The following is a 57,516-nucleotide window of genomic DNA, read 5'->3' on the forward strand; positions in this document are numbered from 1 at the left end:
CTGTAAGGTCTACGTCATGGGTAAAACAATAGAAAAAATTCCACTATGATGAAAAGAGCAAGAAATAATCACTTAGAACTCTGAAACCCTAAACTCAGTGTGTTTTCTGAATATCTCATAACTCAACTGTAAATGGCAGAATATTACAATATTTATATTGGTCCATACCACCACAGATCTCACTTTTTTTCTCAATCAGGTAGCAGCGCGAAGCTTTCGGGTTGAGTCACAATTCGGGTCCATGAAAACATATTCAAAATTCAAGCCACAAAAAGTAATAGTAATTAATATAAAAATTTCTTTATCATTAAAAATTAATTAAAACCTATAAAAAATTACATTGAATGAATTAATCATCCATAATCATGTAAAATATGTAAAATTCAATCAATTCCATATAAAAGCATTATATCGAAATATTCTAACTATTCAATGTCAATTTCATAAAACTTGTCTGAAATAGTATAATATTTTTCAAAACATAGAAAGTTTCAACCTTCTAAAAATGAAAAATATTAACACTAAACTTAAATAAAGTCTCTAGTGATTCAACTATTGTTTCCAAGTTGATGACCTGAATGCGATATAATGTTATTTGGAGATGGACAATCATACTCAGAACTAAGATTGTCATTGACCTGTACATAACAAAATAATGTAATAGTTTAAATTTAGGGGGAAAAAATGATCAACTCTTGATACATAGCTAAATGAATTGATGAATTGACCTATTTTCAACTCTAGATAAAAAACATAGATGCATGACATCATGCTAATGCAAATAATTTGGCTAAACATATATTTAATTCACAATATGGAACATATCTCATAGATTTTCATGGCTTGATATTTGAAAATGATCTCATATTAACAACAACAAATCTTTAAGCATGTAGAAGGCACCATAAGATCAATCATTCTAATCTACTTAGGCTCATCATACACAGAACTAGATGGCTTATGAAGAGAAATATCTAAATATGAAAAAATTATGGAAAAGCCACAAAAGTAACATGATGAATGAAGAAATTAATAATGGCCATTCCAAGAATCTAAATTGACAAGTCAAATACGCCTACAACAACCTGCCAGTAGTAGACATGTGATGATATTGATAACTTTTAAATATTTGATAATACAACAACCCAATACTCAAAATCTCAACAATAAGTGAACCCAAACTATTTAATTAGCAATAAATATAAATTATAGGGCAAAAGGAAGCACCACTCACTAAAAAGAAAGCCTCAAATTTAACATTTCTCAACCAAAATTCTATGTGATGTAGGCGAAAACAACCAAAATTCTAAATTTAATCCCTAATAAACCAAGGCATGACATAACAATATCCAAATTTCAAGGCAACAATTCATGGAATAGAACAACATGACTACAAATGTGTCATTGAAGTAGACCAATTAAAAACCAAATGGATTTCTTATAAAAATATTGTGTTATAACATTTAAGTCCCATTCAAGATTGCATCAGCTACTAGTTGTGACAAATATATATTTTGCAACAAGGGACATCAATTGCAAGTTTGATGAAGCATAGAAAGCAACTTAAAATTCTAATTCTCTAATGCTTTCACACTATTATATAGAAAAAACAAAATTATCAATGACTAACTGAACTTAAGCAATTAAATAGATAAATTACCTAATGATTAGGAAATTGTGTTCGAAATTGTCCAGGATACTTTTAGGCTATGAATCCATATAACATTTGGAAATTGTTCGAAATTGTGTTCAAAATTGTGTTCGAAAGTCTTTAATTTGAATAGTTGGATTTGAGTAGTGTGTCTATGTACAATAACTTAGATGAGTCATTTATTTTTGAGTTTAAATTAGATAATAAGTAAATACATAAAAAGAATGGACTTTGGTAGAGTTGCTTGAGTAGTGTGTTTATACATCATGACTTTGATGAGTCATTTATTTTTTAGTTTAAATTGGACAATCAATCAATAAATGAAAAGACATGAGTAGTGTGCCTATATATGATGACTTTGACAAGTCATTTATTTTTCAATTTAAATTAGACAAACAGTAAATAAAAGGATTTAACTTGGATAATTGGATTTGATAGTAGTCTCTCTATAGAAGATGACTTTGATGAGCAAAGAAATTTACACAAAGACTAGGCAAATTATAAAGAAGGACTTAGCTTGTTGATATATACATAGTTTTGTGCCAGTATGAATTTTGTAATCATCCAAGTTGTCTACATTTTCAAGCCCTTTGTATAAAAAAATTGAAATATGTTTTACAGAAATATTAAAGAAGAAATGCAAATTATCGATCCTAAAAATTTCATTTCATTTGATTAAGAGGAAGATCTCCATTTGATTTTGTCATGAAATGACCCACTATATACTCTTCTATCAACTCTTTATTTTCTTTAACTTAATATAGTTATTTTGACTTTAATTTTTTTTTTTTAATACGGAGCTCTATATAAATACAAATATGGCTAGCAATGTTGGCTCAAGAAAGTCTACATCAGCAATCATCTTCTCTATCCTTTCAATCTTTTCCATGGAAATGACACTAGCAACCATCTTCTCCATTTTCTCAAGTTAAAGAAAACACATGCCTTATAATAATAAAATTGGCACCAACCCAACGTGCAAAGCAAAGTAAAACAAAATAGCCAAAGTTAACATGAGTTGAAATGGCACTAGAATTGATTATGAAAGGGCTTTGAAATTGTTAGCTACAAAGGTTCTAGTTTTAATACCTCAAAATTAGGATCGCTATAGGCGCTAAGGAACGGGATGGCTTAAGACTGCCGAAACCCGTTATAAACCTTAAACTTATATTTGTGACATCATACGAGGCCCACATAAACTATAAAGTACTTTGAAAAACATAATCGAAGGAAGACACCTCCCATATAGCAACACACAATTTTGCCTGAAACCATGCCCATCACATAACACATTAAATTTATAAAGCATGCACCTAAAAAAAAAAAAAAAAAAAAAAAAAAAAAAAAAAAAACACATGTATATAGGCAACACCTCACACTGGCCTGAGGCCCACAACACTCATCACACTATGCCTATTCAGGGCTTAACAGAATACCTAATATAGGTCTGGTTCTCTAAATCCAACTCAGGTACCTAACTTTACTATAGTCCAATTAATTATTTACTAAGCTCCGAAAATTCTAAACATATTCTTGGAGGTCCATTATTTTGTCCTTAAGTCCTTACAATTTATTTTAATTATTTTCAACATGCCAATAATATTTTATTAATTAACTGATAACCCTAATTCTAAATCAAAAAGACATAAGCTGAGTTAGGATTTACTTTTGTCAGTTCTGCTATTTAGAATGCATCCATAGCATTCAAAAATGCTAGGAAGGCCCATAAGCATGACCATCTTTTGAGACGATCTAGTAAGAACTATGATCTAGCCGAAAACCTGATCTAGGGTGCTAATGTGATTTTGTTGATCCAAAGATGTATTTCAAATTCCCAAGAGCCACTAATGATGGAATCAAAGTTGGTTCATCAAAACTCTGCTATCATCATAAATCAACTGATGGTTAGTGTCAAAAACTTGAGTTGTATGGAATCCAATGTTGGTCTTTGATCGTTTGGGTGTTGGCTTAAAAATTTTTTAAAAAGCCATGGTTTCTCTCTCCTAACTACCTTTGGATGTAGCCATAAAATTGAGCACCTTCTATGTCATTTGAAAGCTAGCACTTAAAGATCTCAATAAGCATTAGATTTAATTTGGCCACCAGAGGATGCCAGAATCACCATTTGAAGTTCTTGCCTCTCTAACGCCTCCCTCGTGAAGCCTTTCCTAAAACACTACCTCCACCGCTAAAGTTGCGCCAAAGTCACCTAAGGCTTATAATTTATTAGTCACTCATTGATAGGGGCCTGGTCGTTGCCAGAGCTAAGAGAGGGGAAAGAGAAGCTTTGGTAAGGGGGGATTTAGTTGCTCCAAAACGTAATTCTCTCTATGTTTTGTTTGATTGGTTGCTTATTTTTTCTAAGTAAAAACTTCATTTTAATCTCTCAACTTTTAAGAATTATTCAAGTCAATCTAAAATCTTTCATTTAAGTCTTGAAGTACTTTAATAAATTGTTCTTAATCTCCAAATTAATACAATAATACTAAAACTTAAAATAATCATTTAAATTAAATTTAAAATACTAAAGCAATGACAATAAAATATATTAAAATAATAAAACACATGTTATTTTTAAAATTTTCAAGGTGTTATAAGAGTTATTAAGTTTTCTTCTCCTTGTTCTCTTAATCTTCAAAACAATAAAGTCAAAACCAAATATTAAAATATTTAATTTTGAAAACAAATTTAAGTTATTGAATGTGCATTTCCATAGTTTTGTTTAATGATACATGAATAGTTTTGTTCAATGATACATGAATCCAATTAAAATCTTTGTTTATCGTTTACATAAGTAAAACATTTAAATTTTATGAAAGTAATGGTAGTAATGAGAGAAGAGTGGAGGAAGAGGATAGGAGAAAGAGTGTGAGGACATGGAGGGAGAAAAGAGAATAAGCCATATGGAAAGGAGAGAGGAGGTTGTGGAAATAATTTTAGAGGAAAGAATTTTTCAAAATTTCTATGAAGAGTCAAAAGAATCAAAGATGAAAGAGAAAAAAAAAATACAAAGTGGAGATGTAGATGGTTGAGATTTCATATGAATGGAATGTGCATTAAAAACATTTGAAAAAAACAATATTATATTTAATTATTATGAAATTTAGCTCTTCTAAACGCGTGATAAATTATTTAAATAATTTAAAATTATAATAAATTATATTTATTAATAAAACAACGGCGCGTTATTCAGAGGCGGCAAACAGCAGAGCGTGCTTGGTTGGATTTGAACTAAAAGTCATCATAATCTAAGTAATCTTCCAGAAGATTCTTAATTAAATAATATAAATATAAGCGCGTAAACCAATATATAAAATATATGTTCCTTTATTTGTTAAATATTTCTTCATTTCTCTTTTTTTTTATTAAAAAAATCAAACAACAAGATCTTACCATGGACTGCATCAAGTCTCCCGAAGTTGAATATATGTCATTGGTCGGTAATTAATATATTATATGATATTTTAATAAATTTTATTTAAAAATATAATAAGATTTATTTGAAATTATAATATTGATTTTTTTATTAATTAAGCGTATAAATTAAATTATACACTTACTTATAAACAAAAATTTTTATGTTTATGTTTATATATATATATATATATATATATATATATATATATGTAATTTAGTAATATTGGATTTCAGCTGAAATATCAATTCAAAATATTAATATAATATTGACTCAAAATTTTAATTTGATTGGTTATTTCTTTTTACATCAAATATCACTGAATCAATCAATTACATTAATATATAAATTAATATAATAATTACAATTTTTTTAAAATATATAAAAAAATAAATAATTTAATCGAATAAAATTTATTTGAGTTACATAAAAAAAAAATTAAATTATAACTGCACAGCACATGAGTAAATGACTAATTAATCTATATTTTGGTGTTTATTTTCTAGTTTGTTTCTAAAAAATGTTTAAGCAAATAACTTAATGAAGGTGGAAATTCATAAAAATAAGAGAGAATTAATTGAGGTAGTATTCCATGCAAAACGTGGACGCACGTGCATCTTTTTTAAAGAAAACTTAAAAAAACATATATTTTAATATAATTTTTCTTTATAATATTTTTAACATTTTACTTATTTCTTTTTTATCATTTTTTTTTGAAAAATATTATAAAATGACTGGTTATTTATTGATGTTTTTGTCTTATAATTATCAAAAGGATTGATTTTAAATTTTTAAAAATATATGATGAAATTCTATAATAATAATAATAATAATAATACTTGCTTATGATTTTTTAAATTTTGAATGGATGACTTTAATTGCTTGGTAGATGTATAGTTTTGAAATAAATTTATAAAAAAAAAATCAAACAGTCAAAATTATAATGCTAAAAATTAAAATTTTTTAAAAATTTTAATTATTTATTCATTATATGTATTTATATAATTTGAAAATTATAGAAACTTGTAAATGATAAAGAAAAAGAAAGAATTAAAAAAATAAAAGGAAAGAGAAATACGAAGACACTAATAATAAAGAAGGCAATTTTTTATTTAAATTAATTTATTATAAATTTAAAATATAATATTTATAATAGAGTTTATATGTAAAATAGATTTAATAGCTTTAATTCAAATATTTTTGTTTTAGATTTATAATAAATTAAGTATAATTAAGTTTTTCTTAAAAAAAATCTGTTTGACTTTATTATTATGAGAGATAAATAATTTCTAAAATATAATAATAAGAGAATATAAAAAATAATCTAAAATTAAATTTAATAAATTTTATTTTTATGAATAATAAACTTTATTAACCATTTAAAAAATAGACCGTAACTTATTTAATACATTATTTACTTATCCTTATTCTCAATATATTTTTTATTCTCATTATATTTTAAATGATCAATATTATATATTTAAAAATATTACACTACAGTATAATTAAGTTATTCTTTTTTTATGATTGCTGATACTTTAAAAAAATTTTAAATATATAATAAAAAATAAATAATTTTAATATTTTATATTATTTATATCTTAATAAAATAATATAATTATTTTTTTAAATCAATAATTAAAATAAAGTAATTTTAATTAAAACAAAGTATATATATATAATTTAAAAGGATTAAAGGCCAAAAATAATTTATAAAATATTATCATTTAATTTTTAAAAATTAAAAAGATATTTTAATTAAAATTTAAAAAAATATTATTATTATTATTTTATTTTAAATAATTATATAAACAGTAAATTATTAACGATTTAAAAAACAGACAGAAGCTTATTTAATAATATTTTTGAAGAGACGCGGCGTCAAAGTTGTAAAGGGTTGGTTGTTAATATGGAAAACAGCTGGCAACGGGATGGAACAATCTCAGCCACTGAAAATAAAAGTAGTTAAAAATTCATATCACCGACGCCTCTAATAACGACTTTGAACATAACGCCACACTATACGACAAAATTACTTCATTTTCATTCATTCATTCATTCATTCATTTGGAAGTCTCATCTCATATCCTTACTTATGGACAAAATCATATACATAATACATTATCTTTTCTTTTTCATTTCCTATTTAATTAATTAATGATAGAGAAATGAATTGAGAGAATGCTCTATAATGGTTTTTTTTTTTTTTAGTATAGCTATTTCTAAAAATTTATAATTTAAAAAAAAAGGTGATAATTTTATAAATAGTGGTTTAAATTTTACAGTTAAATTTTGAATAAATGAAAAGTCCAAAAATATAAGAGTAGAGTCATCTTGTATTTTATTCATTCCATTTTGATGGCTGGCTATGGTAGTTGAGGTTCAGTAACGGCTGAGATTTCTTGAGCTCGTGCTATAAAAATTGCAGTTTGCCTGTGATGCTTCCAATCTTTTCTCTCAGCTGCTTAATTCGGTTCTGGGATGTCCATCGATGCTGCTATGTGCTAATAGGGTAGCAAAGTGTTTGGTAATTTTGCTGGGTATGGATGGTTTTCCTGGAACTAAGCTCTATGGGATTCGATTGTTTATAAGCTGACTGATTGTTTGAGTTTGGCCATTTTGTATTCTTATTTAGTGTCTGCTTGATATTAGGTTTGAAGAATTAAAATTATTTGTTTAATAAAAATATTATTTTAAATGTTATAAAAGAATATATTAAAAAAATTATTTTAATATTTTTATATCTAAAATTTATTAAATTTAATTTTAAATTATTTTTAATATATTTTTAATTAATATATTTAAAAAAATAATTTTTTAATAATAATTTCTACGATAATATCAAACATGCACTTGAGATATTCTTACTTAACGAGCCTTGTTTAATATATTAAAAAAAATTATTATCATTTGTCACAATGATCAATGATCACTACAGTGTCATTAATCCATGATTGCCAAGTGTCACTAAAAGGCATTATTCTATATCAATAATTGAAAGAAAATTGATAGAAAATTATAAGATATACGGATATGAATTCAATTATCTCATGAAGAATGAGATGTGAATCCATCTTATTATAAAAAAAAAGGAATATACACTTCTCAAATGCCTAATAAAATCTCAAAATTGATTAAAATCTCTCACCCCTCAAAATAATTTATAATTTATTAATTAATTTAATTTTTTTTTTACATAACGATTTTTTGATTTAAAATTCAAAATAATCCAATCTAATAAACTGAAAAAATAGAATTAAAATAATCCAATCTACTTATTATTTGACTATTGAAAATGTTTTTTTTTTCTTTAAAGTCTACTGAATTAGATTTAATTATGCTAATGTCGGAAAGATTTATTGTGAGGGTGAAAGGCTCTCATTAATTTTGCTCATGTTAGGGAAGCCCGTTATGAGGGTAAAGTATTTTTATTTCTTTATTTATAAAAATTGATTACTTAATCTTACTTAAGATATTCAAATCACTCGGTACCAATCACGTTGATAATTATTAAAAAGATTGATAGGCTATATAAAATAAAATTTTAGAGATATAATATATATAAAATTATATAATATATTATATAAATTTATAAAGTGAATATTAAATTGTAAATTTTCTTTTATTACCTATTTACTAACTTTTTATTTAGATTATGAATTTATATAAAAAAATTAATTAATTCAATTTTTTTTTATAACTTTACAACTTTCACAAAAAGCTTGATTTCCTCTAACTCTAACGCTTTATATAACAATATCACATATTAACTGAAAATCGAAGGAAAATAGTGTTTTAAATCAATTATTTTTTAAAAAAATTTTATTAACAGAATTATAATATGATTTTGTTGATAACTTAATTTTAGAAAAAAAAAATAAAGATTTTTAACTGAAATTTTTTTATTTATCCTAAAAATAAGAAATTTAGTTTCTTAATTTTCTCATTTTTAAATTAAATTAAATTAAATATCCCAATAAATACATATGAAATTAAGCATTAAGTCATGATGAATATTTCTTGATTTATTGATTTAGCTTAAAATTAAGAAATTTAATTTTTTTATTTTTTAAGTTAAATTAAATTTAAATTAAAAATTTAAAACTAATTTAAATAAAAATTAAAAATAAATTAAATTAAACATCCTAATAATACATATGAAATCAAGAATTAAGCCCCGATGAAATATTTCTTGATTTGTTGATTTAGCTTAAAAATATAAAATTTTTAATTTTTAGACTAAATTTTAAATTAATTTAAATAAAAAATTAAAAATAAATTAAATTAAACACTCTAATAAATACATTCAACGGTATTTTTAACTGACTAAAAAAAAATCTTACCTTAGCTCACCTTTTTTTACCACAGAAATAGAAACTAGTTGAATGATACTTAATGTGGAAGAGGGCTGGCTGCCAATGAGACGCGTCTTTGGAGGATACTGCTCGGTGCTGCCTCATGATGTTTTTGACCCAACATATGAAAGTCACTGGTAAATGGGGTGGTCGTGCATGTTCATGTGCTCTTCTTTCTTCTTCTTCTTTCCTATAAATGCAATGGGATGTTTGCCCACGTTATCTAAAGACGAAAACAAGCGTCTCTCTTGTCCTTTTGTCTGAAGGTAAGAGAAAAAAGGAACCTTTGGAGCGGATCTACAGCTTTATTTTGCGACCTCACAGACCCTTTCTATTTACAGCTTCTTCTTCACAGTCCACACACCTCCTACTATATATTATACGCATTTGCATACGCTCTCCTCTTATTTCTTTTAATCTTATTTTCTTTTCTAACTAGTACAGAAATGGGTGATTCAAGATTTAGTCATCAGTGGTGTTATCTTTTATTTCTAGTCTGTTTATTATTGCTGATCAGAGCAGAAGGAGGTGGCATTCCTATTACTATTGTTGAAACTGCAAAAGCTAAAGGAGCTGGTGAGTTATTTTTCCAATTTGTATTTCTTCTTTTGCTTTATATATTGTTATTATTTTCTATAATGAAATTAATTTCTCTGTAGTATGTTTGGATGGAAGTCCACCAGCTTATCACTTGCAAAGGGGATCTGGTTCTGGAATTAATAACTGGTTGGTTCACATGGAGGTATTAATCAACTTGTAATTATAAACCTTCAAGTAAAGTTATTTGTTTTCAATTTCTTGATTTATTTTTCAGCCATTTTCTTCTTTTATAATGGTGATATATAGGGAGGAGGATGGTGTGATGATATCACAAGCTGCCTGGAAAGAAAGAACACATACAAGGGTTCATCATCGAAAATGGAGAAGACAATGGGTTTCTCTGGCATACTAGGGAGCAAGCAAGCAGCTAATCCTGGTAAAACCCATTTGTTTAATTTTTTTTTTAGATCTATTTATAATCCAATTTTCCTTTTATTTTCATTATATAAAGCTTAATTTGAGTTTTCTTTTTTCCTTACTGCGTTCTGTTTCAATATGTAGATTTTTACAACTGGAATAGAATCAAGATTAAGTACTGTGATGGGTCATCGTTTACTGGTGATGTGGAAGCAGTTGATCCCGTAAGATGATTGAAATATCTATGGATTTTCAGAGCTTTCTTGTGGCTGCATTGGAAAGCTTGAAACACTTGTATGCTTATTATGTGTGTCAATGTTTCTGGATCAGAAAACTCAACTGTACTTCAGAGGAGAAAGAGTTTGGCAGGCTGTTATCGATGATTTATTGGCCAAAGGCATGAAAAATGCTCAGAATGTATGACCCTTTCTTAGGAACATTTCTTGTTTTTTACTTCAATTTTATATCTCGCTTACCTTTCTTCTCTGTTTCTTTGGACTTGTAATTACAGGCTATTCTTTCAGGCTGCTCGGCTGGTGGATTGGCTGCTATTCTGCATTGTGATAAATTCAAATCTCTCCTACCTGCAACTGCTAGAGTAAAATGTGTTTCAGATGCTGGTTATTTTATTCATGGGTAAGTTCATACTGATTAGGACCTTAACTAGGCATGGGTCTATTGTCCGATCCCTCCTCTACCACCATATATATCCAATTTGGTTTTTTTTCTTACTGTAGACTTTTCGGATCAGATTATAATTTGAGCTTAATACATAAAAAGACACATCATAACAATTTTTATCACTATGGTGCTCATTTGCAGAAAGGATGTTGCTGGTGGGTTCGAAATCGAAAACTTCTTTGGTGGAATAGTTGGTTTACATGTACCTTCTACTGTCCCTCTCTCTCTCTCTCTCTCTTTCTCTGATGATTGATTAGTCTTATATTAAGTCTATTAAACTTTTATTTCTTGTCATTACTCTGGCCAATTTGGTGATTTCTTTTGTTCTCTTTTGACAGGGGTCAGTAAAGAGTCTTCCTCCCTCTTGCACTTCAAAAAATAAACCAGAATTGGTATGTGTCGATGGCCATGTCAATATGGATATTAGCACTCTCCATTGAAGTTTTCTCTGTTCTCATAAACACTTTCCTGGTAATATTGCAGTGTTTCTTCCCACAATACGTAACTCAGACTATGCAAACTCCACTATTTGTGATAAATTCAGGCTATGATTTCTGGCAGGTTAGCAAATTTGAGCTTAATTCTCAGTGAAAAGGAACTTTCTGTTACTATTACTTGCGTTTTACACGCAACTCTCTTTCCCATACTATAATCGATGAATTTGAAGATCGTCTTAATGATGTCTTAACTTAATATATTCAAAATTGATGTTGGTCTGTTTGGCATGTCTCTCCTTTGCTTGTTTTCTGATCCTGCAACTTAATATGTTCATTCAGTTAAAGAATATTATGGCACCTAGCGCTGCTGATCCAAAAGGAGCCTGGAAGAGCTGCAAACTTGACCTAACTAAGTGCTCAGCTGATCAACTCAAAACTGTGCAAGGTGAGTTATATCCACATGTGGACCAAACCAATGATCTTGCATGATTTTGAATTTTATTCCCAACTTCTGTTTAATCTAATATACCGTTTCGAATCGGCAGCTTTTACAATTTGATTCAAAATGCAGTAACGCCGTTGATTCGGTTTATTAGTCTATGCTAAAGCCTGTTATGTTCCTGAAACAGAACCTAAATCTTTGATATTTTCAGACATAATCTGAGTTTTGGGAGGTTTTATTTGCAGATTACAGGTTGCAATTCTTAAGTGCATTGAACACTGGAGCTGGCAGCAATCCTTCAAATGGATATTTCATAGATTCTTGCTATGCACACTGCCAATCTGGATCAGCTACTGTCTGGTTAGCAGATAAGTCTCCAGTAGTGGCCAATACAGTAAGTAAAAGACTGCTATATCTCCATCTTCATTCTTGCTTCCCAGATTCATTACTATTACATTTGCACCGATTCTTTCTTCTTACGTACTTATTTTCAGTTTTTAAGTCCTCTTTTATCTGAAAAATATTCTGCAGAAAATCGGTAAGGCAGTTGGAGACTGGTTTTACGATCGAGCCAACTTCCGGAAGATCGATTGCCCTTACCCTTGCAACCCAACTTGTGTCAAACTTGATTCTGATTCATAAGAGCAATCAACAAGTCTAAATTCACATCAACAAAGTGTACAACTTCATGATTCATCATTAAAATGGGCTAAAGTAAGAGGGTGTTTATGATCTATATAGTCTTCATAGCAAATAAAAAGCATTACAAGACTTAGTTCTAATGTTGGGTATCTCTCTTATTATTTATGTTCATTTCTCTCTATCAAGGAAATTGATAGTGTTGGAATCTAAAATTTAATAAAATCATCCTTTCTAGTGAAAATTCATGAGTTCCTGCTATTAGAATATCAAGCCCAAATTACAAAGAATAAAAGGACAACAACTAGAGGCCCGCAACTAGAAGGGCCCAAGCCCACATATCTGCCCCTAAGCTAGCAGTGGGAGAAACTTCTCATTAAGCTTTTGGCTTTTGATCTCCAATACTATCTCTATACACGTGTTAAGATTGGTTAGCACGTGACAGTTAAATTATGATTTATGATTTATTTTAAGTAATTTTTTTAATTTATAAGTCAAATTAAATATTAATTTATTTATAACTTTTATACTTATAAGTAATTTTTAATAATTTATAAATTAAACTAAATGGCCTTTAAATCAAATAATTTTGTTTTGGAATTCCCTCTTCTTGTTATGGGTGTCAAAATAGAATTAAAACTCAATTGAATAATTAAAATATTATGGACAAAATTAATTATGAATAAAATTAAAAAATTATTTTTTTATAGGCATAATATATAATTTTTTTATTTTTTATAATTAAATTTTAATTTTTTTAAAAATTTAATCATTTATTTTAAATTTAAAAGGTAAGATTATACTAGCGCGCATGATAAGTCGCTTTTAAATGAATACAAGAGGATTTAAATTTCAATAAATCATTATTATACAATGTATATAAAAATAAAATTTTTATAACCACTTGCTTATATATGCTGCTAACAACAAAATTACATACTGATTGAGTGTGTCTTAGCATGTAAGGCAGAGCATTCGATTCAAATTGAATTGAATTGAATCAAACTGAATTGAATTGAATCAAATCGAATCGAACAATAAAAATTAAATTAATTAAATTATTATATTTTAAAAATTGAATCAAATCGAAATGCATGAAAAATCGAAATGAATCAAACTGCTTCAATTTGGTTCAGTTTGAAGCAATTAATTTTTGAACTTTGATGATTTTTTTATTTATACTTGATTTTCAAGTTATTTGATCTGATTTTGACCTTAATTTGTGTTAGTAATATGCTCTAGAGCATATCATTTAGTATATATTTTATATATATTTTATTAATAAAATATAATTTCACTTTTCCATTTACATAATGCATTTATGTGTAATAGAAAAAGTCCATTGATATTTTGTTATAAATTCTATTATTAAGTTATTAAGAATATGAGTGACAGTATTTTTAGCACAAAGTATTATAAATTGGTTTACAATCAATGATAATTCACATAGGACATGATTTATCCAGAAAATTTATAATAATATTTGTTCCCAACGTATTTATATGAGATATAAATAAGATAAAATAGTGAGTCTCATGCCATAAAACAAACATGATAAGCACTTATACATGATAAGTAGGCCAAACTAGTGATGTATATGACAAGCACATAGAGTTTACTCTTGTCAATGTATTATCATATATCATATCAATGCATATAATCTTTAGATTTGAGATAACACAGTTATCTTGTATATGGGTGGTTTGAGTTTGATACTGCTTTCATACTTGTATTGTGTATGGATATATGGACATGTGTTGGCTCCTACTAGTTATATATGGAGATAGGTGTTAATCAAGATAGAATCTGTTACCCTAAGTAAATAGGAATAAAAATCCTATATTTATTTAATTATTCTTGATGTTTCAAGTTCCTGGTCATGACAGATAAATTTAGTCAGAAAAGAGTTTCTGACAAGAAAATCTAATTAATTAAGAGCTGAAATTAAAAGAGAACATAATATTCATAGCAAATGGGGTTTGACATAAACCATGACTCCAGTTTGAATTGTGATTTTGTAACAGAGAGATTATAGTGCATGGTAATATATGATTAAAGGTTCATTTAAAGTATTCCTTGTTACTGATTGGGTGGCCATGGCACGCTATGCTAAGTGTCAACCATAGTCTATGAGATGCCTAAAATGATTTAGGGAAATCATTTATGGTAAGAAAGAGTTCTGATGATATTAAAAGTTAATATCATATCTTATTGCCAATTAGTGATGAACCTAGTGAGTCACACACATACACAAAATAATCACCAAGTAAAATATGATTTAATTGATTAATTAAAGAGTTTAATTGATTAATTAAATAGGTTTGGTTTACAATAAGATTGCAAAATCCCTAGCATGACTTGAAACCAAATATGGGTTATTAGATGTATAGTATAAGTTAAATTTATATTTAAAGTATTTAAATATAAATTTAATTATGAGAAATTAATTAATAGAGATTAATTAATTAATTTATATTTGATATAAATTGATTTGAAGAGGAGAAATAATGATTTTGGATTGAGAACTCAAAATTACAACATAAGGGTAATTTAGTCATTTCACATGGTGACATATGACACCATGAGATGGTGACACATGGCATCATATAAGCTTGTCATTTGTCTTTCTATCATGTAAGATAATCAAAGTCAATATTAAGTCTAACTTTAATACTTGGCCTAATGTGATTGAGTCAATTAAAAATAAGATGCAATGAAATGGTGACATGTGGCATAGGGTTTAAGTGACTTAATGACCTAATTATATAAAAGGGAAAAGAAAAGAAGAAACATAACACTCTTATTTTCTCTCAAGTGTGGCGGCACACCTCTCCCTCTCCTCTTCATTTTGTCTCATCAATTCAAAGAGAATTACCCAAAATCCTTTGAATTAAAATTGCTAGAAATTGTTTCTAGTGTCCTATACATACATACTACCTCTCTAAAGGCAAAAACCCAATTTATAATTTGTTGGCAAAGGCTTGACAAGCAAATTAGGGGCTGCCCATTGGTGATCTTGATGTAGACAAGCTAGAAGGACAACACTTGGGGTCCTAGTTGCTTCCTAAAGGTGCCAATTACATCTATAGTGCATCAAAGAGGTTAGTGCTCTAACTTCTCTTTTAAACTAGGTTTAAATGAATTAATTTGTTAATGCATAATCTTGAATGACAAACATAGATCCTAATATATATTAAAAGTGTTTTAATATGCAATTGAGTATTGAAATTAATTAGGCACATAAGAGATATAGCATGATGCATGTAACCCTAGAAGAAAATTTTTGAAATTTAATGCTCTAATGAACTAATCACCATACTTTCGCTCCTTCAATTTGAACCTAGTAGCCATTAATCAATAAAATTAAAAAATTTATATATGTAAAAATATATATAATACATAAATTCTCTATAAAAATAAAGTAATTTAAAAATCAATAAAACAATTCGATTTTGTTTGGTTTAATAATTTTTTTTTCTCTAAAAAACTAAACTCAACAAACCAAAATTTTTAAAATTTAAAACCAAACTGAACAGCATTATCGAATTAGGGAGGCTCGATTTAATTCATTTTATTCGGTTCAAACTGAATAGTGTTCACCCTTATTAGTACATACTTATTTGATACGGCTAGTATCATGTCATTTTAATGTATTAATTATATGAATTTTTCTTATATATATCCAGTTTAACAAAAAACCTCAGACTTATAATGTATTATGATACTCAATTATTAAATACATATTTGTATCTTTGATTAATGGTGAGCATTCCATGGTGAATCAAATATATATAAGAATTTCTCCTGCCTTGTATATATGTATTTTTTTTTTATTTGAAGGTAAAATTTATGAAATTGAGTAGCGAATTCATTTAAATTAAAAATAAAATGTATAGAGGCTCTTTCTATCACTCTTGGGTTGATATCATATTGGATTTGCATTGTAATTAATGAATCTATGAATTAGAGCTAAAATATCACACATTGAAATAATATAAAAGAAATTAAAGGTTAATAATATATTAGGTCTCCTCATTTCAACACCTTAATTTGAAAGTTGGGTTTGTGCTTCTAATATAAATATTAAATTCAACTTCACACTCATTATTTACCATATTCTTATGGTGTCTTTGTGTTTGCCTCATAGGCCTTGACTTTTCATTAATTTGATAACATATTTGTTGCATCACATTTTTGTTGGTGGGCCTAACTCGTGTGTGATAATTTATGTGTGAATATGAATTATACTCAACTCAACTCAACTCAACTAAGCCTTTATTTCAAAAATTTAGGGTCGGCTATATGGATTCGTTTTTTCTACTCTGAACGATTTTGGGTTAAATCTTTAGAAATGTGTAATACTTCTAAATCACGTTGTACTGAATATGAATTATGAATTATATCAAAATAAAAATTTTATTAAAATTATTATAATTTAAATGTAATTTATTCTTATCATTAATTCGTTTATGTATTCTCTATCTTAAAATAAATAAATAAATAAACAAATAAATTGCTAGTGTGTTTGTCGTATGAAGTCTTCGTGATGTCCACTTAATCTTTGACATTCCATTCAATTCACGTTCTTCCCATTGTTTCCGCTAGTAGAGTAATTCATGTGCACTAATTTAATCGTCATTGCCCTCGTGTCCGCCATCTAAGCCTTGACGTTTTATTTAATTAATAGCTTGTTCTTCGCATCACGCTTTTGTTAGTAAGATTTATAACTCGTGTGTGCTAAGTTAATTGTGCCACGTGCGAGTCGAGCCCTTCATATCACCTTTTTTTAAATAAACATTATTTAATTTGAATAAAATAAATTAGACTTTATAATTTAATATTTTTTTATTATCAAATTATATTTTATTTAATGTATTATTATAAGTAAATAATAAATTTTTTATAATTAATATTAGTTACTCTTAAAACAAAAATTATATATACACATAACTAATATGTAATATAGTGAATGATTAAAATTTTATTTCAATTGAATTTATTAATACTTCATTTAGTAGGCTATAATAAAATGTAAAGCATTGAAAATATTTTACAATTTTATTTCAATTAAATTTATTAATACTATGTTTACTAGGCTATAATAAAATATAATGCAATGAAAATCTTTTATTAAATTTTAATTAAAAATTTAATTACATTATCTCGCATTATGCTCATTAAATATAGCATAAATGATTTTAATAATTATTTATAGATAATAGTTTTATTTATAAGACATAAGTATAACATCTTATACCATTATAAAATATAATTAAATGTATTTCTAATATAAATATAAAAAATAATACTCACAGTATCACATGGACTTTTAGAGTTTATATTATATATATATTTACCCAGATATAGGAAATACAAGAATGAATCACTGTTAAAATCATAATAATTTTAACAGAGTCTATTTTTCTATATAAATCATTCATACATTCAATTCACAATTAATATAAGATCTCAAAAAATTAGTCTATGAGGTGCGCCTTAATCACTGACGGATCTTAATTTACAAACCACATCAAATTTAAGACTGTTATACTGTACTAAAAGAGGTGCACCTTTTACTGTTCTTAAAAAACAGTAAAAAGTCACCCCTACCCTTCCCTTTTTTCAATTTATTAATTTATTACTTTATTTCAATTGCATTGAGTAAATGATTTGAATAATTATTATAATAGTTTTATTTATAAGATTTAAGTATAATATTTCATATTATTATAAAATATAATTAAATATTTTTATATATTTATTTATTAATTAATTATATTAATATAAAAAATATAAAAAAATACTCGAAACAGAACGTGAGATATTTATTTAATTTTTTCTTTGATTTAAGTAAAAGACTATATTATTCTAATAATTTTTAAAAAATTATTGTTATTCTCATTTTGACAACCACAATACTTAATGATATATGTTTTTTAGTAATTTTGATAAATTAAGTTTCTTTTAAATACATTTAACAAAACGCTTAAACCATTTAAAAGTTAATTTTAAATAATTTTACCAAACATATTAATTATTTATTTTTAAATTAACTTATAAATTAAAAAATATATTTAAGTTAAAGTTAAAAGTAAGTAATCAAATTAAACACCCTCTTAATGGCCAATAATTTTAATGCATTAAAGGTATTAAACTATATATATTTGCTTAGACTACATTATGAGCTGTATTTTGGGTATATAAAATTTTATTTTTTTCATATAAATGCCACAAATTTCACACAAATTCACATTTTCCCTTCAAGGGCATTTAAAGGGGAAAATAACATGCGTCCCAAAAAAAATTTCCAAAAGGTACGGATTGAAATTCCACCTATAAAATAATAAATCAAACATATGAATAGACATATTGTGTGTATTTGTTAAATCACGTTATCCACTATATAAATGTTAACCTAATATTTGGAATATTTCTCAAAAAATATGTGATGTTTCATAAGTTTTTAATGATACTAATTAACCATGTTCATGATCAACTCCACATTTATTTTTAATTGAATCTATTAAGACAGTTGCTTTTTTAAAAAGATTGTGAAAATGATCATGACTTGAATGAATCTATAAAAATAATGAAAGACAAAAGATGGCTTAGCTATTTGAAAGATATTCATGTAATTTACCTAATTTTTTTTTAGAGGGTTAAAATAGATGGTATATATGATTTATTAGTTGAATATTATCGGCGTATGTTGATGAGATAAAACTCACACGTGAGGACTAAGGTACGCAAAATATTTTAGATATTTATGAGTCTCATCGTTCAACAAGCTCTGTTTGGCATTGCTGTTGAAATTGTTGTTGAGAAAATTACCTTTTTAAATATACTAGTTAAAGAATATTAAAAAATAATTAAAAATTAAATTTGATTAGTTTTAGTCATAAGAATACTAAAATAACAAAACAGCTTTTTTTCAAATTACTTTTCTCAATAGCATCTAAAATTGTGTTTTTATTCAGAAAAACAGTTTCAGATTCTGAAACTCAATGCCAAACAGGGCTTTAGCGCCTGTATAGTATTGAGGTTGAAGGACAAAAACTGTTTTTCAGAGAAAGAGGAAAAAAAATATATCATTTTAGATGTTAAAAAAAGTGGTTTGTAAAAAAAATTATTTTATTATTATGGGGTTTTTATAATTAAAATTTATTAAATTTAATTTTAAATTATTTTTAATATTCTAATATATTTAAAAAAGTACTTTTTCTCGGTGATAGCTTTAATACCAATTACCAAACAAGTCATTAGCCAAGCAAAAAGAGGGTCACAAATGATTATGCAATGGCAGAGAAAGTGGGTGAATACTAGATAGAACACTAAACTAGTATGAAATCCAGATCATTACAAGCACAGACTTGTATAGAAGATTGGATAAAAGCAGAAAATCGACAATAAGAAAATAAAATCGAATAAAGAATAAAGATAATTGGGCCTTTTTAGAATTAAGAGAGCGTAGGTAACTTAATTATCACATAATGTAATTTAACAATTTACAATATTTAAGAATTAATGAAATTTACTGTTGAATTGTTGTTGCAATTTTTTTTTTTGTCTCCAATTTTAAAGAGAATTTTCCCTCCTTTTCTAAAAAAATTATGATTGGTTCAACCTAAAACCAAATCGCACTACTCGAAATTCAAAACTAGAATTGCTATTGAATCAGACTAAAACTGATGCTGAACTGTTTGAAACCATAACCAGTTAGAACCGCTACCAGTCCGTCCGATTTTAGTTCATTCTCTTTTTGGCCTAAACCATTGATTTCGACCCAAAACCAGCCCAGACCCAATCAGTGTCCAGGTTTAAAAAGCTCAATACAAAAACAAGCTAATGGGCAGACTACCGTGTTTGGTTTCCTAGAAGCAAAGACAAGAGCTATATGACTGGAAACTGAAACCACCATCCATTGATGCGTGAATTGTTAGATATTTCATTAAGTGAGAAAGCTTGCTTATACCAACTCACTTAAGATCCATTTGAGATAGATGTCAATTATACATACTTTCACCAGCTATCACTAACAGCTTAACCAAAACAAGTAGGCAATAGTATACAAGAGAACAAAAAAAGATGGAAAAATTATGGCTGATTTAGACAAAAAATAAAAAAATTCAAGTTATTTACAGATGATTTGTAAGGCAAAGCTATGTATTCAGTACTTTAATCTGTGGTATCAACTTTTGAATTCTCCTATGACAGTTTAATTCATGCATACCTGCACCCTCAAGAAAAGGAGGGGATATGTTCTATGCATGTGATTCTATAAAGATGCTGGCCAACGAGCTCAGGAGCTATATTGCATCCTTCTCATCCTCTAACAATTTACTTTCTGATTTCAGTACTTGAATTTGAATTTCATGCCCATTCAACAACATTTGCATTGCTATCAACCAAAAACAAACCATCTCACCAAACTCAAACTTTCTGTTGCTGAAATCCCATTTCGTGGTCCCTACTGCAAAACCAACAGAACCAACCTCCCAAAACACTTTAAACAAAGCTTATCAGATACAAATGAAATCTATTAGCTATGTAAGTGAAGAAGCACATATGCCTGTGTGCAATCACCTTTTTTTTTTCTTTGGGGTCACACACATAAACAAAATAGATAGAGTTAGTATTATAATGGTCAAGACTTCCCTCGACTCTCCTCTTTTTCCTTTTAATCTGAGAAAGTGAGCTTCGTTTATCTACCAGAGCATCTTTTAATGAAATTTTCTTTACGAGTTTTGTTATTATAGTTCTTTCAAATTAGTCATTTTCAAAAATCAGTAATGAAATAGAACCTGGTAAGCTTCTACAGGCATTATCTTTAGCCAATGTTCACAAGTTTGCATAGAGAACAAGTTTCTTAAGCAAAGGTGCCAAACCACCCAAGCAAAGAAATGAATTGAAGGTGGCTTCAGCAACAGAGGTAGATGATGGAAATAGGAAAGAATTGATTTTATTTATGAATAATAATCGAATACAATAATGATGGCAGATGCCCAGCACACAAGTTTGGTGCAATAGTGGCATCTGCTTATTTAGAAGCCTTAATCAATTTCCCTTATCTTTTGCTTCCCACCATCCCACACACCACACACACCCCCCCCCCCCCCCAACAAACTCCCACAATGCTCTTTTGAATAATAAAAATGAAATGAGATGAATTTTGAGGCACTAAAATCTATACTTCTAGGTTATTTGGCTGATTGAAAAGGTTGTCGATGGGGCAGGTTGGATTGCAAGGGTAAGGACAATCAATCTTTTGGAAAGGATTCCTGTCATAAAACCAATTTCCAACTGCCTTGGCAATTTTCTGCATGATATATTTTTGGAAATGAAAAAAAATAATTGTAAGCTTAATAATAATAATAATAATAATAATAATAATAATAATAATAATAATGAGAATAAAACATATAAAAAAGTACCAAGGAGAACACAAATTCTGGAGAATTGATTACAGGGAGAAAAAAAAAAGCTAATTCTTACCGTTTTGCTAAGCTCTGGAGAGTCAGCCATGAACCATGTCTCCTGCATTTCAGTTTGGCAATGGGTATAGCAAGAGTCTATATACAATCCTTGGGAAGAAGAGTTGGCTGATCTATACAATGCACTCAAGAATTGCAACCTAAAATCTGAAATAAACCAGAGATAAATTACCAAGAAAAGTTTGCAACTGTTACATTTTGTAAATGATTTGAATAGCTTTTCTGTCAACTCCAAGAAAAGTTTTGCAGAAATTGCATGAGGGCCCTCCCAGTTATGAATAACATTAGGCAAACGTTTGTGTTTAAAACTGCATGATTAGAATATAAAGGGCAGAGCCAATTCACAGTTGTATTTACAACTTGCTGGATGTTTGTCATGATAATTAGACAATTATCTGTCTTTTTTTTCATTTAATTTTGTGAGATTACTAACAACTCTTCTTCACAATTTCCAGCAAGTTCTTTACCACAACATACTCAAACCAAACAGAAATTTTGACTTTGCAAGATTGGTTAAGTGTATAAATTAGGTTGCCCATAGTTACCTTGCACTGTTCTAAGTTGAATAGGGGAGCATTTTTCTATGTCATGCTTGCAGCCCTTCCAGGTGCCACTAGGATCAGCAACACTTGGTGCCAAAATATTCTTAATCTGAATCAGTTGAATAATATGAAGGATTAAAAACACAAAACAAAACTTAAAATTTGCAAATAGAACCACCTGCTACAAGAAAAATTAGAATGCCTCTGCGCTGTTAATAGAAATTAATTACATAAATATTTAGAGAAAACAATGCTATGGATTTAAGGAAGAAGAAGAAGGACATGAAGCAAAAGTTTGCAATTGACATCCTGAAATTTTACTTTGTACATAGTACAAGAGTTGTTTTCCACTTCAAAGAAAAGAAGCATCCATTTTTTCCTTTCAATTTTAACACTAAGACAATGGGGGAGTCTTATGTGAGAAAAATGTTCAATATATATTTAAGAACAAGAAGCATTAGACCAATGATTCTGACAACTAGTGTATCCCTCTATGGGTATAGACATCTTACAGCAATAATTAATGAGATGAAAAAAAAAGCCATTTTATGTATTAAAAAATCAACGTGTACATAAAGCACTAGTAAAGTGCTTACCTGCCATGAATCATATGCTGCATTTAGAACAAAAAGGGGTGTTCGTATTTGCTGCACCACATATTGTGGGAAGAAACACTGTAAATCAATAAGAAGTATCAGTGAGACCATAGAGGAAATGGCGAAGACAGAGAGAAACATCAATGCACTTACCAATGCAGGGTTTAATCTTGAAGTACAGGAAAGAGGTAAATTTTTTGCTGATCCCTAAAGAAAAGATTAAAAAGTATGAATTAGGAGTCTACTCTTCATTCTAATAGAATGTACCATGGCATTGAACTCTTTTTCTGTAGCTGACATATTATTTTGAACCAGACTATGAGTGGCACAATCTGCAGAGATGAATAAAAATGCAATCCAAAGTAGAAAGAGCGAAAGAAATAGGATATACATGCAATGAAACCACTTGACTGAAGAAGGTTTGTATGTGTGGTGCTCCAGAAACATCCTTCCTGTTATAAAATTTTAAGTGATTAAATTGCAGAAATATGTAAAGTGGCATGCAAAGTTTTGCATATAGGTTCAGGGCATTTGGGCCCATCAATGAGCTTACACATTGATAAAATAACCAGCATCTGAAAGGCATTTTACTTTAGTTCCCATAGGTAGGAGAGCTCGGAAGCTATCACAATGCAAAATGGAAGCCAGTCCACCAGCTGAACAACCAGAGAGAAGAGCCTGCAATGACATATTGCAAGATTAATACACAAGAGTATTAAAATGAGAAAAAAAGAAGTGGGACAAATATTCCAATGGCTCTTACATTTTCAGCATTTTTCATTCCTTTAGCTAATAGATCCTCAATGACAGCAAGAAAAATCCTTGCTCCTCTGAAGTGAAGGTTAGTAGCCTGATCAAATTACTATCTGATTAAAGAAAAAAAATCTGAAATTTTTATTCTGGTTTCTTGCCAATTTTAATTAACTTACAGGATTGACTTCTTGCACATCACCAGTAAAAGAAGCCCCATCACAGTATCTGATCTTAACTCTATTCCAATTGTAGAAATCTACAAAAGTTCGGACAAAATAAAGCTTAAGGAATAGGTGTGAAAGTCAAAATTCAAATCAGAAGCTCTAAACAACTACATAATTAGTAATACCTGGATTAAATTTCCGCCTGTTGTGCATAATCCCAGAGAAAGGAAGTTGTGTGACCATTTGCTTAGATGAACCTAAACGAGTCTTTTTGCGGGCAAGGCAAGTTGTTACATTGTTGCACCATCCTCCTCCCTTAAACCAATGAGAGAAAAGGCATATTGCAATAAGATAAAATGCAAAATCATTCAAGAAGTAAATAACTAATCTTCATCCATCTTTCTAATTGCGTTATTTAGTTCATACTATCAATTATGGTCTTAGCTTAGCTCCTCTAAGCATTGTGGGACAAAAAGAAAAATTAAAATTGATTCTCTGCATCATATATCAATCACAACATTAAGTTTTGTTTGATGAAAGCAATTATTAAATGGTCATCACTATAGAAAACAAACCTCAAAGTGAACCAACCAACTATTAATGCCTGTACCAAACCCCTTATCTAAATGGTATGCTGGAGGGCTTCCATCCAAACAAACTGCAGGATATTTTAGATTCAAAAGATTCAATATTTTTAATTCAAAGAAAAAAAAAGAGTAATAAAATTTAGTTTAATCAGATTATTGCACACTTACCAGCTCCTTTTTCGACTGCATTGTTCAAATAAGTAATTCCCACATAAAAGCCTTCTATCTTCATCAACAACAAAACAAAAACTAGAAGATTCAACCATAGGCCCATTCTTGAATCTACCATCCTGCAAGCAAGCAAATGCGAATACTTTACACAGAAAGTAACATTAAAAAAAAAGAGAGCCAAAATTAAATAAACATAAGTGAACCAGAGAATGGCAATAATAATAATAATAATAATAATAATAAATGAAACAAACATTACTATATAGAAGAAATAAATTTAATTACCAACCACAGATCTATCTATTACTATTGGTAGCTAGATATTTGATAGAAATTCAAATCGTAAAATGAGATTATCTATCAAATAAAGAACGAAAAAACATTGAACCCAAATGACAAAAACGACAACACAATCTACAAGTTTCACCAAAACAGAGGAAAAAGCAAATAAATCATGTATAGAAAACTTCAGCAAAAACTGCAATGCTGGCTAAGCATTTTATTATAGAACAGCTTCCTTCCAATTTCCATAAAGGCATTTGCAAGAAACTTGCATCATTACAATAATAATAATAAAAGAAACACACAAGAAAAGCACAAGTTCTTATTGTATAAAATCAATGAACAGGTGTGTGTACATAAAAGAATTCTCAATAACGAAGTGTTTGCAGATAGAATATGATGCAAACCCAGTTCCATGCATTGGGTGTTGAGGCAAAAACAAGAAACTGTAGTCGATTCTAAGAATGGTAGAGGGTGGTCGAGAGGACGATGGCGATAATTACAGGTTACTGCTGCACTTTCACTTGGAGAAAGCGCTTTTCCGGAAAAGTGTTTTTTTTTTTTTAAGAGGAGCAGCGAACCCAATGGCCGACACTCGTTCACCGAAAAAGCCCACAGCGTACATCAAACAAATGTTTAGCTCCATTTTATATGGGTTTTGATTCGGTTATGGGCTAACAACCCGACCCGACTATGTAGCAGCTACAAAATGGAGCAGTGAATCTTATCCGTTTACGCGCTCTCAAAGTGAGAAAAATAAGCAAGGCAGAGAGTGGCATTCTAAAATTACCATTTAAAATTAGTATTTTAAAAGAATTAATTATATATATTTTTTATTTTAAAAATTATATTATTTAATTTTTTCAATTTTTAGTTTAATTCTTTTCATTATTTTAAAATAATTTTTTATTAATTAAATTAATAAAAAAATAAAATAATTATATTATTCAAATCATAAAAATTAAACAATTGATGGTTTTAAAATTATGAGATTAAATAATTATATTATTTAAAATAAAAAATTATTTTAAAATAATGAAAAAAAATAAACGATTTACGAATTAAAAATAAAAAGTATTTAAGTGATTAATTTTATTAAAATATAATAATTAAATAACAATATTTTTTAAAAATTAGTAATTATTAATTTTATATATTTTTTTTATTTCTGTTTTAAATTTTTTGCTAAATTAATTTAGGCAAATTAACGTGACGTAGAATAGCAGAATTGACGCAACCTCAAAGGTAATATTAAGTGGACATTCCTTATTGTGCCAAATTAACGTAACGTAACATAATTATTATGGATTTTATACCATATTTCGTGTAACCAATGATTGGAAATATTTTGCCTACCTACATAGAAAGATATCGAAATCAACTCTATAGGCAATAATTATGGAGAAATCATTTATTATCTTTGCTATTTTACGTACTATTAATAATTAAATAAATAATTATAAAAAAAAATACTGAATGGTTATTTTATTTATCAAGAAATCTCAAAATTGCCTTGGAACTAAATCAAAATCGAGGAGAACTTGCTCTATCGATTCGATTTAGATTCTCCTGTAAAATCAAAGAATGATTAATTAATTAAGTTGTGGTGACGACGAGGGCTGTGGCCCAGTTGTTTTGACATTTGACGCCGCACAAGAAATTGCAACGGTCACGTCACCCACATCATTACAACAGTCCCCCAGCGCTAATATACTTGTTACTTTTCCATTGGCTGTGATTTTTTCCATCATAATAGTTCGCTATTTACCAGCCACGTGATTGGCGGTGATTACTTTTTATGTGGGACCCAATTATTTTAAAGTTGTGGTCACTGTTGAGCCTGCATTCGCTATTCCTCGTTGGCAATACCAAACTTTTTTTTCCTTTTTTTGGTTATATATATATATATATATATATATATATATATATATATATAAGAGAACTTTAGAAGGGTTAGGGTACTATGGCTCTCTTTCTCTCTTCATTGCCTTATTATAAAGAAATTAATTCAGATTTATCTTTCATACTTTATGAAAAATTTAAATATATATGAATGTAACAAGAATTAAAATTGTTTATATCGATCAAATGTATTTAATAAAATTTCTTTAGTATCATAAAGAAAAAAATTTGTCTTATAAATATTTAACTTTCAATTTTATACATTTATTTTCAAATAAAGTAAAAATTTTAAGAAATAAAAATGTAATTTTTTTAACCTAATATTTTTTCATTTTAATATCAAAAAGAAGAAAATTGTTTTATAAATAGTAAAATTTCTATTTTATACTTTTATTTTCAAATAAAGTAAAAACTTTAAGAGGTAAGAATTTAATTTTATTCACTTTACTCTTAATCTCTTTAAATTTAAGAGAAAATATCAAGTATACCTAATAAGTTCTTTTTAATTTCAAAATAAAAAAAATATTTTATAAATAGAAAATTTTCTAATTTTTATTTTTATTTTCAAATAATTAAAGTAAAAATTTTAAAAGGTAAAAATTCAATTTTGTTAACTTTCCTCTTACTTTCTCTTTAAATTTGAGAGAAAATAAATTATTGGATGTAACTGATTATCTCTTTTCAATATCAAAAGGAAGAAATTTTGTTTTATAAATAGAAAATTTTCTTTTTTATACTTTCATTTTCAAATAAAGTAAAAATTTTAAGAGATAAAAATGTAATTTTATTAATTTTTCTCTTACTTTCTCCTCGAAATTGAGAGAAAATAAATTATTATGTACACCTGATTATCTATTTTTAATATCAAAAGGAATAAAATTTGTTCTAGAAATAGTAAAATATAAATAGGTAAAAATATAATTTTATTAATTTTCCCATTACTTTCCCTTCAAATTTGAGAGAAACTAAATTATCAAGTGTATCCAATAATCTCTTTTCGATATCAAAATGAAGAAATTTTTTTATAAATAGTAAAATTTCTATTTTACACTTTTATTTTCAAATAAAGTAAAATTTTAAAGAGGTAAAGATGCAATTTTATTAACTTTCCTTTTACGTTCTCTTTAAATTTGAAAGAAAATAAATTATTTAGTGTACCTAATAATCTCTTTTTAATTTCAAAAGGAAGAAATTTTTTTTTATAAATAGTAAAATTTCTATTATATGCTTTCATTTTTAAATAAAGTAAAAAATTTGAAGATATAAAAATGTAATTTTATTAATTTTCCTTTTAATTTCTCTTCAAATTTGAGAGAAATAAATTATGGATCCCACTTGTTATTTTTACCCAAATTTTCTTTCCTTCTCATTTTTTTTTTCTCTTTCAAATAAGATAAAGAAAGATAAATTCTCAATTTCTAAAATAAATGATCATATTTTCTTATTAATAAATCACAATTATTATCTTAGATAATTGAAAAAAAAATCTTAAAAAAAAGATAAATTCTAAATTTCTAAAATAAAAATAAATATTTTTCATGAAAAGTAGATAGTCCATTTATCATAAATTCTTCTTTAAACCAAATTTAAAAGCTAAATCTTATTATACTATATAGACATTGCAATTTATTATAAGTTTTCAATTGCTAATTGGCTCAATTGGAGTTGGCCATCTATGAAATTTGCAATCTTAAGAGAGAAACAACATTCAAAAGAAAGGCCCACTTTGAAATTTGAAATTGAAAGCCCTTTAAATGTCAAATTTTTTATAATTTTCCTTGGCTTGATTTTGAAGAATGATGACCAAATGATGGAGACTTAGATTTGTTTGGATGTAGGTTACAATTCACCAAGAGTTTGGCCAACTAACAATAGCATGAAAATGACTTAGGACTACATTGCAAATCCATCATGCTAATGATAGCATATAAATGGTGGAAAGTCTCTTGCACAAAAGTTAATGAACTTGTTTTTAATTAATTTCTTCACTATCACATATATGCCTAATTTATTGAAATTTCCTGATAAAGGGTCCCACACACAAACTAGTATTGCTTATTGGAGGACTATCAAACATTGTTTATATGGCTCTTTTGAAGCCCTCACTATCATATTTGTCATTCTCACATTAATTGTCAAGCAATTGGCATTTGGGATTGGCCTAACAAGTAGTCACTAAAAATTTGTTATGCCCATCACATTATCAACAAAGAATTCATGTAATCAACATCACTTTAATAAGAGTTTTTATTTTTTTATTTCAATTTCTATTAATTAAGCTTCAATTTATTAACCAATAAAAAATAATTTGATTAATTTTCTCACACTTTAAAAAGTATATATATATAAACTTAAGTTTGAGTTTCTCCATCTATTTCTTTTAAGATTATTCACTATTATGATGAGAAAAGTTAAAGGTTGTCTCTCACGTTGTAATCCATTAATTGTATTTAGTTTATTATATCTTTATAGAATATAAAAAATACAATTTTATTAAAAAAATATTTTAAAATTATGACATAAGGAAATTTGTCTTTAAAATTATTTGAACATGAAAATTGATATAAATAAATAAAAGAAAATGAAGAATTGATGTACCATATATGTGCGTGTGAAAAGGATAATTCTATTCATCTCTATCTAGTTGTAATCTTATCCTATTTATTATAAATAAAAGATAAGAGCAAGACGTGGGAAATAATTATAATCTTATCCTATTTATTATAAATAAAAGATAAGAGCAAGACGTGGGAAATAATTATTTTTCTATCAATGACAAGTACCTTAAATACTTTACTTTTAATTATTTAATAATTATTACATATTTTGATTGTATTACATTTAACTTATTTATCTCTTTTGTTTAGTGTAATAATTTAATGTAAGCAATAATTTATCATTTTATTATATGTAAAAAAAAATTATTTTTTAATAAATTCCTTCATGTAGAGAAATGGATGGCTATACTAGTCATTTTTTTTTCTTAAGATATTGGGATAAATAAGTGTTTTTTTAAAAATTATTATTATTTTTTACTAGAAAAAATAAGAGAGTAAAAATTCGAACCTGAATACAATAAGTGAATTTTATACTTTTAATTATTGGACCAAATCAAATTAATTTAGGCTTTTTTTAATTATTATTTTTTATAAATGAAAGGGAAATTTTATTAGAAATAAAAAGGAAATAAATATTCAAAACCGCAGAACAGTTCTCTGTTATTGATTAATAATAATAATAATAATAATAAGTTTTCTGTTATAGACTCGCTAGCCACGTAATTTTTTTTTTCAATTTTCTTTTTCTTTTTTCCTACGAATGATGCTTTTCTCTAAAAAGATTTCTTTGCCCCTTTATTCTGTTCTAAGTAGTAACTAATTTAGTTACATTGTAGTTTTCTTGCTTTTGGTTTGACAAAAGCAGAAAGTATTTTCAAAAAATATTAATAAATAAATCAACACTAATTTCTTTTGATTCACCTAACTATTACCTAAAATCACTCTACCATATCACTTTGCTAATTTCTGTATAACCATTAAAGCTTTTATGAGTTCAGAGATCAATTTCTTGTTTCCCATGGTGATTTGATGGACAAGAGAAAGAGATCAATAATTTACACTAGCATGAGGGGAAGAATCAACTAGTCAATTTAATGTTGTTGTAATTCAACTATTAACTTTTGCCTTTTCATTATGTATATTTTCAATGGGAAACATTTAGCTTAATTTATTTTCAAATGAAGTGCAATCATACAGTGTCACTTGACAATTGACAAGCTATGTGGGCCTTTGCTAGAATCTATTGGGGAAATAAGGAACTTGGAGCAACTAAATGTGGCACATAACAGTCGTCTGGTCAAGCTCCTGAGAATATATATATATTCCTTGACTAACTTGAACAACTTCACTTACGCGTTTAATTACTTCTCCAGTGAGTCACCTGTGTGCATTAGATTGCCAACGAAAGATGACAGCAGAAATTATATTCCAGGTAGGCCTTTGCAGAGGTACTTCTACGCACATCAAGTTACTTGTGGTGCCAGTAAATGCTCACGGAGCTAGAACTCTACCGGCACCGCCACTATGCCATTAGTGGATCGCCATTGATGAGTTTGTTGACTAATTAATGATCACATCAGAGATGATAATAAAAGAAAAAATATGTATCTTTTTATTTCTTTTATTCAGTTTGTTTGTATAAGTGTTGTAATAGCATATCATACCAGGAAGCCGCCTTATATACGTAAGTTGGTAGGATTATAATTTTATGCATGTGAAGTTAAATTCCAGGCAATATCCAATTAGAAAATGAGAAACCTGGTTAGGTACTTGACTTCGTAAGTTTACTCTTTACATTATTAACTAGCCATTTACTTGCGTGTTGCGTGGTAATAATTTAAATTTTTATTTAATTTAAAATAAATAAATTTTAACTGATTAAATTATTTATTTTTTATATATTAACAAAAATTTAGTTATTATATTAATTTGTATACCAATGTATATTGATTTAGTAATATTTGGTCTGAAATGAAAATAATTATGGTTGATTATTTCAGTTTAAACCAAATATATATTATTAAGATAACATTATTAAATTATGCATTATCTAATATCAATAATTAAATTTATAATTAAAAAATAATAAATTAAAATAAAATTTCAAATTCAATCTAATCTTATCTAATAAAATTAATTTTATTCTTAAAATAAAATTTCAAATATTTTATATTTTTTAAATTCCATATATTTTATATTTAACACTTCATATAATATATTTTAAAAATCTTAAAAAATATAAAATATGATGATTTTTTAAATTATATGCTTGTGATTAATGATGTAAAGAAAAAAAATAATAAACAAATAATTAAAATGTCAAACATGCAAAAAAAATCTCACAAGTTGCAATACCCTTAAAGCAATGAAATTTTAAATATTTGTAAAATTTAAATATTTTATTTTTTAAATAAAATTATTATTTTTAATTATGCTATATATTATTTTATTGTATATATATATAATTAGATTTGTATTTAACCCGATACTAGCCTAATTATATAACCTTATGGATGGTCGAAGCTCGCAATCTAATTGAAACTCTGATACCATGTTAACTATGGAAATAATGTTGGGCTTGTTTTATATTAATTTATTTTTAATATGGATTTATATAAATAATGGAGTTGCTATACTTATCAAAATAATTAATTAATTTAATGTTACAATTCAACTATTAATATTTTACCTTTTTCATTGTGAGACATTAATTTGGCCTAATTCATTTCCAACATTAGTGTTCATATTTTGAAAATACCAGCAATAACATAAGAAATTGGAAATCATAATTTCTAGCTTCCTTCTTATTATTTTTTATGATAAGTGGTTAACAACTAAACACAACAGATTAACAAACACAATAGATTTGGCTTCTATTTTTTTTTTAATTAAATTACTATTTTTTGCATTGTTTTGTTACTATTAATAATTTATTTTTATTTTAAAAATAAATTAGAACTTTTTTAAAATTTAGTTTTATTTACAAAATATCCATCTATATCCATTTAGTTGCTAGTCATATTTCTACAAGGTGATCTAATGAAAGAGAATATCTAATAATTTGTACATTATTCTCAACCCTCATAACATTAAAAGCATAAAATATTAGGCCAAAGACTCAAATAAAAATTTTAATTTTTCTCAAATAATTAATTAAGCTATTAAAAAAAACTAGCTAAATTCTTGTGCTATACACGATAATATATATATATATATATATATTAATTAAAAATATTTTAATATTACTATTTAAAATATTAAAATTTTAAAATGTTAGCAATAAATTTTAATCAAATAAGTTAACAATTGCTCTCAAATCAATGAACTTTATAGCCATACATTTTTTTTAATGGTCATAAATTATTCTTCATATATAATAATAATAAAATCATTTTAAAATAATAAAAATAAAATAAAATTAAAGTGAATTAAAATTTATTAAATACATAAAAGGAAGAGAAAAAAGTTTTAAATATTAATTTTTCTTCAAAGTAAATATGAGTTTTGATTTTACTGTAATTGACTTTTGAAATTAAAAATTATAAACATAATAATATGTGATAATTATATTTAGTAATTATATTACATCTGTTTAAAAAATACAGAAAGTACTTAATATTGATTTTCTCTTTTAAAAAATTAAAAATTAATGAATAGACATTACGTTTAATAATTCGACATTTTTAAAAAAAATTAATCATTAATTTCTCTCAAACTTTTAAATATGCTTGATTCTAATTTAGAGCAAATATTTTAAAAAAAATAAAACTTTTAGTTGTAGTAATAATTGTATAATCATTATAATATTAGTTGAATTTTAAAATTAAATGTCTTGAGTTGTCGAATTATTAACAATTAAATGCTAAATTTAATTGCAGTAAATGTATTCAGAAATATTTTACTTTTCTTTAAAGTAACTGCCATTGACTTTTTAAATTAAAAAGTACGAAACTTGTAATGAATGACGATTATATTTAGTAATTAATAATTTTTTTATTATTTAAATTTGAAATATTAAAATAATTAAGAATCATATTTAAAAATAAAATTATATAATAATTATATATTACAACTGTTTAAGAAATATAGAAAAATTGTTATCAATAAAGTTAATTAAAAATTACTACTTGCTATAAATGTGACAAATTTAAAATCATATCTCTTCTTGAATTTGTTTTATAAAATCTGAACAACCTATTCATCAGAAAGCGAATATGGAATATACATAAATTAGCATATGTGTATTCATTAAGTATAATTAATAAATTAATATGATTAACTCTTAGTTTTTCCTATCTCTAATTAAATTAAAATTTTCTAGACATTTGTAATAATAAAAATAATAATAATAATAACTTCTTATTATAATATTAAAATGTAATAATTATATAATTTGTAACTTACATATGCATAATTAGGGAATTAATAACTTAATCATAATTTATAGAAATTGTATCATTAATAAATTTTTGTAAATAATAATAAAATAATATAACATAACATGATTAATATTAACTAAATTAATAATATTAATTATTTATTAATATACTATAAAAAATATAAAAAAAAAATATTAATATAAAATTATTGTTTACCATAACTATGAAAATAAATTTTTATTTCATTTCATTTTTTCATAATTCATTTTATATAGCATTCAATATATAATTAAAAATATGTCTTTATTAAATGAATACTAAAATAAGATAAATAAAAATAAAATAATATTAAAGTAAATTAAAAATTATTAAATATATAAAAGAGATAGAGAAAGAAAGTAAAGTATTTAACTATATGTGACTACTTTCATAGCATAATTTTAAATTATTTTATTAATTATAAGATATATATAATTCTTAAATTTTTATAATTAAATGAAATAATAAAAAATTTAATAATCATTAAATGAGAAATTTATAAAATTATTAAAATATCTCTAATATTTTTAATTAATTAACCATAAAAATTGTGATAATAATGATAATAGTAAAAATAATTAATGGTAACTGTAATAGTAATAATTAATTACATTAATTAATATAATCATTAAATATAACCTATATATATATATATATATATATATATATATATATATATATATATATATATATAAAATAAATAGTTTTTCTTATATCTAATTAAATTGAGGTTTCTACATAATAATAATAATAATAATAATAATAATAATAGCTACTTATTACAATATTAAAGTAATAACTAAGTAAATAGTTTGTAATTTATATACACATAATTAGGGAATTAATAAATTAATCATAATTTAAAAAACTTGTATCACTAATTAATTTTTCTAAATGACAATAAAACAATATAACATAATTAATATTATCCAAAGTAATAATATTAATTATTTATTAATATACTATAAAAAATATAAAAAAAATAAAAATTGAATATTGGTATAAATTTTCTATTTGTCATAACTATGAAAATAAATTTTTTTGCCATTTCATTTTTTCATAATTCATTATATATATATATATATATCTTAATCACCAGGAATCTTGGTCATAATTTAGAGTAGATATTTTAAAGGAAATTAAATTTAATTAAAATTATTTAGAAAATATAAATAAAATTTAATGTTGACCTTTTATTTTTTTTTTAAAATTAAAGATATTTGAATTTAGAAGTTATACAATAATTATATATTTTAACTCTTTAGAAAAATACTGAAAAGATTAGATCTCCAAGGCAGAATCTTTTTTGTAGTTAATATTTTTTTTCTTCTTCTCCTTCATTTTATTAGCGTTTGGCTTTAAAATGATGATCCCCCTTGTGATTTTTTTTTTTATTCTCATTTCTTCTGCCATTTTTTATGGTAATTTTGCTAGGTTTTTTTTTTCATTTGACTTTGTTACACTTAATTCTGTGCTCTGTTTCTTGTTGGGATTACTAATTTTCTACTTAATTTCTCTAAAAAGAAAAATATTTCAACTTTATTTTCAAAGAATATGAGAAACCTTCATTACTAAGAATATTATTTTTTTGGGCTTGTTTTTTTGCAAGAACATGATCATTCTATTCTGTTAGTTAAACAAAAATTGCATTTATTTATTTTTAATACTATGAGAGGCGTGTTTTATTTGTTAAGGTAAATCTTATGATTAATTTTCCTAGTGTTTGATTTGTAAATTTGAGATTTTAGTACTAATCTAATAATATGTTTGTAGTACAATCTTCAAATGAAGATACATGGTCTACAGTGAATTCTTTGCCTCAAGTCTGAAAAATCATTACAATTCGCAAATGATAGAATTTGGATCACAGAGAATAGAATATTATTCCCTTAATCTCTTGTACTCAAGAAATTGAACTTTGATATTGATAAAAAAGAAAATATGTATTTTTAGGCATATTGAAGATCATTTTTATGTGTATTTAGGTAGTAAAAAGTTAAATTTGGATTATAACTTAAAAATTAAATAAGAAAAAAAAATTGCTGTAAATAAAATTAACAAATAAGGTAAGGGAAAAAGTTACTAGCAATAAATTCAATTTAATAGAATTGGCATATATGGGAAGAAGAAAATATTGCTAGCAATAAATTTAATTTAATATTGTCATTTAGTATTGCTACTTAGCACAAGAGAAAATTTGACTACTTTAAATAGTGTAACGTGACATAAATATAATTATTTTAGAATCCTATGTAGCAGCACCGGGGAAAAACATGTCTACTTTATATATATACTAGCGGAATACCCGTGCTATGCACGGTAATATATATATATATATATATATATATATATATATATATATTATTTTTCAATTAAAAAGATTTTAATATTACTATTTAAAATATTAAAATTCTAAAATATTAGCAATAAATTTTAATAAAATAAGTTAACAATTGCTCTCAAATCAATGAACTTAATAGCTATAAGTTTTTTTTAATGGCCATAAATTATTCTTCATATATATAATAATAATAATAAAATCATTTTAAAATAATAAAAATAAAATAAAATTAAGGTAAACTAAAATTTATTAAATGCATAAAAGGAAGAGAAAAAACTTTTAAATATTAATTTTTCTTCAAAGTAAATATGAGTCTTGATTTTACTGCAGTTGACTTTTTAAATTAAAAATTAGGAATATAATAACATGTGATAATTATATTTAGTAATTATATTACATCTGTTTAAAAAATACAGAAAATACTTAATGTTTACTTGTCTCTTTTAAAAAATTAAAAATTAATGGATAGAAATTATCTTTAATAATTCGATATGTTTAAAAAAAATTTAATCACTAATTTCTCACAAAAATTCAAATATACTTGATTGTAATTTAGAACAGATATTTTAAAGGAAATTAAAGTTTTAGTTGTAGTAATAATTGGACAATTATTATAATATTAGTTGAATTTTAAAATTAAATGTCTTAAGTTATCAAATTATTAGTAATTAAATACTAAATTTAATTACAGTAAATGTACTCAAAAATATTTCACTTTCCTTTAAAGTAACTGTCATTGACTTTTTAAATTAAAAAATAGAAAACTTGTAATGAATGACAATTATATTTAATAATTAATATTTTTTTTATTATTTAAATTTAGAATATCAAAATAATTAAAAATCATATTTAAAAATAAAATTGTATAATAATTATATATTACAACTGTTTAAAAAATATAGAAAATTATTATCAATAAATTTAATTAAAAATTGATACTTCCTGTAAATGTGACAAATTTAAAATTCTATCTTTTCTTGAATTTGTTTTATAAAATATGAACAACCTCTCTATTAGAAAGCGGACATAAAATATATATATATATATATATATATATATATATATATATTAGCATATGTATATTCATTGTGTATAATTAATAAATTAATATGATTAACTCTTCATTTTTTCTATCTCTAATTAAATTAAGCTTTTCTAGACATTTGTAATAATAATAATAATAATAATAATAATAATAATAATAATAATAATAGCTACTTATTATAATATTAAAATGTAATAATTATATAATCTATAACTTACATATACATAATTATGGAATTAATAACTTAATCATAATTTATAGAAATTATATCATTAATTAATTTTTCTAAATAATAATAAAATAATATAACATGACATGATTAATATTAACTAAATTATTAATATTAGTTATTTATTAATATACTATAAAAAATATCAAAAAAATAAAGAAAATTGAATATTAATATAAAATTATTGTTTACCATAACTATGAAAATAAATTTTTATTTCATTTTATTTTTCTACAATTCATTTTATATAGCATTCAATATATAATTAAAAATATGTCTTTATTAAATGAATATTAAAATAAGATAAATAAAAATAAAATAACATTAAAGTAAATTAAAAATTATTAAATATATAAAAGAGAGAGAGAAAGAAAGTAAAATATTTAATTTCATGTGACTACTTTCATAACATAATTTTAAATTATTTTATTGATTTTAAGATATATATAATTCTTAAATTTTTATAATTAAATAAAATAATAAAAATTTTAAGAATAATTAAATGAGAAATTTATAAATTATTAAAATATGTCTAATATTTTTAATTAGTTAATCATAAAAATTATAATAATAATGGTAATAGTAAAAATAATTAATAGTAATAGTAATGGTAATAATTAATTACATTAATTAGTATAATTATTAAATATAACCTCTCTCTATATATATATAAAATAAAGAGTTTTTCCTATATCTAATTAAATTGAGGTTTCTACATAATAATAATAATAATAATAATAATAATAATAATAATAATAATAATAACTTATTACAATATTAAAGTAATAACTAAGTAATAGTTTGTAACTTATATACACATAATTAGGGAATTAATAACTTAATCATAATTTTAAAAAATTGTATAACTTAATCATAATTTAAAAAAATTGTATCATTAATTAATTTTTTTAAATGATAATAAAACAATATAACATAATTAATATTAACCAAAGTAATAAAATTAATTATTTATTAATATATTATAAAAATATAAAAATAATGAAAATTGAATATTGATATAAATTTCCTATTTGTCATAACTATGAAAATAAATTTTTATTTCATTTCATTTTTCCATAATTCATATATATATATATATATATATATATATATATATATATATATATATATATCTTAATCATCAAGAATCTTGTCCTAATTTAGAGTAGATATTTTAAAGGAAATTAAATTTAATTAAAACTATTTAGGAAATATAAATAAAATTTAATTTTGACCTTCATTTTCTTTTTTAAATTAAAGATTAATTACCTTTAAAATTTCAATCATTAATTTTTCACAAGAATTCAAATATCTCGTGATTCCTAATTTTAATTTAAAGTATATATTTTAAAGGAAATTAAACTTAATAAAAAATTTTATCATTAATTTTTAAAAAAATTTTAAATATCTCCTCATTCTTTGTTCTAATTTTAAACAGATATTTTAAAGGAAATTAAATCTAATTATAGTAATTAATAATTTTTCATTATTTAAATTTGAAAGATTATATTCATTAAGAATTATATTTAGAAAATAAGATTATATAATAATTATATATTACAAATATTTAGGAAATATAGATAAAATTTAATTTAAATCTTTTTTTTAAGTAACCTTTAATAATTAGACATCTTTTAAAAAAAATTCAATTATTAATTTCTCACAAATATTTAAATATCCTTAATTCTTGATTCTAATTTAGAACAGATATTTTAAAGAAAATTAAATTTAATTAAAACTATTTAGGAAATATAAATAAAATTTAATATTTACATTTCATGTTAAAAAAAAATTAAAGATATTTAAATTTAGAAGTTATATAATAATTATATATTTCAACTCTTTAGAAAAATACTGAAAAAATTAAGTTTCCAAGGCAGAATCTTTTTTGTAGTTACCATTCTTTTCTTCTTCTCCTTCATTTTATTAGTGTTTTGCTTTAAAATGACAATCTCCCTTGTGATTTTTTCTGGATTCTCACTTCTTCTGTCACTCTTTATGGTATTTTTGCTATATTTTTTTTTTCATTTGATTCGGTTATACTCGATTTTGTGCTCTGTTTCTTGTTGGGATTGTTGATTTTCTACTTAATTTCTCTAAAAAGAAAAATATTTCAACTTTATTTTCAAAGAATATGGGAAACCTTCCTTACTAAAATGATTTTTTTTTTTGCTTGTTCTTTTACAAGAATATGATCATTTTATTCTAATATCAGTTAAACAAAAACTGCCTTTATTTATTTATTTATTTATTTTTTAAATACTATGGGAAGCATGTTTAACTTAAGATATTTAATTTTAAAATTCAACGAATATTATCATGACTATCTAATTATTATCACAACTAAAAGTTTAATTTCTTTTAAAATATCTGCTCCAAATTAAAACTAAGCATATTTAAATTTTTATAAAAAATTAATCATTGAATTTTCTTTTAAACATGTCTAATTATTAAAGATAATACTTATCCATTAATTTTTAATTTTTTTTAAAGAGAGAAAAGTTAATATTAAGTTTTTTTTCTGTATTTTTTAAACAGTTATAGTATATAATTACTGAATATATTTATCACATATTATCATATTCTCTAATTTTTAATTTAAAAATATTAATCACAGTAAAATCAAGACTCATATTTACTTTGAAGGAAATTCAATATTTAAAAATTGTCTCTCTCCATTTTATACATTTAATAAATTTTAATTTACTTTAATATTATTTTATTTTTATTATTTTAAAATGATTTAATAATAATAATATTATTATTATAAAAAAAAATAATAAATGAAATTATATATTACAATTATATATGATATTAAATTAACATTAAAGATTAAAATTATGGAAAATTAATATTCCATAAATACAATATTAAATTTAATAAATATTAATAAATTCAATTTAGCTTTCTTTTTTTTTTAAAAATTGCTATCAATGAAATTACTATATGTGGTAAGGGAAAAAGTTGCTAGCAATAAATTCAATTTAATATTGTCACTTGTAGCACAAATATAACAGTTTTAGAATCCTATGTGGTAATATTGGAGAAAACTTGATTGTTTTAAATATTACTATGTGGCATAAATATAATAACTTTAGAATCTTAGATGACAGTACCAGAGGAAAACCTGTCTGCTTTATATATATGTGCAGTCAATCGAGCCTTTCACCTTTTAATTTCAATCAAGTAAATCTAAATTTGACGCATCAAAAAATTTGATAAAGTAGATTTAGAGTTTAAAATATATTATAAATAGATAAAATATTTTTTTTATACTTTAAAAGTCTTTAAAATTTGTTTAATAATATTTATTTAAATAACTTAAAATTTGTTAAATCTTCCACCCTTATACATTTTCTTTTTCTTTCTCTTCATTCTCTTCTCATCTTCTTCTTCGTTCATGACTTTTAGTTCAAGCTATAAGAAAGCTGTAACACCCCTGATTTTTTATATATTATTATTGGGCTTCGTGTAGGTATCCTCAATTCGCGGAAATTCGACTGTTGTCCGGATCTGTGAATTTCCGGCCAGACAGACCAGCTACCGGAAAAGTCTCCGAATTGGATCGAGGTTTTGGCTACCCCACCATTGTCAGGCATCCCGAGCGCGTTCCCGAAATCGGAATCGGCAAAGGTAAACCCGAACCTTGCTTTTTCGTAATTTTCTAGTGCTTAAATAGGATTAAAAATCCATAAAATATTCGTGGTAGCTTAGAAAATTACGATTCTTTTTGCAATAGCTTAGTAATATTTCTAAGGACCGCGGGGCAGAGTTTTATAATTTTTAGAGCTTATTTGAGCAGTTTTTGCAAAAATGATCAATTATAAGGACTAAATTGAAATTTTACATATTGTGATGAATGATTGATTTAATGGGCCCAGGAGGGGCTGTGTGACGTGATTGAGTTGTGGATATGTGGATATAGAAGTGTGTTTTAAGCCCTTTTGCAGGTTGGGTAGGTCCTAGGTATAGGGAGACTCACTGGATTTTCGGCACGAATTAGGACGTATTTGGTCTTTTTCCTTGTTTGTATGGAGTCAAATTTATTAAATGATTGTAATAAAATTGTCAGGTGAGCCGGGACAGCCTTCTTCCTCCGCCCAGCCGCCTCAGTGACCACCGTCAAGTCTGTGAGTAAAATATTAATTTTAATTGTAATTTCGATATTATTATATGTTCAGCATGCCCATGCATCACTTATATGCATATATTTATGTAGTTAAACTCTAGGCACGAATTATGTTGCATTCATAACTGTTAATGTGCCATGAATGTTGTTGTGGTAATTTGGAGCAGTGTGCGTGCGTTGGCGTGCGTGTGATGTGGTGTGGACTATGGATAGGACGGGGTAGTCACGGCTTGAGTAATTCGCTGGGACCCATTCCTTCGAGGGGTAGTCACGGCTTGAGTAATTCGCTGGGACCCTCGATTTGGTTATTAAGTGGAAGTCCGAGCTTGAGTAATTCGCTGGCACCATGTTGGATTTAAGAGAGCTGTATAGGGGATCAGCTCCCATATGTTATGATTGATACTACAGGGTGTGTGAGTGCTCCAAATTACCTTTTTGATGCTATAATGTGAATATGATGTTAATGTTGCATTTCACTCTACAGGTTGCATTAGTTTCAGATAGTTATAGAGATTATAGTTAAGATTGATATTTTACTCTCTGAGTCGAACGCTCACTCCTGTTCAAAAATTTTTACAGGCCACAGGAGGATATTTTGTTCTGGGTTAACCTGCCTTTTTACCTCGCAGGTTGTTTATCAATATTGTGTAATTTTAATTACTCCTAGAATTTCCGCATGTGTTAGCAGTAATTATTTGAATTTGGTCTGTAATATTATTATCATGTTGGACCTGTAAACTAAATATGCTAAGTCTGTTTGATGGATTGGATGAGGGAGCTGAGCTCCCATTTATTATTATGTTGATGAGTATGTGGAGGGTGAGCTGAGCTCCCCAATGGATTGTTTATTGTGTTTACAGGTCGGGTGAGTCGAAAACTCCCCATTGGAAAGTCCATTTTATGGCCGGACTCTGTCCGTTTGTTTTCTTGATATTGGGCCCAAATGGGCCTTAGAGTTGGATTAATGAATAGTTAAGGCTTACTACGGGCCTCGGGGGCTTTAGGCTGGCCAGTCCTAGTCTTGGTCCGCCCATAGGTTGGGTCGTGACAAATGTGGTATCAGAGCTTAGGCTCCAGATTCATAGGGAAAAATTATCTAAGTGTTGGGAAGAGTCTACTAGGAGTCACATGCGGAGTATAGGATTTTGTTTCGTCTTTTCCTGTAATTCTTTGTTTCTAGATTCTACGTTATACCTCGGGAAATATAAGATTACCTCAGTTAGTGTCTTGATTTTCGTGGAGTACACAGAAATGTGAAATAGAGTTAGTAGACATGTGAGGTCTATCATGAGGATACGTACTCCAAGAAATGTTATATTTTTGTCAAGATGGGTTTAAATGGTGTGCCCATTTCGTAATGCACGAGTACATAAAAGTGAGTCTTAAAAGTACAGTTGCCTGGATAAGGATGAGGATGCCACTCTGGCAACATCGTGAGATGACCAGTCATAATAAGTTTGTGATAATAGAAGATTCGGAGAGATAAGAAATTAGGAGACCTAGTATGTCGGGACGTATCGTAGTAACTATACAATATTCTCGATGTCCGCTCTGTAGTCGCAGATTCTGATGCAGACATGAGATTATTGTGTAGAGCTGCGTGCATCCCCGTGGTGCTCCATAATGAGGGTGTTTGAGATGGCTTCTGTTTTGGTACAGTTATGCCAGAACAGAGTTCTATATTTGCAGAGGAGTTGGGAACTCCTGGCTAAGAGTTTAGAGTTAGAATATTGAAAGGTCACAGTTGGGTGATAACTAGAGTCAGTGACTCGATTACTGACATGAGCTAGAGTTTCATCAAGAGTTGCCATCGGACTGCAGGTTTGGACTAGTTGCAAAGTAAAGGTGACACTTATAGAGTGAGAATAGTATACCTTGTGTGTATCAGTATGGAATAAAGTACAACTCTACTACCTAGAGAAGGTCGAAACTATGAATTGATGATTTATAGAGCTATGATATGATAGGAGAGTCATTAATTTGACATGGTTTTGGGCAAGGTGGTAAATGTAGTATCTTTGTTGCAGCAAGTTAGGGTATAGTCCTATCTTTTTAGAAGGGATCGAAAGTTATTACTAATAATGGTGACCAACAAAATAGTGCCCAAGATAGGACTGTAGAGTGTGGTAGAGAATAGTTGGCTCGGGTATCCTACAGAGGATGCAAGTTCTATTATAGGAATCATATATAATCAGATCACGATGGATGTAAATCCTTTGAATTGGATGACGGGTTTGGGTGCCCGGAACCTTAAGTTTTGGCTAATTGAGTAAACATGGATAATAATAATAATGACAAATAAATAAAATTACTACAGAATCAGTTCTCGAGGTGGTAAGGGTATTATGTAAGTTAAAGGATAAGAATAGAGATCATACAATAAAAGTATGACTGTAATTTGCTGAGTTCCTTTCTAATTTCAAATTATTCAAAACAATAGTATAATCTAATTATAATAGTGTTAAGAGTAATAAATTAGCGAAGATAAATCACAGAAGGCCAATAGATAAAGAAAGTGCAGAATGAAAGTTTGGGCAATTGATTGCAGATGCAATATAATCTAAATGCTAGTGGAAGTACTAGCTAGAGTGGTCAAAGGACCAAATCTGAGTAGCACAGACATATGATAACGCGATAGAAACTCTGAAAGATATAGTTAGCAAATGCTATTATGTTAGGAAGAAGAATGGAACCAGGGATAGAATAGTCAAGTTCTATTTTGGGTAAGACAAAGGAAATAAATGAAAGGACAACCTAAAGAGCGTATAATAAAAGGAACAAAGTTAAGATATAGGATAGGCTAAGTGTTATTCTTGGCAAGGAGAATGACAAGGATGGAAAACCCAAAATGGGACCACATTAGTGAGAAAAGTGATGGGGGTATGGAATACAATAATAATGAGTAAATGTTAGAAGGTGTGCGATGGTATTGCGGACTACCTAAATAGGTAGAGAAAGAGAAGTTAGTAAGCAGTAAGTTGAATAAAAGCCAGTCTAAGGGATCAAATTAATGACCCTAGATAAGGGTGGAATTAGTGTTGGAAGAATTTATTAGTGAGAGAAATCTTTCAGGAATCAACAAAAGTTAAGGGCACAATAAAAACGATGATAGATATGAATCATAGGTCGAGTATAAGTAAAGTTAATAAATTATAAAATATTATGTCAAGAAGGAAAATGGTACGGTAAAGGGTTTATGCAGATGATAACTTATAGGTAGAGCATAATTGTGCTAGGAGATGATGAAATTTGGAGAGAAAGACCAAGAAACTTAGGTGAAACGTTATAATATGACAATCGGGTGTAGTTGAATATAAGAGGATATTTTCTTTCTTTTCAAGTTTAGCTTGTGCTTTTGGTTCTAGAAGGTTATATAAGGAACAAAAACTGAGTCAATGAGACCTAGTTATTGAGAGTTTAGTAGGCACAAATTCATACATAATTTCCTGATATGAGAATGACAGTAAGTGCATACCTAGTATTAAGTATGAAAGGACAAACAGAGTAATGACAGGAGTTAAATTGAGTTAGCTACTAAGGCTTGCAACTGTTTTAAACTATGAGCTGGAGGAAGTACTATTTATGGTTGAGATTCAATAGATGAAATTGTTGCTGATGGGTAATTTGAGGTTGAAGTTTAGAAAGCTATGGGCGAGATATATGATTATATTAAGGAGAATGAACACGTGAAGTATCTTGTTTGGAATTAAGGCATGACACATATTTCCTACAGCCGTGTTAGTTCAGATGGAACTTATAGTTTATGGGGCTCATATTCATCCAGGATAAGCAATTTCCTACTAAGGCTGATAGGGAATGATAATGTTCTGATAGTTAAGTTGGAAAAAAAGGGGATACAAGAAAAAAAAAATTTTCTATGGGTAATTATAAGTGTTACATAAGGTGAAGAATGTGCTGGTAGGAGTAAATCATAGGGTTAGAATTCTTGAAGTAATGAAACTAGTATTCAAGATAAGACTAAAAAATAAAAAGAAAGTTAAAGTTGATGATGGGATAGACATCTTTGAAGGAAAAGGTGTAAGGATGAGATAGGACTAAAATTAAGGAATAAGTACAGCAGGTTGAAATGATACCAACAATACCAAAAATAGGAAAAGGGAAGTGGATAAGATGCAAAGGACAGGAAGAGAGCTCGATAGAGTCAGTTATAATGATGAGGATAAGGAGTGTCTAACCACTGCCCCTGTGTTAACACTACCTATGAGCGGTGAAGGATACACCGTGTACTGTGATGCCTCTAGAGTTGGCCTAGGGTGTGTTTTGATGCGGAATGGAAAAGTAGTGGCTTATGCTTCAAGGCAGCTGAAGAGGCATGAGCAGAACTATCCCACCCATGATTTGGAAATGGCGGCTGTAGTCTTTGCACTAAAAATCTGGAGACACTACCTGTATGGTGAAGTGTGCGAGATATACACCGACCATAAGAGTTTGAAGTACATCTTCCAACAGAGGGATTTAAACTTGAGACAGAGGAGATGGATGGAGCTTCTGGAAGACTATGATTGCCCCATCCAGTACCACCCTGGGAAGGCCAATGTAGTAGCAGATGCTTTAAGCAGAAAATCTTCTGGCAGTTTGGCGCACATTTCAGCAGAGAAGAGACTGTTGATTCAGGAGGTACATGAGTTGATGGATCAAGGTTTAATCCTAGATCTTTCAGATGAGGGGGTATTGTTGGCTCACTTTTCAGTGAGGCCAGACTTGAGGGACAGAGTTAGAGTTTCCCAGCACAGAGACCAACAATTGATGAAGATTATAGAAAGAGTACAGCAAGGTGAAGGTGGTGAGTTCAGATTTGCCAATGATGGCGCCCTAGTGCAAGGTTCTAGGATATGTGTGCCCGATGTGGACAACCTCAGAATGAAATCATGCGAGAGGCACACTACACAGCATGCAGTTGTCCACCTGTGTTCCACCAAGATGTACCATGATGTGAAAGATAGCTATTGGTGGAATGGCATGAAGAGAGACATAGCAGACTTTGTGTCCAAGTGCTTGACTTGTCAGAAGGTGAAGTTTGAACACTAGAGACCGTCAGGGAAGTTGCAAGAGCTCCCTATCCCAGAATGGAAGTGGGAAATGATCACTATGGATTTTGTATTTGGGTTGCCTCGTACCACGCGAGGATATGATTCGATATGGGTAATTGTAGACCGCTTGACCAAATCACTCACTTCTTACTGTAAAGACTACATACTGTGGCACGCAGTATGTCCGCTCTACATTCGAGAAATAGTCGGATTGCATGGAGTTAAAGCCCATAATATCGACAGAGGGCCCCTTCACTTCTCGGTTTTGGAGAAAGTTGCAGAGGCACTTGGCACACAGATTGAACTTTAGTACGGCTTTCCACCCTCGCAGACATGACGGACAGTCGAAGGACAATCCAAACATCGAAGACATGCTTCGCATGAGTGTTTTGGATTTTGGAGGTCAATGGGATGATCGATTAGCTTTGGTGGAGTTTGCCTACAACAACGATTATCACTCCAAAGATAGGAATGGCGCCTATGAGGCACTATATGGAAGAAAGTGTAGGTCTCCTCTGTGTTGGCAGAAATGGGGAAGCGAAGGTGCATGATGTAAACCTAGTGCAAGACACTTGAGAGATAGTTCCTTTAATCGAGAGCAGTAACAACTTTTGATGGCGAGAAAAGTTATGCAGACCCAGACGGAGGGATGTGGAGTTTGCGATGGCGACTATGTATTCTGAAGGTTTCTCCAATGAAGGGAGTCATGAGATTTGGAAAGAAGGGCAAGTTGGCACCTCGGTATATTGGACCTTTTGAGGTTCTTGATAGAGTTGGAGCGATTGCCTACGGTTGGAGCTACCACCCAACCTCTCTCACGTTCATCCGTGTTTCACATCTCCATGCTCAGAAATACATTCCCGATCCTTCTCATGTACTTCGCAGGATGTGATAGAGCTAAAAGAGAACTTGACATTTGAGGAGCGACTGTAGCCATAGTGGACTACCAAGTGAGACAGTGAGATCAAAGCAGATCTCTATGGTTAAGATTTTGTGGAGAGTCGATCGGAGAAGAGTGCACAGGAGTTAGAACGGGACATGCGTAGCAAGTACCATTATCTCATTCAATGTATAATCATGTGCTTTATTACGCCTTGTGTAAAATTCGAGGACGAATTTTACGTAAGGGGGAAGAATGTAACACCCACGATTTTTATATATTATTATTGGGCTTCGTGTAGGTATCCTCAATTCATGGAAATTCGGCGATTATCCGGATCTGTGAATTTCCAGAACCGACTCACTGGAAAAGTCTCCGATTGGATCGAGGTTTTGGCTACCCCACCATTGTCGTGCATCCCGAGCGTTCGAAATCGAAATCGGCAAAGGTAAACCCAACCTTGCTTTTTCGTAATTTTCTAGTGCTTAAATAGGATTAAAAATCCATAAAATATTCGTGGTAGCTTAGAAAATTACGATTCTTTTTGCAATAGCTTAGTAATATTTCTAAGGACATGGCAAGCGAGTTTTATAATTTTTAGAGCTTATTTGAGCGGTTTTGCAAAAATGATCAATTATAAGGACTAAATTGAAATTTTACATATTGTGATGAATGATTGATTTAATGGGCCTGGGAGGGGCGTGTGACGTGATTGAGTTGTGGATATGTGGATATAGAAGTGTGTTTTAAGCCCTTTTGCGAGTTGGGTAGGTCCTAGGTATAGGGAGACTCAGGATTTTCGCACGAATTAGGGCGTATTTGGTCTTTTTCCTTGTTTGTATGGAGTCAAATTTATTAAATGATTGTAATAAAATTGTCGTGAGCCGATGACCTTCTTCCTCCGCCACCGCCTCGGTGACCAGTCAAAGTCTGCGTGAGTAAAATATTAATTTTAATTGTAATTTCGATATTATTATATGTTCAGCATGCCCATGCATCACTTATATGCATATATTTATGTAGTTAAACTCTAGGCATGAATTATGTTGCATTCATAACTGTTAATGTGCCATGAATGTTGTTGTGGTAATTTGGAGGCGGTGTCGTGCGTTGGCGTGCGTGTGATGTGGTGTGGACTATGGATAGGACGGGGTAGTCACGGCTTGAGTAATTCGCTGGGACCCGTTCCTTCGAGGGGTAGTCACGGCTTGAGTAATTCGCTGGGACCCTCGATTTGGTTATTAAGTGGAAGTCCGAGCTTGAGTAATTCGCTGGCACCAGGTTGGATTTAAGAGAGCTGTATAGGGGATCAGCTCCCATATGTTATGATTGATACTACAGGGTGTGTGAGTGCTCCAAATTACCTTTTTGATGCTATAATGTGAATATGATGTTAATGTTGCATTTCACTCTACAGGTTGCATTAGTTTCAGATAGTTATAGAGATTATAGTTAAGATTGATATTTTACTCTCTCGAATTGACGCTCACTCCTGTTCAAAAATTTTTACAGGCCACAGGAGGATATTTTGTTCTGGGTTAACCTGCCTTTTTACCTCGCAGGTTGTTTATCAATATTGTGTAATTTTAATTACTCCTAGAATTTTCGCATGTGTTAGCAGTAATTATTTGAATTTGGTCTGTAATATTATTATCATGTTGGACCTGTAAACTAAATATGCTAAGTCTGTTTGATGGATTGGATGAGGGAGCTGATCTCCCATTTATTATTATGTTGATGAGTATGTGGAGGGTGAGCTGAGCTCCCCAATGGATTGTTTATTGTGTTTACAGGTCGGGTGAGTCGAAAACTCCCCGTTGGAAAGTCCATTTTATGGCCGGACTCTGTCCGTTTGTTTTCTTGATATTGGGCCCAAATGGGCCTTAGAGTTGGATTAATGAATAGTTAAGGCTTACTATGGGCCTCGGGGGCTTTAGGCTGGCCCAGGTCCTAGTGCCGGTCCGGCCCATAGGTTGGGTCGTGACAAAAGCTTAGGCAAATTGTCACAGAACATGCCACGGCAAAGAAGGCAGTGCTTGATAATGGCGGCATTGCATTGGTTTCTCCCTTGTTAGGTCCTTTTACTATGTATGCTATTGGGTTTAAGGCAATTGGGATTCTTGTGAATTTGGATTAGATCTGCAATATTTTATAATAGTGACATCCACACCGACTGCAAAAGAAAAGTGTAATAACCTGAAATTTAAAATTATAAATTTTATAATTTTTAATATTATTTTATTGATTTTGTTGTAATTTAAACAATTTGTTTAAATATACTATTTTATATTAAATTAAATTTTGGTGTTCTGGAAATTGGGATTCTTGTTGATTTTTTATTTTTTTTATGGCAAGCTCATATATTCACTAATAAATATAATTAAATAGTTATAGTATTAGAAGCATCCACTTCTTGCTGTATTTTATTTCTATGATGTGCCACTTAGGAGATAAATTGGAGCTTATATATATATATATATAGACTCCTATGGACATGGTTATAGATGGGTGGCAAGGTAGGCATAACGTTATATTTCACTGACTCTCATAGAAAAAAGATTAAGAGAACATTTTGAATTTACAATGTTAGGGTATGAGTTCGGCTCTCAATATATATTAGGAATGGAGCATGTATAGCTCAAATTTATCTTTTTGTGTGATGATTTGGGTGATTAAACTATTTGATACATTGTTCATTTGTAGGAATGCATCAATTTTAGATGGTTATAAAAATTATAATTATAATCAATATACAAATCGCTAGGTCAAATGCTCACTCCTATTCAATTATTTTTTCTAGGCAACAGGTGAATCTTATTTTTGAAACTAACCTATATTTTTTCTCACAAAGAATTTTGAAAATATTGATGTATTAAATGTCATTTACTTTTATTTAATTCTAGAACTTTGTAATGACTTTAGTAATATTTCTTATGATGTAAAACTAAATTATTTAACTTGTCATGTATGTGAAATGTTGGATTTAGAGTGAGTTGAGCTCCTGTGGTGATATTTGATTTTATTGTAAATTGTGAGGGTGAGCTAAACTTGCCAAGTTATGCATTTATTTGTGTTATAGGTCGGGTAAGTTACCTCTAGTTGGATTATTCATTTTATGGTAGGACTCTGTTCATTTGTTTTCTTAGTTTTGAGTCTTCCATTTAGGCTTTATTTTTTTGGTTTTTGGTAGTTTTGGCTGACTATAAACTTTGGAGGCCTTATACCAACTTAAATCTTAGTGCCGGTTCGACCTAAAAGAGTGGGGTAGATGTAGGGATGACAAAGGGTAAGGTAACTGTAAAAATTACTATATTCAAACTCGATTAATATTTGCAACATTCAAATCCATCTCAAACTCGATTAAAATTCACATTAAATTATCCAACTCATCCAAATCCCAATTATTATTGCACGAATAATACATGAATTTGTTCAGATTTATATATTTTAATTAATAGTATGCATAAAAATATATTTTTAATATTTTTATATAAAAATTTTATAATTATATAAAATATTTAAATTCTAATTATTTAAATATATTATATAAAATTATCAATATTAATAATTTGCAAGGTTTTTTTAAAATTTTTTTTTATTCAATGGAGGCACAATGGGCTTGTTACAATTGATGGTTACTTAGTAAGAGGTAAGCCTTTCCCTTTCTCACCGTAATAATAAATAATTTTGGGAAGTGTTTGGTACAAGATTAATAAGGGATAATTATTATTCTTATAATTTTTAACCTCCCACTAATATTGTTTGAATACAAGGTTAATTTTTTACCTCATTAATATTTAAATCTTCTTGAAAAGTTAAATTTAATCTTGAAAGGTCCAAGTTAATAGTTGCCCTCATTAAAGATTAAAACTTTCAAGAGTAACATTTAACTCTTGATTTTTTTTAACCTCTTACTAAACACACACTTAGAAGAGATAGATGCGGATACTCGTACTTGAACTCTCACCATACCCTATACCTTTAAAGGTAGGAATACTAACCAGGCTATCCCTGATTAGCAAAACAAGGGTATTTTAATCTTTTTCAATTATAACTAATGAATAAATTAAAAAACAAAAAACAAAGAAACCATTTTATTGACAAAACTATTTTGTCCTATTTTTTAAAATAGGGTGATAAAAATATTAATAATAGTAAAATGCATATACAAAATAGTAATTTATCCTTTTTCTTTTACAAGACTAAATCTTTGATCTTTTCTTAAAAAAAAAAAAAATCAAATCTTAGATCTAAATCATAAATATTTATATTTTTGGTTTTTTAAAAGGGGTTTTAATTATCTTATTTGGGCTTTCAACATGGATTTTCTTTTCGTACGAGGTAGTGGCATAGAAAGCACCCTGCGATGGGATGTGTATAGCTCAGCCTGAAGTTGGGCTTAATTTCTTCTACTTCAGTTGGTTAAATTTAATCTTAACAGGAAATGTATTTATTTATGATAGTTATTTATAAAATATGTAAATAAATTATTGTTTCTTACTTTACACATGTTATATATTTCATAAAAATATATATACATTTTTATATGTAATATTTAATAAATATTTATTATAATTAATTTTAGATCAAGGTTAGGATAACCTTAAAGTACTTTAGATGACCCAACTTCAAAATTTAAAACTTAAAGTTTACAATAAAGTATGAATAATTATATACTCATCGCATCTTATGTTTAAATTTAATTAATAAAAAGAGGTATTTAAGATTTAAACTTTTGTATTTATTTTTGTTATAAATTACTAAGTTTAAAAGTTAAAATTTAAGTGATTTCAATATTATATTAAGAAATTATTTAGTTTATTAAAAGTTAAAATTTATAAATAATGGTGGAAAAACAATTTTAATTTTTTTGGCAATAGCTTTAGAGGACTTTCCTCTTTCCTTCTGCTTATCGTCTTGCTTTGAAGTTGAAGTGAAAAATTAATGGTTTGAGCAAAAACAAAGGTTCTCATCTCTATTAAAGGCTAGTGGTTTTTTTTTTTTTTTTTTTTTTTCAGTTTGATGTATTAGCCTTGTTGCTTGATGTAGTTTACCTGATCCTCACATAGTTGGACCATAATCTTCTCATGTCGTTTATACCATTAAATTAAAGTTCATTATTGGAATTAGTGACTTAAATTTATAAGGTGAATGAAGAGTTTATTGTTGGAAATGGTGGCATTGGACCAAGCTCTTTGAGATTGGTGAAAGTTACTGGGAACATCAACAATTTTTACAAGTATTTATTGCTAATGAACTATCTAAGTTGTCTTTGAGAGTACTATAAAAGGACAAGAATCCTTTTGGGTGTATTTGGTTAAGGGCTTGATTTGAGTAACATAATTTGTAGAGGTTGAGCAGTTTGTAAGTGAAAAAAAATATTTAGTGCGTACAATTATTTTTTTCATAATAAAAGTTTTGTTTATGAAATAGGTGTAAGCCAAATTACTATAAATTTTGTGCTATTTATATTAAACTTATAATAAAATTCCTATCGCTAATAGCTTAAAGCCAGCAAAGTTAAGAGGTTCAATCTTATCGACATGACTTTCTCTTTTGTCATACTTTTCAATGTTTATTAACTAAGATTTTCCACATGCTACCATGCATGAATATAAACTTGTCAAATCCACTACAAAGCCTCTCAATCTAAAGATGTTTTCTATTGGATCCTTGAACTATTTAATTGGCGCCAATGGATTAGCAAAATTTTCAAGTTTTTGAATCCTTAGTACTTGGTCTCAATGTTTGTATATAAAAGAACTATTTGCACAATCTGAATTTTACAAAAAGTAGAATTTTATTGAAATTAAAGAAAATTATAGAAAATATAACATATAAATATTAAGCACAATCTGAATTCAAAAATATCAAAGAAAATGAGAAAATATATGCAAAATTACAACAACTTAACCAAAGCTAGGAAGTGAGCTTATTCTATGAACAATAATGTGTAAATAACACTCTGTGGGAATACATAATTCTACTCTTGAACTTACACAGAAGAGAGATTACAACTAGATCTCAACTTGCACCTCAAAGCAATGATGAGTTATGACTCAATCTCCTATTGGAAAGACTTTCTCTTACCTTATAAGCTCTAAAGTTACTCCTTGAAGTAAAGACAGAGCTAATCCATGGAAAATATAAGAATACCCACCAAAAGTCTCACAAATGAGGAGAAAAAAGTTCTTATAAAACTTAGATATGTGTAAAAAAAATTAAAAAAAAAAAAAACTCAAATGCCTTAAGAGAAAAGGAAGAAGAGGGTGTGGTTAATGGCCAAAGCCATCCCCTTAAGCTAAGAAAATAGTGAAATGGGAAGAAGTTGTAGAAAGAAGAGGAAAAAAATAAGAAATAGAAAGTAGTGTTATAGAGTACTATCCTGTTCTGCCATGCTACAGGATTGCAGTTAGTGTTTTGTGCTACAAAACATTGGAAATAGAATCTCACATTGGTGGGAGATAAAAGAATTTAAGGGTTTATAAAATAGAGACCAATAAGTTAAAATAGTTTACCCTATGTTGACAACAAGTTACAGCCCAATTATTCAAGCCCATTAAAAAATCCAAATCCACACTCTAGCCTATATAAAATTCTGACATGATATCAGAGCTCACATAGCCTAACAGCCCAAAAAAGAACCTGGAGAGCTCATAGGAAAGAAGCTACCTGGACTGAAAAGCCCAACTTAAAAAAAAAAAAAAAAAAAAAACACTAAAAAGAATGAGAGGAAAAAGGCTAAAGTTGGGAGGGAGCTACAAGCTAAACTGAAAAATCCATGGTGTGTTACAAGTGAAAAGTCTGATCTAATAAGACTAATGGACTTACATTTGAGGAGAGATGCTGGAAATAGAATCCCCAATAAAAGAAATTAATGGTTTATAAAATAGAGGCCCAATAAGTCAAAATAGCTTCGGCTCTTTTGACCACAAGTTGAAGCCCAATTATTCAAGCCCATTAAAAGAGTCTAAATCCACCACTCTACCCCATATAAAATTCTAACATAGAATCCATCACTTGGATCAAATAGGATTAATGAAATTTTGTTTGTGCTCTTGAAGAGCCTTCTTGGGTATATTATAATTTTGCTTCAATGAGCCATTTCTTGGTTCAATGTAAAAATATGATCCTACCAAATTAATGTACCAAAACAAATAAAACAAACCCATACTCTATAAGCAGTGAAATTTAGCAAACTGAACAAATGGCAATCTGCAAGTTGTCATATTCTTCCCGTTCCAAGACACTGGTTTGGTAGGTAAAAGGATTAATTTATAAGATGTAGAATCTATATATAAATCATTTGAACTTCATCTTTTTCTGCAAACTATATTTAAGCCTCCAAAGGCTATCTTCTTTTTTTTTTTTTTTTCTTAATTTAAGCATTGCAAAATCTCTCATCTAATATTTAAAATTGTTGTTTGAATGGCCATTAAAAAAATTATTTGAATATATTGGTTAGAGGTTGTAATTTTTTTAAATTATTATTTTAACAACATTTAACATAATAATTTAAAAAAAATAATAAATTAAAACAGACTTTTAAAAATGCTCTTTCTACTCCCCAATTGTGTGAAAAAATAAAAAAGAAGAAAAAAAATGGGTTTGAATAATATATTTATTTCAATGATGTTTATATGAAAATGGTAGTATTCTAGGTTTTTTATATTTTTTAAGATTTCAAACTATTATAGGCAGCTTAGGACAATTTTCTCCTAATAAAATAATAACAATAACTAAATTTTATTGAAAGTTCAAATTGTGCTTCCGTCCCACGCTTTGCTAATATCAATAGTTTATCATGAGAAATTATTTGGTGCACCCGATGTTTATGCACCTCTATCACATAATAAATGGGACCCACCTTCTAAAAACAAGGAAGAAAATTGCTTTTTGTTTCTGTTGGGAGCACTTTATTTTAGTACTCTCGTTGTATTTTTTAAGGGCTTGATTTGAGTAACATAATTTATAGAGATTTATTGGTTTGTGAGTGAGAAAATATTTAGTGTATAATTATTTTTTTGATAATAGAAGTTTTGTTTGTGGAATAGGTTTAAGTCGAATCATTTTAAATTTTGTGTTCTTTATATTAAACTTATCATAAAATTTCCATTGCTAATAGATTAAAGCCAGCAAATCTGGAGATTGAATCTTATTGACATGACTTTCTATTTTGTCATACTTTTGAATGTTTATTTAGTATAGGATTTTCCATATGCTACGATGCATGCATATAAACTTAGCAAATTCATTACAAAGCCTCTTAAATTGAAGATACTTTCTATTGGATCCTTGAACTATTTAATTTGGTGCCATTAGATTAGCAAAACTTTCAAGTTTTTGAATCCTTATTACTTGCTCTCAGTGCTTGTGTATAGAAGAACTAAATTGCATACAATTAAACAAATTGTAAATACCATATATTTGTAACCTTAATATGTGAAGGTTTTATTACCTTATATTAGTTTGGTTAAACAAACCAACTAATTAGTTCATTTTTTTTATTTTGAACCTACTTGGACTTGATCTTTTGGGCTGTGTTATAGTTTTTCTTTTCTCAAAAAGTAGAATTTTATTGACATTAGAGAAAATTATGGAAATATAGCATATAAACATTAAGTATATTCTGAATGCAAAAATATCAAAGAAAATGAGAAAAATACACAAAATTACAATAATGTAATCAAAGCTAGGAAGTGAATATATTCTATGAACAATAATGTGTGAACAACGCTCAGTGGGAATACACAATTCTACTCTTAAACTTACATAGGAGAGGAGAGAGAGTACAACTAGATCTTAACTCGCATCTCACAGCATTGGTGAGTTATGACTGAATCTCCTATTGGAAAAGCTTTCTCGTACCTTATAAGCTTTAGATTTACTCTTTGAAGGAAAGACAAAGTTAATCCATAGAAAAGATGAGAAAACCTACCAAAAACCTCACAAAGGAGAAGAAAAAAGCTCTGATAAAACTTGGATATATGTTAAAAAAAAAATGCTTAAATGTCTTAAAAGAAAAGGATGGAGAGGAGGTGGTTAATGGCCAAAAACCATCCCCTCAAACTAAGGAAACAGTAGAATGGGAAGAAATTGTAGAGAGAAGAGGAAAAAATAAGAGAGAAAATAGTGTTATAGAGTATCATCCTTTTTGGTCATGTTACAGGATTGTACTTAGTATTTTGTGTTGCAAAATATTGAAATATAATCCCACATTGATGGGATATAAAAAAAAAATGAAGGATTTATAAAATAGAGGCTTAATAAGTTAAAATACCTTAGGCCATTTTGACAATAAGTTGAAGCCCAATTATTCAAGCCCAATAAGAGAGTCCAAATCCACACTCTAGCTAATATAAAATCCTAACATGATGTTAGAGCTCTTATGGCCTAACAGCTCATAAAAAGCTAGAGAGTTTAAGGAAGGAAGTTGTTTAGACTAAAAAGCTATCCTTGAACTATTTAATTGGGTGCCATTGGATTAGCAAAACTTTCAAGTTTTTGAATCCTACTTGCTCTATATGCTTGTATATAAAAGAACTAATTGAATATGGTTAAACAAATTGTAAATATCATATGTTTGTAAACTTAATATGTGATGGTTTTATTACCTAATATTGGTTTGGTTAAACAAACCTATTAATCAGTTTATTTTTTTGATTTTGACCCTACTTGGATCATTTCTTTTGGGCTATGTCATAGGATTTTTTTTTTTTTCAAAAAGTAGAATTTTATTGAGATTAGAGAAAATTATGGAAAATATAACATACGAACATTAAACATAATCTAAATTCAAA

The 57,516-nt window shown here is 27.6% G+C and overlaps 2 protein-coding genes across 5 annotated transcripts; one reads left to right on the top strand and one right to left on the bottom strand.

Moving 5' to 3' along the window:
* The first annotated feature begins 9,511 nt into the window (after positions 1 to 9,511).
* Positions 9,512 to 12,821, top strand: LOC110667215 (pectin acetylesterase 11). Of its 3 annotated transcripts, XM_021827996.2 has the most exons (13): positions 9,512 to 9,687; positions 9,866 to 9,997; positions 10,081 to 10,163; positions 10,268 to 10,397; positions 10,523 to 10,602; positions 10,709 to 10,795; positions 10,890 to 11,014; positions 11,201 to 11,261; positions 11,398 to 11,451; positions 11,543 to 11,620; positions 11,836 to 11,941; positions 12,184 to 12,332; positions 12,470 to 12,821. In XM_021827996.2, the coding sequence occupies exons 1-13, from the start codon at positions 9,618 to 9,620 to the stop codon at positions 12,578 to 12,580; spliced, it is 1,266 nt and encodes a 421-aa protein (XP_021683688.1). In that variant the 5' UTR covers positions 9,512 to 9,617; the 3' UTR covers positions 12,581 to 12,821. The 3 variants fall into 3 exon arrangements, with proteins under 3 accessions (XP_021683688.1, XP_057996843.1, XP_057996844.1); XM_058140860.1 differs by having other exon boundaries at positions 9,529 to 9,687; positions 12,184 to 12,821; XM_058140861.1 differs by having other exon boundaries at positions 9,550 to 9,687; positions 9,861 to 9,997; positions 12,184 to 12,821.
* Positions 12,822 to 20,663: 7,842 nt separating this feature from the next.
* On the bottom strand, positions 20,664 to 25,778 carry LOC110667216 (pectin acetylesterase 8). Of its 2 annotated transcripts, none has more exons than XM_058140926.1 (12): positions 24,879 to 25,778; positions 24,699 to 24,781; positions 24,309 to 24,438; positions 24,136 to 24,215; positions 23,970 to 24,056; positions 23,760 to 23,884; positions 23,598 to 23,658; positions 23,360 to 23,413; positions 23,207 to 23,284; positions 22,614 to 22,719; positions 22,070 to 22,215; positions 20,664 to 21,047 (listed from the first exon to the last, which is right to left on the bottom strand). In XM_058140926.1, exons 1-12 carry the CDS (start codon positions 25,135 to 25,137, stop codon positions 21,045 to 21,047), a joined length of 1,212 nt encoding a protein of 403 aa, XP_057996909.1. In that variant the 5' UTR covers positions 25,138 to 25,778; the 3' UTR covers positions 20,664 to 21,044. The 2 variants fall into 2 exon arrangements, with proteins under 2 accessions (XP_057996909.1, XP_057996908.1); XM_058140925.1 differs by lacking the exon at positions 20,664 to 21,047 and adding an exon at positions 21,691 to 21,893.
* Positions 25,779 to 57,516: the final 31,738 nt, after the last annotated feature.

Source organism: Hevea brasiliensis, chromosome 18 (assembly GCF_030052815.1).
Source record: "Hevea brasiliensis isolate MT/VB/25A 57/8 chromosome 18, ASM3005281v1, whole genome shotgun sequence".
NCBI lineage: Eukaryota > Viridiplantae > Streptophyta > Magnoliopsida > Malpighiales > Euphorbiaceae > Hevea > Hevea brasiliensis.

Bases quoted from the DNA above. Each gene is read 5' to 3' on its own strand.
- LOC110667216 (XM_058140925.1), bottom strand. From the start codon at position 25,137: ATGTTTGTTTCATTTATTATTATTATTATTATTATTATTATTGCCATT. The intron at 23,885-23,969 runs GTAAGAGCCATT...ATGTCATTGCAG, and splicing joins GAATGAAAAATGCTGAAAAT to GCTCTTCTCTCTGGTTGTTC. The intron at 22,216-22,613 runs GTAACTATGGGC...GGTTTATTTCAG, and splicing joins TCAACTTAGAACAGTGCAAG to ATTTTAGGTTGCAATTCTTG.
- LOC110667215 (XM_058140860.1), top strand. From the start codon at position 9,618: ATGCAATGGGATGTTTGCCCACGTTATCTAAAGACGAAAACAAGCGTC. The intron at 11,621-11,835 runs GTTAGCAAATTT...ATGTTCATTCAG, and splicing joins CAGGCTATGATTTCTGGCAG to TTAAAGAATATTATGGCACC. The intron at 11,942-12,183 runs GTGAGTTATATC...TTTTATTTGCAG, and splicing joins TCAACTCAAAACTGTGCAAG to ATTACAGGTTGCAATTCTTA.